Genomic DNA, 68,967 nt, shown 5'->3' on the forward strand with positions numbered 1-68,967 from the left:
AGATATATATATTTAAATTTGCTCGCCTTATGTAACTTAATGTACAAGTCATGAAAATACATAGACTAGTAAAAAAAGGATTGGATAAATCAGGAGGCAAAAAGTCCAAGAACCAGAAAACGTGAGGCAGAGAGGATAGGGGGCAAATTTTGACGTTAAACTAATCAAATAAATAAAGTAGATTGTGGTTGTAAAAGCTGGAGTGCACAAACAACTCATTAACAAACTATTGAGGAATCATTATGCCTACGAGTTGAAACATATGATACTATATATCTTTATATTTTTACTACTAAAAAAAACTATATACCTTATGATGTCGCTTATCTTATTTCTGAAAGTGGAGTATAGAATATAATTTACGGCTTGTTTGCTATTAACAGATAACCATTGCTGGCCATCAGATCCTCAATTTAAGAGCAAATTTGCTTGGATTTTACTCTCTTCCTCGATGACAAGAAGTGAAAATTAAAGAAAATGAGTAAAGACTCCCAAAGCAAATAACAGATTCCAAAATCTTTACAGCATTTACTTCGTCAACATTTAATCTAAAGTTTAACATTTTCGATTCATTACACTACTTTATTCAAATGGAAACCAAACATTCATCCATGACACACTAGAATAGCAGAAATCGTATTTTTGAGCAAATCCAAAAATCTAAAAGGAATTCAATAACTTTATATAGCCATTCAGCAAAACATAATACAAAGGATTTGGGACTGACCTAACAGAGTTAAGCGGACACCAAGAGATAAGCCAAAGAAAAGCAGAATCCAAATCACATGAGGAGCTCAAGAAGCAATTTCAACAGTAGCAACAAAGCAGCAAACTTTTACCCGAATCCAGCTGAAAATTTTAAATTTTGATGCCTTTGCTTTCAGCTCTTTTGAGTGTGAAGAACTTTCAAAGTGAGTTTCTCAAATGTTGGGTGTGAATTCAGGTGTGCATTTTCAGAGAAGCTTCCGTGGTAAAATGAGTGTGTGCGGCCGTTTTTCTTGGGAAGAAAGGGTGAGATCTGTTGTATTTGTCTGTTGCTTGGAGAAAAAATCCAAGAAAAAGAAGAGAGCTCTCTTGTAAAATGCGTCATTTTCTATATATAATTTTTTTAAGGTGAGGTCTTAATGTGTGTGTTATAGGTAGGGAGAATGATGAACAGTGGGTGGAGGAAATATTTTTTGGGGAGAGTGGGGAACATGAGTGGGGAAAATGGGAAAAGTGGGTAGTGAGTGGAGAAAGTGGGAAAAGTGGGTAGTGAGTGGAGAAAGTGGGGAAAGTGGGGAGAGTGGGGAACATGAGTGGGGAAAATGGGGAAAGTGGGTAGTGAGTGGAGAAAGTGGGGAAAGTGAGTAGTGAGTGGAGAAAGTGGGGAAAGTGGGGAGAGTGGGGAACATGAGTGGGGAAAATGAGGAAAGTGGGTAGTGAGTGGAGAAAGTGGGGAAAGTGGGTAGTTAGTAGAGAAAAGTAGGAATAAATTCAAACATGGTCAAAAATAAGCTGCTCACAGCTGCCCCTCTTTGCTCGAAAACATGAAGAGTTTTCGGGCAAAGATAAAGTGAGCAACTACAAGCAATTTTTGCCCGTTTGAAACTCCATTTGGAAGCATTTTGAAAAAGTTTGACTGAACCTTGCTTCGGAGGTTGCCTACATATCCTTGGCTATAAAGGAATCAGGTCGGTGTAGTTCTGAAAGTTTTGGTAGCTGGGATTATCGGGAAACTGTGGTTTCACTGTTGTTGTTGCTGTTTCTGCTTGCTGAGCTCCTTATTACACAAAAAAATGGAAAAATAAAAAGCTAAACTAGCTAAGCCTATCAACTATGAGTTACAAGATTCCCATCTATAAGTCTCTTGAAGCTTGATCTTGAGTCTTAGCTGGTTCTTGCTGTTGGACTCCTATCTGAATCTTAATGCTTGTTAGCTGCAATCGCTGGTTCATTCTTCAGCTTTTGGATCAAGGCAGGACATGCGAAGCTTGTGACTTCAATCCTATCTTGAGCAGTCCTCATCTTTTCTCCGCTTCTGCACTTTAGAGCTCACTTCTTTTTTCTTGTTTTTCTTTTCTTTTATTTGAAAAGAGACTTCTTCTTTTGGTCGCCTCGAAACTTGTCCTTCAAGGTAAAAACCTACTTAGGCACCAAAACAAACAAACAAACAAAATTTTTCTGCCCCAGTTTTCACTAGGAAACTTTTGTGAGTTATTGTAACAAAATCTAAATTATTTCTTTATTGAAAGCAATAAAATCGGGATTGTGTATCCCAGAGAAAAAGAGATTAGGGAATGGAGACCATATATCTAAAATGAAATCAAATGGGGATCGGAATCCCCAAATTGGAAAGATTACCAGGTTATGCTGGAAAAATGATCGGGTTATGCCGGAAAGGTCCTCGGGTTATGCCAGAAAAGAAAAAGGTCCTCGGGTTATGCCGGGGAAGACCACGAGTTATGCCGGGAAAGTCATCGGATTATGCCGGAAATAAAAAATGTCATCGGGTTATGCCGGGGAGGTCCACGGTTTATGCCGGGAAATTCATCGGGTTATGCCGGAAAAAGGAAAGGTCCTCGGGTTATGCCAAAAAATTCATCGGGTTATGTCGAAAAAGAAAAAGGTCCTCGGGTTATGCCGGGGAGGTCCACGAGTTATGCCGGGAGAAAAGAAAAAAAAAGGTCCCTGGGTTATGCTAGGGAGGTCCACGGGTTATGCCAAGGAGGTCCATGGGTTATGCCGGGAGAGTCATCGGGTTATGACGGAAAAGAAAAAGGTCTTCAGGTTATGTCGGGAAGGTCCACGGGTTATGCCGCAAAAGAAAAAAAAAGTCCTCGGGTTATGCCGGGGAGGTCCACGGGTTATACCGGAAAAGTTCATCGAGTTATGCCGGAAAAGAAAAAGGGTCCTCGGGTTATGCCGGGGAGATCCATGGGTTATATCGGGAAAGTCATCGGGTTATGCTGGAGAAAGGAAAAGGTCCTCGGGTTATGCCGGGGATCAACTAGAGAGTGGAACTCAATACTAAAAGAGACTACCAGGTTATGCTAGCAGTGAGTAGGGAATGAGACCCTAGGTAGGAAATGATTACCAGGTTATGCTGGCATCGACTAGGGAATGGGATCCTATGTTGGAAAGGACGTAGCTAGAGATTGGAGACCCTATGCTACCATGATTTTGAATTTCTCTTCTTTTTCTTTTTATTTTTATTTTTTATCAATCTTCATTTTTTTTTGAGTTTAAGAAAATGCAGGAAAGAATTGGGAGGAGACTTCCCTTTTGGGTTAATTATTGCAGCATAGCTATTTCTAACCCTTGCGCATTTCCTTTTGGTTGCACCTGCTTTTTGCATGGTTGCTTTGGATTGCACCTGTTTCAATTTTTCAAACAAAGAACAACTGTTAGTTTGAAACGGTGGTCGGTTTTGTGGCCTTCATTGTTTTTGATCACTTAATCTCGGCCTAGCTCTTTTGGTGAGAACCTCTGCTGCTTGCTGAAGATTGATCTCTCTCCTAAAATCGAGGAACTCAACTTTTCAAACTTTCCAAACGGCGGTTCAACCGTGCGGGGCTTTGGCCCTTTCACTTTAATCCACCTCTAGAGCTTTGACTTCGAATTTCTTTTCATTTTCAATAACTCTGGTTTTAGAGCATCGGCTATTATGGCCAGTCGGGATCGACTTGATGCACCCGTTGAGGCTGGGGTACTTTTCTTTGGACTTGGTTTTTATCAAGCAAAACTCTGTAAAACCAATCTTGCCACCTTTTCTTTGTATTAGTTATGGAACAGAGTTAGACCGAAAGAGGTTCAAGGAAAAGTAAACGAAGGACAAGAAAATGAATTTAAAAGAGAAGCATCCCTTTCAGGGAGGAAGGACGGACTTATCTGAGGTGCATGCAGACTTCAAATAGACATGACATACTTCTTGGACTAGACAACCGATCCGCACAAATATCCTATCTTCTCATAAACCCATTACGACCCGTGTTTCAAAACCGAGAAACCTTGCCAGGACTCTTTCAATACCAATGTTGGTGAGGGGTTTCTTCTTTTCGATCAATGACGCCCTTTGTGGGTTTTCACCAATCGATCTCTCTCATTTCTCTTCTTACCGTCGCCTTATAGTGCTCGTTACGAGTTTTCACTAACAAGACTCTCTCATTTTTTATTTCTCTGCTCGCCATTACCTTATGGTGCCCGTAGGTTTTCACCAATAAGACTCTCTCATTTTATTTCTCTCATCTTGATTGCATCAGATCCAAGCAACTGCGTTCTTTGATTTTGAAAAACCTTTTGCCGATTGATCGAAAGGACTTGAAACAGGTTTGGGTAAAAAGAACTTGTATCGAATTACAAATTTGGAACCGTTCGGGCGGGATCATCGCCGAATTATTATAACGTCTGCCCCAGTTTCACTTTTGGGGAAATTTGGATTTTTGTTTTGGTGTGACTGAACCCCAGGGAGAGGCTGCCTACGTATCCTTTCGGAATCAAGTCGAACGTAGTTCAGGAAACTTTGTTTTTGATTTTTCTTTTGTTTTTCTGTTTTGTTTTGTTTTCTCTTTTTTTTAATGACACTTTCAGGTTCCAAAGAGGGTAATGAAAGAAAGGTAAATGGCTCAAAGGGTTAGCAAAGGATTGGAGTATTTGGGGTAGCGAGAATGAAAGCCTTCGTCATCCCAATCGGATAATGTTATTGCTGCAAAAGGATTAGACATAGTACCTTTTGACCGCATCTGCATTTACAACTGTTTCAGAGTAATTTCCTTCAATGTCTCCCAGATACAATGCCCCTTTTGGCAACAATTTTTTGATGATGTATGGGCCTTTCCAGTTAGGAGAAAATTTTCATTTGGCTTCTTGATGATGGGGGAGAATACGCCTTAAGACGAGTTGCCCCACTTCAAAGTTTCTAGGCTGCACTTTCTTGTTGTAGGCACGAGCCATTCTTTGTTGATACAACTGCCTGTGGCAGACTGCAGCCATTCGTTTTTCATCGATCAGGGTTAACTGTTCCAAACGGGTTTTGACCCACTCACAGTCTTCAATTTCAGCTTCAACAATGATTTGTAGATAAGGTATTTCAACTTCCGCGGGTATTACGGCTTCCGTGCCATAAACCAAAAGGTACGGGGTTGCTCCGACCGATGTGCACACAGTAGTGTGATACCCCAATAATGCAAACGACAACTTTTCATGCCACTTCCTGGAACTTTGAATCATCTATCTCAAAATCTTTTTGATGTTCTTGTTTGCTGCTTCGACGGCACCATTGGCTTTGGGACGATAAGGAGTAGAGTTCCGATGCGTTATCTTGAATTGTTCACATATCTCTCTCATCAAATGACTATTCAAATTTGGAGCATTATCCGTAATGATAGTTGCAGGAATACCAAAATGGCAGATGAGGTTGGAATGCACGAAGTCTACTACAGTTTTATTGGTGACAGATTTGAGGGTAATTGCTTCAACCCACTTTGTGAAGTAGTCGATAGCAACCAATATGAATCTATGCCCATTTGAAGCTTTCGGCTCAATCGGCCCAATGACGTCCATACCCCAGGCAACAAATGGCCAAGGTGCTGACATGGGATGCAGTTCTGTATGCGGTGCATGAATCAAATCACTGTGCACCTGACATTGGTGACATTTTTGGATGAAACTGAAGCAGTCCTTTTCCATAGTCATCCAGTAATAGCCCGCTCGCAGGATTTTCTTTGCCAAAACATACCCGTTCATATGGGGTCTGCACACTCCTGCGTGTACATCATACATGATTCTTCCGGCTTCTTTGACATCAACACATCTTAACAAGTTGAGGTCCGGAGTCCTTTTGTACAAAACATCACCGCCCAGGAAGAAACCACTTGCGTACCGTCTGATGGTTCTCTTTTGGTCCCCACTGGCTTGCTCGGGGTACTCTTTAGTTTTCATAAATCTTTTGATATAATGATACCATGGCTGAATACTTGGTTATGCCTCAGCCGTATTACAGTAACCGTGCCTTTCCCGGATTTGGATTTCCAAGGGATCAATATGGGCATTTCCTGGTATGGAAGCATCGAGGCCAAAGTAGCAAGTGCATCGGCCAGTTCATTGTGACAACGAGGGATGTACCTGAACTCTATTGACTTGAATCGCCTACTAAGATCTTCCACATGTTGCCTGTAGGGAATAAGTTTGACATCTCGAGTCTCTCATTCTCCCTGAGCTTGTCGGATAATCAAATCTGAATCTCCCATGATTAACAATTCTTCGACATCTTGGTCGATTGCCATGTTCATACCCATAATGCAGGCTTCATACTCGGTAGTATTGTTTGTGCAGAAAAACCGAAGTCGGGTTGTGGCTGGATAGTGCTGACTAGTGGGTGAGATCAAGATTGCCCCAATTCCAATGCCTTTTGCGTTCACACCTCCATCGAAGAACATTTTCCAAGCACTGGTGTCTTCTGATGTCATCTCGATTGAATTCACCTCCTCATCTGGAAAGTAAGTACTCAGAGGTTGATATTCATCATCCACAGGGTTTTCAGCTAGGTTATCTGCTAAAGCCTGGGCCTTTATTGTCGTACGGGTGACATACACTATGTCAAACTCAGTGAGCAGGATCTGCCATTTTGCTAACCTCCCTGTGGGCATCGGCTTCTGGAATATGTACTTCAAAGGGTCCAACCTGGTAATGAGCTAAGTGGTATAGGCCAACAAGTAATGCCTAAGCTTCTGAGCGACCCAAGTTAGAGCGCAGCAAGTTCTTTCCAACAAAGTGTATTTGGCTTCATAGCTGCTAAACTTCTTGCTCAGATAGTAGATGGCCTGCTCTCTCTTTCCGGTCACATCATGTTGCCCGAGGACGCAGCCAAAGGAATTTTCCAAGACTGTCAGATACAAGAACAGAGGCCTTCCCGGTTCAGGTGGGACCAAGACTGGCGGATTCGACAAATATTCTTTGATTTTGTCAAAGGCTTCTTGACACTCATCCGTCCATTTAATCGCTGCATCTTTCTTTAACAGCTTGAAGATGGGTTCACATGTTGAAGTCAACTGAGCAATGAATCGGCTAATGTAATTCAACCTTCCCAGCAGGCTCATAACCTCTTTCTTGGTTCTTGGAAAAGGCAAATCCCAAATAGACTTTATCTTTGTTGGGTCTAGCTCGATGCCTCTCCGACTGACTATAAATCCCAAGAGTTTGCCAGACGGAACTCTGAATGCACATTTCGCCGGATTTAGCTTCAAATCATATTTACGTATCCGCTCAAATAATTTTCTTAGGTCCCGAACATGGTCGTCCTGGGTTCTGGATTTGATGATCACATCGTCCACATACACCTCTATCTCTTGATGCATCATGTCATGAAATATGGCAGTCATGGCCCTCATGTAAGTTGCCCCGGCATTTTTCAAACCAAAAGGCATGACCCTGTAACAGTATGTGCATAACAACACCTGGTGATATCCTGCATAACAATCCACAAAAGACTGTATTTCATGTTCGGCGCAGTTATTAACAAGGATGTGGATGTTTGGCAGAGGGAAATTGTCCTTGGGGCTTGCTTTGTTCAGATCTCTGTAGTCAACGCACACCCGAATTTTCCCATCTTTCTTTGGCACGGGAACTATATTAGTCAACCATGTGGTGTATCGGACCACTCGGACCACTCCCGCCTTTAACTGTTTTGTGACTTCTTCTTTAATCTTGTCAATGATATCAATTTTGAACTTCCTCTATTTTTGCTGGACAGGGGAATAATCGGGGTAGGTTGGCAACTTATGGACCACTAAATTGACACTTAATCCTGGCATGCCATCGTATGACCAAGCAAACACATCTTTGAATTCAAACAAAAGTTGGATCAATGCGTCCCTGGTTCTTTCATCTGTGTGAATGCTTATCTTGGTTTCTTTGACTTCTTCAGAGCTACCCAGATTAACCGGCTCGGTTTCATTTAAGTTCGGCTTAGGTTTATTCTCAAATTGTTCCAATTCTCGATTTATTTCCTTAAAAGCCTCTTCTTCATCATATTCCATTTCTTGATTCATTATTTCACAATTAGACAGCATGTTTGGATCTGGGCATGAAGTCCGCAAGCATGTCATGTTATTTAAAGCCGCATTATTAGAACTGAAAGAAGAAATAAGAAAAAGTAACAAAATCAGAAAGAATAAAGAGAGATGAACGATGAAATATTAATTTCATTTCATTGAATTTTGAAGATAACAGGGTTTACATTAGCATTTAAAGACAGGAAACTAAAAGAAAAACATCCGAGTTACACCCTGAAATAACTCGTGATGCAGAAAAGGTGGCAGGACTGGACTACCGGGATTCCCGCCTGATTGGGAACGGAGTAGCCTTCCAGTTTTGCAGCTTGGTATTGGGCCCCATATACAGCACCTCAGCGGTGCTCGAGCCTTCTCTCGGCTGAACCATGTGGGTTTCATACAGCATTTGCCTCATAGCCCCACAGATTTCTTCAATTTCCTCGGCCGTGAAGGCCTAATCTTCTTCTTCTTCATTGTACTTAGGCCTGACAAATGTTTTGTAGAGATGCGGAATTGGCTGAGATAAAACTAAACCATTGCTCTTTCGTTGATTTGCCCACATCACCTCAGCTTCTGTGGCGTGAAAACCCACACCGAAGAACTTCTTGGCGGCAAGTAAGGTGATAGGTTCGGTGATACCTTGCAATGATGCCCCGAGCCTCTTCTCGGGTTTATAACCATGCCTGATCATTTCTTTGGCAACCATAACTGACGCTTTTGAGAGAAAAGGTTGAGGGCAAGGGCTTCCTTCTTCATATTGGTCTGCGACCACAACCTCGAAAACTTGATAGACTATATGTTCACTACCTTCCCTAGCTTCGAGGCATGGGACCGACGGGTCCCGATAGATTGATTGCCCATCCTCTCCGTGGACTATGATCTCCTGATCTTCATATTCCAATTTCACCATCTGGTGGAGAGTGGAAGGTACGGCTCCTGCCGCGTGAATCCAAGGCCTTCCCAAGAGGAAATTATAAGAAGTATCCATGTCTAGGACTTGAAAGGTCACCTCAAAATCCATAGGTCCAATAGTCAAAATCAAATCGATCTCGCCTATGGTGTCTCTTTTGATGCCATCAAAGGCACGAACACAGACATTGTTGGGCCTGATTCTCTCAGTCTCGATCTCCATTCTTTGCAGAGTTGAGAAAGGGCAGATGTCTACTCCGGACCGCCATCCAGCATGACTCTCTTCACATAGTACCCCTCACATTTAACTGTTAGGTGGAGGGCTTTGTTGTGGGTGGCCCCCTCCGGGGGCAGGTCATTCTTGCTAAAGGAGATCTGATTGATTGTGAAGAATCTTTCTGCCATCCTCTCCAGTTGTTCCACAGTAGTTTCAATCGGAACATAAGCTTCATTGAGGGTTTTGATCAACACTTTCTGATGTTCAGTTGAATTCATTAATAGAGACAACAAAGAGACCTGAGCAGGAGACTTTCAGAGTTGGTCAATTATCTCGTAGTTCGCAATTTTCATTTTCCTGAAGAACTTTTCTGCTTCTTCGGCACTAACTGGCTTCTTGAGTGGGAAACGCTTCTTCGTGGCATTATTCACTTCCTCCAGATTGAGGTATTTCTCAGCCGGGTTAGTTTCATTTACTTCTCCCAGGACTTCTTTTCCTTTGTAGGTTACTACCGCCTCGTTATAATTCCATGGGATGGCAGTAGGATCTGTCATGGGCCTCTGCGGTGCGCGGACAATAACCACGGGCTCATTCAGCCTTGGTGAAATTATTGGCCCCCGTACCACATAGGTCCCTTTTGGCACATACATTTTAGATCCTTTGTTCAGCTCAAACCTTCTTGGAGGGCTCAATGTCACTTGTCCTTTCATAGGACCCCGGGGCACATAAAGGATGGCATTTTTCGAGGGTACTACCTCAGTTTTGGTTTCCACTATTTTTTCTGTATTTTGAGGGGTGGGTTTACTCTTCTTCTCCCCTTTTTCTTGCTTTACATCGGCCTTTGGCTTTTTCTCGACGTCAGCAATTGCAATGATGGCTTTCAAGGTAGGATCAAACTCTTTATCTTCGCAGATCATTCCAATAACCGGTCCATTATTGTGAGCCGGTAACGGGTTGTTGGTCACATTAGGAATGTCTTCATCCTTTAACACTATCCGCTTTTGTTCTATGAGATTTTCAACAACCCTTTTCAAAGTCCAACAGCTCTCAGTGTCATGCCCTTCCACCCCAGAATGATAGGCACATCGGGCGCCAGGTTGGTAAGAGGGTGACTCTGGGTTTTGCCTATTTGGGGGTACGGGTTTTAACAAACCCATTTGGACCAATTTAGGGAAAGGGCTAGAATATGACTCACCAATAGGTGTGAAGTTCGTCTTCCTGGGCGGCTCTCGAGCACGGGCATTGTAGGGGAAATTATTTTGTGGAGGTCGGGGATTATACTGAGCTTGGTAAGGCAGTTGATTTCTGGGAAATTGAGCTCGGTTTTGGTGAAATTGTTGTTGTGGCCTAGCGTATGGTTGTGCATTTATCGCTGCGTATGGCTGAAGATTCATAGCATAGGTCGCATCTTGATGGGGGTAGTAGTGTTGTGGGGTTCTTTCAGAGAAATGAAGTCTGGCCGAACGGGGTTTTCTTACACTCGAAGTTGCCATTGCTACTTCTTCCTTCTTCTTTCGGTTTGCTACTCCTCCAGACCCGCCTTGGATTGCTTGGGAGGTATCCCTTATAGCAGACTAACTCAAGATTCGCCCTGTTTTCAACCCATTCTCAACCATTTCACCGATTTTGATGGTTTCGGCAAATGGCTTTCCCATTGCAGACATCATGTTTTGATAATAATCAGCCTCTTGGGCTTGAAGGAAGACACTGACCATTTCTGTTTCGTACATTGGAGGGTTGGCTCTGGCCGCTTGTTCGCGCCATTTGACAACATACTCTCGAAAGCTCTCCGAGGACTTCTTCTTTAGATTTGATAATGAATTCCTGTCAGGGGCAATGTCGATGTTATATTGAAACTGCCTGACAAAATCTCGAGCCAAGTCATCCCAGATATGCCAACGAGATATATCCTAATCCATATATCATTCAGAAGCAATGCCGACCAAAGTCTCTCCAAAGTAGGCCATAAAAAGCTCTTCTTTTCCGCCTCCCCGCAACTGGTTGCAGTACCTTTTGAGGTGGGAAATGGGATCCCCATGCCCGTCATATTTTTCAAACTTTGGGGTTTTGAAACCCAAGGGTATATGTACGTGCGGGAACATGCACAGGTCAGCGTAAGATACGCTCTTTTGCCCACTCAGACCCTGTATATTTTTGAGACTTTGCTCCATGCTTCTCATCTTTCTGGTAATTTCCTCTTATTCAGGTGTTTTTTCGGCTTTTTCCTGCCCTGCGGTGAACTCGTACCAGGGCGGCTGAGGGTAAGCATTGGTAGTAAACTGGGGTAGGTTCCAGTGGGAAAAATGGTGCTTGAAATGTGAAGGAAGATGAATCGAAGTTAGGCCTGGGTAAAGCGGGTTGTGTCATAGCTGAACAAGCTGGAGCGGTGAATATTTTTGAAGCTGCACCTGAAGCTAACACCTGGGGGCGAGACTCAGAAGGTGTTCCAGCAAAGTGGGCCGAAATGGTAGGATATCCCAGTGGGGTATTTGGATAATTCATGGGGATGTTGGAGGTCCCACTTGTCCTGGGAAAAAGCTCAGGGAATCCAGGGATTGCACTTGGTGGTTCTTTTCCATTGGCCCAGGCGTCCCACATTTCCATCATGCGGAGACGCAGAATTCTATTTTCCTCAGCAGTTGCTGACTTAGAAGTTGGGATGGTCGAGATCGGACTATCCTCTGGAATAGGAACTATTGGCAGAGGAATTTCCGAAGACATTTCAATGCTTCCTTTTGACCTTGTGAAGTATGAATGTGAAGCCAGACTACCACAAAACCAACCACCTTACTATAGAACCTCAACTAACAGTAAACAACAAACCGGTCAGTTTGAAGCAATTAACACATAGGTAATTGCATGTTGGGGTGTGATGCACCTATACAGTTAAATGTGTTTCTACATGTTTCGCAACGGTTTCATGTTTCATCCCGGCTCTGCTTATTTTCCCCAATTTTCTTTTTCTTTCCACTTTTAGCTTTTGTACTTCTCCTCTTATTCCTATTTTCCACTCTTTTCTTTCCTCTCTTTCCTTGCTTTTTTTTCGTTTTTCTTTTGGTTTTTCTTTGGCTCTCTTTTTCACATCCCTCTCTTATTTGAGATATTTACAAAAATGTGACCAGATCCGATAAGGATTGCCTACGTATCACGATGTCGCGTGAATCAGATCATTACGTAGTTCAAGAAAAACAAATGCGAAAAATAAAGAAACAATTTTTGGGAATTTTCATATTTTCATTAAAACTCCTAAACTTTCTATTACAAAAGACTTCCAACTACTCATTTTCTTGGAATTTTAAAAATTACCAACAGACTCAAAAATAATTTCCAAAATACAGACTCAATAAATGAAAATCATGAATACATCAATGCTTCGACTCCTGAGGCACGTGGGACATCATTCGGTCTCACGGGCCTACGTGCGAGATACCCTTGAAGCTGCTCCAAATCACTCATTATCTGGCAGACAAATGTCATTATAGCAGCGAAGAAAGTGGTCTGAGTCATATCCTCACATGCGTGGCATTTCATGATGATATAGTAGGCAATGGCTCTAACCCTCTCTCGGACAATACCCTTTTCCTGAAGTAAACGCCCGATTTGCTGATTCCGAGCTTCCAACACTTGAGTGTCATGATGATTTTGATTCCGCAATTGTTGCATATCTTCGTCCATTTGGGCCATCAGAGCATAACATGTTCCCTATCAGTTTTAAAATTCCTGGCCTATTTGTCCGCCTCATTTTCAAGGGTGGTTAGCTTTCTCTTTAAATTGGCGATTGTCCCCTCATATTTTCTTTTCATTTGTTGCACAAACTCTGCCCGCCCTTCTGCATTCTCTGCCAATTGTGCTCGGACTTTTGCTAGACTAGCCTCAGATTTTTTTAGGTCATCTTGACACTCAAGTACTTTCTTTCTCATACCGCTTATAAGCATTTCATCTGCCCGGTTTCTTTCCAGGTTTCTAGCAACTATTCTCATTTTATGGATTTGAGATTTGAGAGCTTCGTTTTCCTGAGTTAGCTTTTTCTTTTCCCCTTCATCTGCGGCAGCTTGGATACTGTGGCCAAATTTGAGGTCCCTGATTTGTCCCTCTAATTTACTTATCTTGGCCCTATAGCTTTCTTCTTTTGCCAACCAGCCCCACTGTTCCTGAGAGTCGTTAGTGAATTGTTGGACATGGGGTCTCTTAGCATGTCTCTCGGGCTCTCGAGGAATTTGAAACCTTTTGCCAAACCAAACCATATAATTGGGGTCCACCTCACCTCTAGCTAGATCCCGCACCATAGTCTTGGGTTCGAGAAATCTGCATTCATTCCAAACTTGGCGAATCTTCCTTCTGGAAATACAGCCTTTGGGCCCAATTCGACGACATGTACACTCAAATCTTCGTCATGGGGGACGGTTTGAAATCTTCCCAGTTGGCGTAAAACCCTGTGAGGGGTATATGGCTGAATGCTCTGGATGCCCATTAGGAGAAAGTAGCACACTTTAGCTGACATGTATACGACTTCGGTGGCAGGGAGCCATCCGAACGTCCACTCAATTTTATCCGAAGTTAAAGAACTCAAGTGTGCAAACCAAGCTTCGGTACCCTCTGGAAATTCAACCCCCACCACTCGGCTTTCAAATTCTTCGATGCAATCCAAACCGGTCATGTCGTAGTTCATATACCCAACACGGTGGCAGAGATGTTCCAGTATCCATAATTGTAGTAGTAAGTTGCAGCCTTGGAAGAATTTTCCCCCTTCTCGACAGATGGTCAAAGCTCGGTAAATCTCAAATAAGATCAGGGGAACCAAAGTGCCATTAGCTTTCTTGATTGCGACATCAACCATTCCCACGAGGCCCAATTCTATGTTGCCGTCTTTTCGCGGACATATTATAACACCCAAGAATGCTACTATAAAAACCAAACCCCGCCTTGCCTCACATTTATCTTTATTTCCGGCATGGGTCAGACCAGTATTCGGTGCTTCGAAACCTTGGGGATTGCCATAGCGTTGGTACAGGAACTGGAAAGTGCAAAACCCTTCAGATAAATTCCCATCCTGAATATCCCGGCTAATACTCAACATATCCAGAAACTTGTGAGGAGATACTGGTCTCGGTGACACCGGGTACCGACTTCTAAAGTTTCTGCTATGGCCGGCGTAACCCGCAATTTCCTCTAGCGTGGGTCTGAGCTCAAAATCAGAAAAGCGAAACACATTGCGAGTCGGATCCCAAAAAGGTATCAAGGCTTCAATCACGTCCAATCTTGGCTTGATGTTCAAAAGTCCGACAAGACCACCCAAAACTTTTATCACAGTTCCTCGGCTACCTTTTCCTAGGTCATTCCACCACATGTGGAGCTGTAAGGGGATCTCTTCAAGAGCTGCGAAGGGTTCGTTTTCATCTGTGCTCATCCTGCACATTTATTAGGGTGATTTAATTTAAAAGGTTATGACTCATTTTGACTCAAGAAAAGGTTATCACTATTTTTTTTTTTTTTTTAAATTTTCATAAAAAATCCGGCTTTGTAAATACGGCCTTTCAGCACTTCGAGGAAGAAGATTTTAACGTTGTGTTTTCTAAACGGCCAAAACCTTAAAAAAAACTACTAAAGGTGGTTGTTCTTGCAAAAACGGTCTTCTGACGCCCTTTTGGGGACATTCAACTATTTTAGACAAGAATGACATCACCTTACTTATTTACAATCAAAACAAAAAAATTTTGTTCTTTTTGGGCTATTTTTACAAAAATGAAGTTGGACCCGATGGGGGTTGCCTACGTATCCCACAAGTTAGACTTTTATTGTTTTTTTTTTGAATTTCGATAGAAAAAACTTCTAAAGAAGAAAGAAAAATATTTTTGGAATTTTATTTTGAATCTATGAAAGAAATGCTTCTAAAAACAATGAAATATTTTTGAATTTTCTTTTCAATTTTGAAAGAAGAATGAAAATATTTTTGGATTTTTGGAAGAAACTAAAAGAAAATATTTTTGTATATATATATTTTTAAAAAAAAAATTAGGGTCTAAAGAAGCAGTAAAAGAAAATATTTTTGTATATATTGTTTTTAAATAAACAATTAGTTTCTAAAGAAGCAAGTAATGGAAAATATTTTATTTTTTTTTTTGGATTTTTTTTTTGAAAATTGGAGTCTAAAAAAAGACTTTTCTAGAGATGAAGTAAAGGAAAATATTTTTGAATTTTTTTTTTTAAATTATGGACCGGAACCGATGAGGTTTGCCTACGTATCTCACATCCGGTGAGAATCAGACCCGCGTAGTTCGCCAGTTTTGACAGAACAGGGGAAACATGGTAGTTGAAAACTTTGGCTCATTTGGAGATGACTTCTTTTTTTCGGAATTTCGGCAGAGTTTCAGAATTTTCTAAATACCTACCTCTCACTCCTATATTATTATTATTATTTTTTTTTTGATTTTGTTTTTTGATTTTTTTTTTTGATTTTCTTCCTCTGTTCTAGAAGCCGGTCAACATGCAAGCCGAAACAAACAGATGCGCAAGTAGCACGTAAGATGCATCAGGATGGTCTTTTTCAATTTGGGTACACCTGTCCTAGACAGACCCAACCTCTGTGTTGAGTCTCCAAGGTCAAATGCACGTGATGCAAATAAACGTTCCTACTAGGGATCCGGCATGAGGCTTGTTATACTAGATTTAAAAACCTAGGTTTATTGTTCTAGACCTGGCTTACCCGAGCGGACAGCTCGAGCCGAGGGGCAGCGTACCGGGAATACAGAAGCTTCACCGGCTTTGTAACTTATCCGAACCTCATTCTAAAATTGGGATAAGACTCTAACAGAAAAGAAGTCACACGAAGTGCACACTTCCCAGATGATGTAGAAGACTCAGAGAGAGGAGGGTTTCGTAGCAATTTATATACAGTCCAAACAATATCAAAGCGGTAAAAGCAGCATTTAGCACATTAGGCTCAACATGTAAAAATCAAATAAAACAAGCCAACTATAACAGTTATTCTAAGCTCGAATTCTTGAACCCTGAACCAGAGATTCTGGGTTCGTTCCCCAGCGGAGTCGCCAGAGCAGTCACAACTCCTTTTTACACACCCGAAGGTAGTACAAGGGAGTTTTTCCAATTAAAGTGACATTATTCGAAATGAGATTAATTTATTCAATTTTGTTCAGAGTCGCCACTTGGGATAGTTTATTTGGTGTCCCAAGTCACCGATTTATTTTAAATCCCAAATCGAGGAAAATTTCGACTTTCCTTTTTGAAGTCTGCGAACCAGAAATTCTGAATAAGGAACTCTGTTAACCCGGGGAAGGTGTTAGGCATCCCCGGATTCCGTGGTTCTAGCACGGTCGCTTAAACTATTATAACTGGCATATTATCTGATTTTAATACATGTTTTAAACTATTGTGCATTTTTACCTTATAACCGCTTTTATTTAATTATTGTTACATATTGCGAATTATGTCACGAGAACCGTACTCACGATCTACAACACGTTTAATTTTTTTTAAAAGATTAAATTGTGGCCGGGTCACATAACTGTACCCCCGGATTTTAGTAACTAGGTGTCACAAACTACGTTACGGGAACCGTACCCGTAGCTATGACAATTATTCAATTAACGCACCTAAAGTAAACTACGAAAGTTCAAGCCAATTTCTATTTTTTTAGCTTGCGTTTTCTATCTCTTTTATACATACACGAACATATACATACTTCAAAAGTTTTTGTAAAAAAGGAAGATATATATATTTAAATTTGCTTGACTTATGTAACTTAATTTACAAGTCATGAAAATACATAGACTAGTAAAAAAAGGATTGGATAAATCAGGAGGCAAAAAGTCCAAGAACCAGAAAACGTGAGGCAGAGAGGATAGGGGGGGCAAATTTTGACGTTAAACTAATCAAATAAATAAAGTAGATTGTGGTTGTAAAAGTTGGAGTGCACAAACAACTCATTAACAAACTATTGAGGAATCATTATGCCTACGAGTTGAAACATGTGATACTATAGATCTTTATATTTTTGCTACTAAAAAAAAACTATATACCTCATGATGTCGCTTATCTTATTTCTGAAAATGGAGTATAGAATATAATTTACGGCTTGTTTGCTATTAAAAGATAACCATTGATGGCCATCAGATCCTCGATTTAAGAGCAAATTTGCTTGGATTTTACTCTCTTCCTCGATGACAAGAAGTGAAAATTAAAGAAAATGAGTAAAGACTCCCAAAGCAAATAACAGATTCCAAAATCTTTACAGCATTTACTTCGTCAACATTTAATCTAAAGTTTAACATTTTTCGATTCATTACACTACTTTATTCAAATGGAAACCAAACATTCATCCATGACACACTAGAATAGCAGAAATCGTATTTTTGAGCAAATCCAAAAATCTAAAAGGAATTCAATAACTTTATATAGCCATTCAGCAAAACATAATACAAAGGATTTGGGACTGACCTAACAGAGTTAAGCGGACACCAAGAGATAAGCCAAAGAAAAGCAGAATCCAAATCACATAAGGAGCTCAAGAAGCAATTTCAACAGTAGCAACAGAGCAGCAAACTTTTACCCGAATCCAGCTGAAAATTTTAAATTTTGAAGCCTTTGTTTTCAGCTCTTTTGAGTGTGAAGAACTTTCAAAGTGAGTCTCTCAAATGTTGGGTGTGAATTCAGGTGTGCATTTTCAGAGAAGCTTCCGTGGTAAAATGAGTGTGTGCGGTCGTTTTTCTTGGGAAGAAAGGGTGAGATCTGTTGTATTTGTCTGTGAGATCTGTTGTATTTGTCTGTTGCTTGGAGAAAAAATCCAAGAAGAAGAAGAGAGCTCTCTTGTAAAATGTGCCCTTTTCTATATATAATTTTTTTTAAGGTGAGGTTTTGATGTGTGTGTTATAGGTAGAGAGAATGATGAAGAGTGGGTGGAGGAAATATTTTTTCGGGAGAGTGGGGAACATGAGTGGGAAAAATGGGAAAAGTGGGTAGTGAGTGGAGAAAGTGAGGAAAGTGGGTAGTGAGTGGAGAAAGTGGGGAAAGTGGGGAGAGTGGGGAACATGAATGGGGAAAATGGAGAAAGTGGGTAGTGAGTGGAGAAAGTGAAAAAAGTGGGTAGTGAGTGGAGAAAGTGGGGAAAGTGGGGAGAGTGGGGAACATGAGTGGGGAAAATGGGGAAAGTGGGTAGTGAGTGGAGAAAGTGGAGAAAGTGGGGAAAGTGGGTAGTGAGTAGAGAAAAGTAGGAATAAATTCAAACAAGGTCAAAAATAAGCTGCTCACACCGGATCTATCTTTTGTAGTTTTTTCTTTTTGATTCAGTGCTCGCCGAAGCCGATTCCGACTTTGACATTAGAGAATCGTTTTATTCCCGTTCGAAGAAAAAGAAAATATTGAGTGGTTATTTCTTTTGATTCTTGTCTCGTATTTTAAGTTATGAAATCTCCTTTTTTTTTTGGTAGTGCTTCCTTCTTATTTTTTTTCTTCTTCTCACTTTTAATGACTTCTGAAGGGTGGAAGAATGATGTATATGTTGTATATAACTATATATACTTTGTATAACCATGTATATTTGTATGTATTCTCATAGTTATACAGAATTATACATGATTATACACAAATATACATGATTATACATATTATACAACATAGATATATTTATGTATAATAAACGTATGACTATGTATAACAATGTATATAAGGTGTTTAATAATGTAAATTTTATTTTTTTTCCAGTGAAATAAGAATTTCCCTTACAAAATTTTGAATTTTGAAACAAAAAAAAAATTAAAATTATAGGCTTTAAGGATGAATATATTTTTTACTTCAACTTCTTGATATTGTGAATTTTAGGAAATACTATAAAGAGTGAAGTAAAAAGTAAATAAGATGAAAATGGAAAAAAGGAAAATATAAAAATGAAAGAAAAAAGCGGAATCTGATTTAGGCGTGATTATGGGTGTAGTTGACGAAGTTTGACGAAATTTACGAGTTTGACTTGTTTTCATAAAATTAATTAATGTTTGTGGGCTATTGGATGAAAACCGTATTTGTGGGTTAGGCGGGTGAAAAGTACCTTCTCCAAGTGTATTTTCATGTAAATTTTCCTGAATTAATTGTCTTATCAAGGGGAGTTAATACGCGGTGTACTTTTTTTTCCTTAAAAGGTTTTGTCCCACTAAATTTTTCTTACAAGGTTTTTAACAAGGCAATCAAAAGGTATATTGGTAGATATGTGTACTCTTTTTTTCCATAAAATTATATTTAAGGTGAATGTGTATCTTTAGAGAGTTTTTAGAGTTTATTACTTTAAGACTAAATTACTTTTTCTATCACATTATAATTTATCCCAAATCAATAAGAATTGACTTTGTTACTCTGGGCAATACTCTTGTTCTTTTATTGCTTTATAACACAAACTATATTTATGGTTTTATTTTTTAAATTTCGGACAGATGAGTTTTTCTTTCTTTCTTTTGACATTCTGATCTTTCGGCTGTTACGACAATCGGTCGGTGCTGGTCTGCTGGACACCCCCCCCCCCCTCGGGGCCATCCCCACACAACTCCCTCTCCATCCAAAGTTGTTCCCTTTTCCCGTTATGCACATAACTAAAATCAGCAAACGTTCACATTGACCTATAAAAAAACATACCCATTTTTTTGTTCTGAATTTAAAGCTTCTGAATTGGGTAGCAGCTAAAAATAGGGGTGGAAAAGAGGTATGAATGCCATAAAAGATACAGTTTCTGAGAAGCTTTCACGTCTTTTTTCTGATTCTCCTTCTAAATCTTCTGATCAACAACCTCCTGATCAGGTTCTTTTTCTCTCTTTCTCTATTTTAATTTTTTTGTATAAAAGCCCCTATATTTTGTACGTGTATGTTGTTATGAGACTGAGATCTTTGCCTTTAATCTGTTTTTGAGGTTGATATTTTGATTATTAAGCAATGTCATTGTAGTTTGAATATTATTGTTTGATTAAGGTGGTGTCCAGGCCAGCTTGCACCCACCTCGACTATTTCACCTGGTACGTGTAATCTCCAGCCTACACAGGTACCGGGTAACTCGGCGCACCAAGATGTAGACATATGAGGAAGAACAATGTAGTTAGAAGTTAGAACATTAGAGTTTGAATCTTGATGATCCCTTAATGAGCTGACTAATCTGATAATGTATTAAATTGGTTGTCCTTAAAAAATAAATATTTAGAGAACTCTGTATTATGTGATGGGAATTATTTTTTCTTTCCTTATTAGAAGGATTGACTGGTTTTCATTATTGTTTACTTTGCCATGGGGCTTTGGTCTAGTGATAAAAGCGCAACACGATGATGTGGATTAGGCACTTATCATGAGTCCGAATCTTGTGCAGAGTCGCAAACAAAGCCTAGTATTTAAGTGGACAAAGAAAGAGGGACATATGCCCGTTATCTACGGAGTTTCGAACTGTGCGGTAGCGGAAGCTCGGGGATTTCTCGGTTATGGAATTTCGAACTGTGCGCTAGCGGAAGCTCGGGATTTCTCGGTTATTAGTAAAAGAACTATTCCTTAGTTTTTGATAACAAAAGACAAGTTGGGTTAAGCACTAGTCATGCTGGTGTCCTTACATTAGGCGTTTGCGAGCTGTCTTTGAAGTCTTTCAGAGATTTGTATGTCAGTAGAAAGCGCAGAGAACCTCTAATGTTAAAGACCTCCAAGTTATTGAGTATTGGAATGAAACAGGTCCGATATAAGTGAAACGGATATTGAAAATTATATAGCCACACCAGCAAGCTTTATCATGTTCCAAGAACAAATTTTTTATCGCAAAGAACACTTGACATTCTAACTGAAGTCCGTTGAATGCAATTTTCTGCTAAGTTGAGCAACATGCTACATTTTTCCTATTTGGTCCTTTTGAAGTAGGATTTTGGTTTATTCAAGCAGAAATTTTATAGACTTATTTTCCCCTTTGTGTTTCCATATCAGCAGACTTACTGTTTTCTTAAGTATTTTAGTATGCAACCTTTGATTGACCTATTATTGTGACACTGTTTTTCTCTGTGTTTAGGCCAGGCCATACACCAAAGAGGGTAGATCTTTATCATCTATACTTTCTTTCTTTCTACCGTCAACAAATTTTGTTAAGCTCAGAGATCAAAATGATGTCAAGTCACTTCAATCTCATTCTTTTACGTGGAGAAGTAAAAGTTTCTCATGGCGCGATAGACCTTTGGAAAGATACACAGATTGTGATGATCATGATGATTACAAAGAGATGCCGAACGAACCATTCTATACACCTAGATGTAATGGAGAGCCTAATTCTGCAAGGAGTGTCGCCAGCGGTTTCGAAGCTTTTGAAGATGCTCCTGATGGAGACAATTTAGAGCAATCCGTGCCTAATCTCATTGATGATTCTGTTTTCATTTCTCCGGGCTTGTATGATTTTTTCCAGTCTTCCCTCCCTAATATAGTGAAAGGTTGTCAATGGGTCTTGTTATATAGGTAACTTCGACTTAAAACTAGTTTTTACTGCAAAATCTGTTGCAACTCTCGGGCTTGAATATTCATATTTATTCTGTTTATTTGAATGAAGGGCAGCACTGCGAAACATGGTATATCTCTTCGTACTCTAATTCGCAAGAGCGCTGATACTTCTGGTCCTTGCTTACTGGTATTTTCGCCTCCACATTACTGCCATAACTTTTTGCGCATGCACTCCCGATATGTTAGCATTTTTTTTAAAAAAAATTCGTTATCAGTCAATGTGAATTTTTCTTAATCATGCTTGTTACAGATTACTGGTGATAAGCAAGGTGCTGTATTTGGTGGGTTGCTTGAGGCACCACTCAAGCCTACCGCGAAGAGGAAGTACCAAGTAAATTTTCTTCTCTCCTTTTATATGACACAAGTGATAATAGCCAGTATTGACTATCTTTAATCAATCCAAACTAAAGGTAAACTAATATTCGGACTCCAAACCACCATCTTTTGTTGTCTAGTTTTAAACACCCTTCCGCAAGAAGAAACAGTGTATATTCTTAGCAATCACGTAAAACAGTTTGAAAGGTGCTGTATTTGGTGTGTTGCTTGAGGCACCACTTAAGCCAACTGTGAAGTGAAAGTACCAAGTAATATTTCTTTTCTCCTTGACATGTGACAATACCGCATATTCATTTTCTTTAATCAATTTGAACTAATGGAGTAATGGTAAACTATTATTCAAAGAACAGATTACCAGCTTTGTTCTTTAGTGTTACCCTTGGTAATGTTGCTAAGTCAAACACCATTCCGCAAGAAGAAATATTCTATATTATTAGTAGTCACGTAAACATTTGAAACAAGTAGTTATTTTTTGCCTTTTTCATCCTAACCGACCTCTCTCTTCTTTTTTTTTTCTTATATGTTTATTTCCAATGCTAAGGTACCTTTGTTCTATGATTATGACAGGGAACAATTCAAACATTTGTATTCACAACTGTATATGGTGAACCAAGACTATTTAGACCTACGGGTAAGTATATCACCTGGCTACTATATAAGTCCTTAAAAAGCAGTGGCTGAAAAATTTCCTCTAAGGAAGTTGAGGAATTCTAACATAATATCTGTTTAATGTACATTTTCCATTATATACTAAAGTAAAAGAGATTATATTGGTTTAGTATGTAAGTATATAAGATTTTCTCCAACATTCATATATACTGATCATGTAGCTGTAGGCTTGTTGTTTGATACTGCTCGAGCTTGACACCTGTTAATACACCCTCCCCCCCCCCCCTTATATTTTTGAACACAAAGCTTCCTATCCTTAACATAGGCCCATTGTAATGGAGCTGTCTAGTGTCACTTTGTGTTTTGCACTCTCTACATCTTCTTGATGCCAGTAATGAAATTACTTCATCAAAAAAAAGATTGCAAGAGCAAATTATCATTGACATAATCCATGAGAGGGTGCAGACGTAAGCTAATCTTCTTATCTTTTTTTGGAATTAGGTGCCAACAGATATTTTTACTTGTGCATGAATGATTTCCTTGCACTTGGAGGCGGTGGACATTTCGCATTATGCTTGGACGGAGATCTGTAAGTTTCTGTGCCTGGCGTTCAACACTGTAGCTTGCAGATTTCTTCTTTTCTTTCTTACAATTTTCTGAAGTTCCATTTTTGTGATAAAATAAATTTTGATGAAGGTTATCTGGCAATAGTGGACCTTGTGATACATTTGGCAACTCGTGCTTGGCACATAATGAAGAGTTTGAGTTGAAGAATGTTGAGGTAATGTCTTCTTTAATTAATAATCTTCTTGTCACCTGTCCCACAAAAGAATACAAATAAAAAAAGTTGCATAACTCGTGCAAAAATAAGAGGTAGGAAAGGGAAACTTAGGTGTAAGCTCATTTATAATTCCGACTTTGGACTGTACTCAGAAAAAGGGGAAATTTTTTGAATGGTCTTCCATAAATCTAACTCTCTCCTTACGATCCTAATCTGCATGGATTGTCTACATATTGATGCATAACAACTGTATAACAAAGGCACTTCTATTTTAGAAAGTTTGATCACAGTTGATCCATAGATGAGGATAACTGGGAATCATACTGCTTGAATATTTCAAAGACTACATTTTTGGAAGGTCGACAAAATTCAAATGATGTAATAAAGCACTCATAAAGAGGTCTTTTAGAGAAGGATAAAAATAGAAAATATATTGAAGAACAATTCTCAAGTGATGTGTTGTTCTCGTTTAGAAGGGGAGCCTTGGAGCAACGGTCAAGTTGTCTTAGGTCACGGGTTCAAGCCGTGGAATCGGCCATTGACCCTTGCATCAGGGTAGGCTGCTATATCACACCCCTTGGGGTGCAGCCCTTCTCCGGACCCTACGTGTACGTGGGATGCTTTGTGCACAGAGCTGCCCTTTGTGTTGTTCTCGTTTACATTTTAAGGTTATAGATTAGGGCAGGAAAAGATATCATAAGGTTGTTCTAGTGTTAGGGAAGCTTATAAAAGTCAAGCCGCTCTGCTCTCATACCAAACCAACCTATTATTGATAATTAAGGATTATGGCTTAAATAAGTCAAATAGGATCATTCACCAATGCCTGAAAGCTTAAGATGTCACAAACTCACTAGTAAGGTGTTCTAAAACGCGGACACTTTACACGTCATAGCAGACTCGAGAAAATTATTTAGACAAGTTCCTCAAAATTGTGCTGCCAATCTTGTCCAGAAAGTATACTGTTTGGATACTTTGCTGAACATTCTATTACCAATGTTTGACAGTTTCTTTTTCTTGATGCAGCTGTGGGGTTTTACACATGCATCTCGGTACCTTACCTCGTAGCAAGCCTGAAATGTTTTTTTAATATATAAATATGATTATTTATTCTTTCATGCCCAAAGAAGCAGCCGTCTCCATTTTAATGGTGGAGTGTTCCTGCTGTACATGGGCAAGTTGTATCAAGAAATGAGATTCTAGTTAGTGTAGATTAAATCAGCTGATCATTATGGTTGCAAGTACACTCATTCTTCTTGTTTATGACATTATGAATGCTTCTTGCCTGCAAAGGCTTTTCTAATCATACAAAATACAGGTCTCTCATGGAGTGTTATTATATAAACTCTTTATTAAAAAAATGAGTGTTATTATACAAACCACAGCAGTTATATATTCTGCACACAATTTGTAGTTAAGCTATTTGCTTATGAGTGTCCTGGCAATGATTTTCCTTTGCGAAGGCCAATATACAACAACAACAAACCCAGTATAATCTCACAAGTGAGGTCTGGGTTGCGAAGGCTAATACATGCTTCTTAAATCGACACACTAATGCTGGTAATCGTAATTACATGAGCATTATTATCGATCACTAGAAAATAGATCATACTCTATCCAGTCTATAATTAGGATCGGATTATCTATGAATCCGTTCATTAATTTTCCAACAACGCAAACAGACACAGATGCATGTGTGACAACGTTCATTCTTTTTTATGGTATTTTAAAAAATTGTAACCAATCTTATTATTTTCCAAAAAATTGAGAAATCGCCACCAAGTTCTAGCGAACCAGATATGGTGCTAATAGCTTCTTTTTTTTAATAGAGAACTCCCGTATACCAAAAAGTAGAGAATTTACATCAGAACATGATTCTCTACAAAAGACGTCCAATCTTCTAAACAGGTAGGGGCTATATGAGTGCACCAAAAAGCGATCAAAAATAAAAGACTATTCTTAAGATGTGAAAAAGGAGACTCAATCCCCTCAAAAGTTCTCCTATTTCTCTCCCCCAAACTATCCACATGAGAGCTAATGGGGCGAACTTCCACGTCTTTTGCTTTTTTCTTCTACAGAAACCGGCCCAGTTGTATAACATTTCCTTTACCGTGCTTGGCATCGCCAATTGAACACCAAAAAGATTCAGGATTACCCTCCACAAAGCCGAGGACACAGGGCAATGCAACAAAAGATGATCAACTTCTTCCCCTGAGCTTTTACACATGTAGCAGCAAATAACAAGTTTAATCCCTCTCTTTCGCAGATTTTCAGCAGTCAAAATCACTTCCCTCGCCACTAGCTATGCAAAAAAGCACACCTTTGTGGGAGCCTTAGGAATCCAGATCGAGGAGTATGGAAAAGTGGTCTCCTCTCTCACCAACTTACTCTGGTAAAAGGACTTTACGGTGAACAAACCATCGCCACACAAACCTCATCTCCAAGAATCATAAGATGGTTGGGGCTTGTCTTGCCCATATAACAGTGTCAACAAATCTTGGAGCTCCACAATCTCCCAATCTTGCATGTTCCTTTTAAACAAGAGGTCCCATACTACCCCCCACCCCCCCCCCACCCCCACCCCCATGCTCCTTACGAATCTGTTGGTCCATCAATTCCTTCTGGTTTGAAACTCTAAATACATGGGAGAAGGAGACCCTCAGAGTATCCTCTCCACACCACCTATGATTCCAAAAGCTCATTCTCCTTCCATCTCCCACCTTGTAAGTGATGTTGCCACTGAAAGCTTCCCAATTCTTCATGATGCTCCTCCACATGCCACACTCAAAAGGTATTGTGATTGTCTTGGTCCTCCAACCCCCTCCCGTGGAATCGTACTTTTCTACTATGACCATCCATAGAGCATGCTCTTCTACCCCGAATCTCCACAGCCACTTTCCCAACAAAGATATGTTGAATACCCTAAGATCTTTTACTCCAAGTTCACCTCACTTCTTTGGGGAAGTGATTGTCTGCCAATTCACTAGATGAAACTTTCTAGTTCCATCCGCCGCATCCCAAAGAAAATTCCTTTGAAACCTCTCCAGTTTTTCTGTGGTGCTCACAAGAGCTTGCAACAGGGACAAGTAATAGCTGGGCATACTCGATAAAGTACTTTTAATAAGCACTTCCTCATCGCCTTTTGACAAGTACCGTTTCTGGCAGCGTGTTAATCTTTTTTCAACCCTTTCGATCACTGGATTCCAAACCGTAGTATCCTTATGCGAAGCGCCCAATGGGAGACCCAGGTAAGTAGTAAGAAAGGATCCCACCTTACATCTGAGAACATAAGACGAAGCATCAACGTTAGCAACCTCAGCCACCGGAAAACTCTCACACTTGTCGAGGTTGATTTTGAGTTATGATACTATCTGAAACCACTGCAAGACCTGCTTCAGGTAGGTCAACTGATCCATATCGGCATCACAGAAAATCAGGGTGTCATCTGCAAAGAGCATATGAGAAACTCTTCGGGCACTAAGCACCCCGATCGGAGCTGAGAATCCTCTTAAGAAGCCACCGCCCGCCGCACGATCCATCATTTTACTCAGAGCATCCATCACTAGAATAAATAGCATGGGAGATAGGGAGTCACCTTGCCTGAGACCCCTGGAGCTGCCAAAGAAACCACACGGGCTACCATTAACTAGGACAGAGAATCTGACTGAGGAAATGCAAAACTTGATCTATCACCTCCATCTTTCCCCAAACCACATCCTCATCATAATGAGATCCAGGAACTCCCAATTGACATTGTCGAAAGTTTTCTCAAGGTCCAACTTGCATAGTAAGTCGGGTTCTCTATTTTTCCTTCTGGAGTCTACAAGTTCATTTGCCACCAAAGCAGCATCCATTATCTGCCTACCTTCCGCAAACGCTTTTTGGGAGGACGAAATAGACACGTCAAGAACCTTCTTGAGTCTGTTGGAAAGCACTTTAGAAATAATCTTGTAAATGCTCCCCACGAGACTAATAGGCATGTAGTCTCTGATACAAGATGCACCTTCTTTCTTAGGCACAATAGTAATAAAAGAAGCATTGATACTTCTCTCGAAAATACCATTCACATGGAAGTATTAAATGGCTTCTATCAACTCCCCTTGATGGTGTCCCAACAAAGCTGGAAGAAGGCCAAAGAGAAACCATCAGGCCCGGGGGCCTTATCACCAGCACAACTCGACACAGCCTTGTGCACCTCCTCCTCCTCGAAAGCCCTTTCTAACCACTCATTGTCTCCCTCCCCTATGTGGTTAAACTCTATTCCCCCCAAAGTCGGCCTCCAACTAACTTTCTCTTTGTATAAGTTCTCATAAAACCCCCCACTATTGCTCCTTTTACCTCCTCCTCTCCCTCAATCCTCACCCCATCCATAACTAAGGACTCTATAAAGTTTCTCCTTCGATTTGCAACCCCCACCCGGTGAAAAAACTTGGTATTCGAATCCCTCTCCTTTAACTAGAGCGCCCTCAATTTTTGCCGCCAACTAGTCTCCTGCGTTATTGCTAACTCGACTATTTCCCTCTTAACCTCCCCCAATCTCACTTTCTCATATTCATCTAACTCTCTCGCCCCTTCCCCTCTCTCTAATTCCCCCAATTCATGCATAAGTTCCCTCATTTTAACCTCTACCCTCCCAAAAACCTCCTTATTCCACCTAATAATATCTCCCTTGAGCAATTTAAGTTTCTTCGAAATATGCAATGAAGGTGTCTCTGATACCCCGTAGCTTGTCCACCATTCTTTCACCTTGTCACCAAATCCTACCACTTTCAACCACATGTTCTCGAATCATAAGGGAGCACGCACCCTCCTCCCTCTGCATCCATCTAGCAAGATAGGCAAATGATCCGAAGTCATCATAGGTAAAGGAATCTGCAGCACATTCAGCATTAGCTCATCCCAGGAGGGCGATATCAGAAATCTATCAAGTCTAGACCTAGAGTTGGAATCCTCAGCCCTGGCCCAAGTAAACCTTTCCCCTGATAGAGGAAAATCAATGAGAAAGTGATCATTGATGAAGTCAGAAAACTCCTCCATGGCCCCCGAAATCATACTACACCCTAATCTCTCCTTCGGGAATCTAATAGTGTTAAAGTCTCCCCTTAGAACCCATGGAATATCCCATTCCCCCATCAGATTGGCCAGTTCCTCCCAGAAAAACACCTTGGACTCTTCTCCTACCGGTCCGTACACTCCCCCAAATCCTCACTCCACCCTGCTCACTCTATCTTTGACAAGTGCTGCTATCATCCCACATAAGAAAAATGCCCCCGACACTTTCCACTGCTGGAACCCAGTCATATTTTACCCAACTACCTCCCCAAATACTCCTCACAATCACATCCGACAAAACTTCCATTTTTGTCTCCTGAAAACAAAATCACCCCACTCTCTAACTCTCACTTTGATGATGACCCTTTTGTTTGGGTCATTTATCCCCCTCACATTCCATGAAAGAATATTAACCTCCATAAGTAACAATATCCCCCTTTTCCCCATCCCCCCCCCAACCGAGCTCCCTTCCTCCCTGTCATACACATGTCCCCTTCTCTGGTACACCACTACATCTCCTAAATTATTTTGCTTAACACCTTGACCCAACTCCCTCCCTGCACCATCATAAAAAGATTGTTGCTCAGTCTCTCTCAACAGTTCTAACACCCTATCTTCCTTCCCTTCAAAAGAAACACCTAGAAACTTCCCAAAGTTTAATAGTTTATCCTCCATCCGGAAAGACATATCCCCTCCTCCAATCCCTGACGAAATTGGATAGGCGTCTTCTACATGTACCCTTTCCTTGCTCCTGTCGGAGGAATACAAGACCATAGCATTGCTAGCAATAGGAACCTTAGGTGCCGAAAGGATCTCACTATTTCCTTGAGGGGCAGTAACATCTGAAATTAACACCCCGCTGCTATAGGAATGTCCAGAAACACCAGTAGGGTAGCAGGAAGGAAGAGAGCATGGAACCTTTGGCGGCATACTAACTGGAAATACTAGTCCGGCACTATCATCAATTGGGGAATGCTCAACAATCTCCCCAGAAGAAGAAGAAGCTTGAAGTGTAACCTCAGCACAACTAAGCCCAGGAGCAGATGAGGGGGCGATGGAGTTGGGTCCATTAGAGGCGGGAGGCCGTGGAATAACAGCACCACCTTTAGCCGGTGCTGCCCCTGAAGCAACAGCCATCGAAGAGGGGCGCAGGTCACTAGAGCTCGGTGAAGAAATGTCGTTGTGTGAAGCACCATTGGCAAAAGAAGGAGGAACGATTGTTCCTATATGCATAGAAGCCTTATCAGACGCAACTTGAAATAATCTGGGCCTCTTTGGATCAATTCTAATAGAATTGGGAAAAGTTATTGCGCCCATGTGAGGAGGCCCGGGCCTATACTTGCTGAAACCTTGCCCGACCCTATGATAATTAGAAGAGGACCGGCCCATTCTGCCTTTCCAGACCGCATCACTAACCCATTCACGTCGTCTCCTCCTATTAAAATTTTGTCTTCTTCTCCCAAATTCAAACCTCCCATCTCTTCTCGATCTAACATTTGATTCTGGCTTAGACCACTGATCCGGTGAGCCCTCCCCTCCCTTCTATTTGACCTTCCCTTTTCTTCTGCCACTATCACAGGCATAAAGATAGGGTGAAATTCAGGGCTCAACCAAACCCTATAAATCAAGTAGCCATCTTCCACCACAGTGGAGACAGGGATTCTGCCCCCTTTCCTCACCACAATCCTTACTCGCGAGAGATCGTGTAAGCTGCAAGTGACATCAATAAAAAACCCCACAGATTTCCCCAATCTTCTTGAATAGTTCAAGACACCAAAGATGCACCGGGAGACCCACCATGTTGACCACTAATGATTCGCCGGTGAAATGAGGGTCGAGACACCCATCGTGCTCCACCCATCTATCTAGCTTTAAAAAGTTCCCATCGAACCACCTGTTTCCTTTGACAAGAATTTCTTAAGCTTGAGACTTGCCGATAAAACGAAAGAGATATTGAGTGTCCCCAATTGCGATATTTTCAACCCGTCCTTGACGTTCCATGCCTCTGCTACCCAGTTCCTAACAGCCTCTGGAGAACCAACCCATTTGGAGAAAGACTCAATCAGACAAGATTCCAAGAAACCCTTGCGCTTGAGAGTGTGCTCCTCAGACAGCGAGAAGTGCGGCTCCTGCCCTACGTCAAGCTTTCGATGGCATCTTTCCCCAAGTTCTAGGGCTGGCCAAGAGGCAGCTTTGATGAACGACATATTTTCCAGTTTTCTAGATTCTAGAGAGAAGTAGGAGCTTCTCTCTATAGAATCCATCATATTCTAAATGCAGATCTGGCTGAAAAAAGCCTCAAAGGTTAGAATATCAGTATTCACAGTGGGTGAAAACAGTATTATAGGGAGGGAAGAAAGTTTTCTAGTACTGACAAAGGAAACAATCGCCGGAATCTAGGGTTTAATGGCCGAAAAAAGAAAATGTCGTCGAATTTTGGTGAAACTGAAATGGGAAGGCTCGGAAAAGCCTCGAGAAGAGGCTGTCTGAAGAAAAAAGTTTAAAAAGTCACCGGAAAAAGCCACACGCGCCGGCTCGTGGCTGAGATCTCGCCGGAAAAGCAGGCGAGTTGGCCGCGCGTGAGGGCTCGGTTGCCGGAGAACTTCACTGGGGTTTGGATGCGGGAAGCTTGGCTCTTGATGGGGGTGGTGAAGTCTTAGAAAGAAGAAGAGAGAGAAGATGCCTGGGAGCATTTCTGATTTCTAGGGTTCTCTTTTTTTTCTTTTTTTGCAAAAGACAGCAAAAAAATCCTCCCTAAACAATGCTTTTTCGGCATCGGTTGCCGGAGAACTTCACTGGGGTTTGGACGCGGGAAGCTTGGCTCTTGATCGGGGTGGTGGACTCTTAGGAAGAAGAAGAGAGAGAAGATGAAGGAGAGAGAAGATGCCTTGGAGCATTTTTGACTTCTAGGGTTCTCTTTTTCCCCCTTTTTTCGCAAAAGACAGCAAAAAAATCCTCCCTTAACAGCATTAAGATGGATGGATAGTTGTATCAACGATGCTTCACTGATTCAGGTCCGTTTTGCTACTCTCACCAATAAGGTCCCAATGTTAAATTATGTTAAATTCTGAAGAACCAACAGTTATGTCGGAGAAGACAGTTTTGCTGTCGTTAAATTGTGTGTCAACGTGAGCTAACATCAGCAGAAAGGAGGATAAGACAGAAGGTTGTATTCAAAATCTGAGTCCGAATTGCGTGTACTTAAGCAAGTTCTAATTTTCCTGAGCACGTCTTGGTTTTTAATGGAAAATGGATAGCGGATGCATATGAATGAATGATATATCACTATTCAAGAATTGTTTTACATCACTTCTATATTATACCATGTTAGTGGTAAATATGTTTCCCTGCTTCCCCTACTAGAATGGAACTATATTGAATAAAAAACCACTGAAGTTACACTTGAAAGAACAATAAATCTCTGTCAACCTCTTTCTTCACCCTGGAAGATAAATGTGCCGACCCCGCAGCAGGAGTTGTAGGACTAGTTATCTCCTTTTAACTCCTCTAACTGAGCCTAACTCTCTGATTGATCCTCCCCAGGCAGCCCGAATATTCTTAAATTCCGATCCATGGATCCAACAGCTATGTATTTCGCATCTGGTCCGAATTTCAGACATGTTGCTTTACCTGCATGAGACAATAACAGACTCCACTTTAATAAACAGGGATGAAACAGAGGACATCAAAAGCACAAATAGGCAAAAAGAGCGAGCAGAGAAAGCTTACCTGTGCCTGACAAGTCAGGGAAAGTTTTGATGAGATTCCATTCGGACTTGACACTTGCAGCTTGATGAACTCTGATTCAGCGCAAAATTATGTTGATATTAATTCCAATGTATCAACAGAAAGCTCCAAATAGCAATCAGCATTTAAATGCATAATTGGAATGGAGGACAGTCATAATCAAAGTAACAACAATGGCAATGACAACTACACCTTAATCCCATTCTAGTTGGGGTAATAACTAAAGCCTCATTGATCACCCAGTAAGGTGTAGGGTGATGACAAAGGACAAAATATAAGTTCAAGCAAAATTAGGACACTTGAACAACAGATGTTCTAAGGGGGTAATGCACCTTCCTTATCCAGTAACCAGCACGGGAAGTTTGTAAAGAAGTCTTACCTTATATCTGAGCCTCCTAATGCAAGATAACTTCCACTGTGGTCAAATTCCACTGCAAGTACAGAAGAAGCAGCTAGTCAGTTTTTAAATGCATAGAAATTCCCATAGAAGATACAATCATCTTAGTAAATGATTACAAACTGCAGTAATGAAAGACATTTCAGATATCATTTGTAGAAAAATTATCTTTAAAAGCAAGTTTGACAGGTAACCATAACATTATGAAGCATCAGAAAAGAAAAGGGTTGAAGTGCCCCAAAAGGGAAATGATCCATATGTACATGCAACTCCTAAAGATAGTATAATCATAGATATATTATAGTTCATATATAAAACAAGAAACTTGGCTTTTAAACTGCTTAGTGCGCACTAAAAGTCGAATTTTGCTAAACCACTTAGCGAAGTTCTTTTGATTAACACAGCTCTTCTAAGATATTTTTCGTGTCAAACTCCAGTAGAATGCAGTTAGTATTTATGCCTGATTGAGTTGCTGTATCTTCATCATAAGGAGTAAAGCTTCTGAAGTTTCTCAATTTGCGTAAATCCCAAAGTTTGACGCCATCTTGGGCTGCGGTCTGAAAAAAAAATGAAAAAAGGAAACCCACCAGTTAAAATTTTAATCATAAAACTTAGTTAATGCTGGTAAAAGAATGGTCAGCAAAGGTTCATTCAGTAACAGAACACTCACTGCTAAGAAATAACCATTTTCTGAGAAGGAGATTGCAGTTACTGCTCCAACATGGCCATCAAATTTTGCAACATTTGCCTATATAGCAAGCACCAAAAGGGAATCCAAAGAAAAAAGAAAAGGATGAGGAACAGTAAAAACAATAAGATAGAAGAGGAATTACATCAGTAGCTTATGCAGCTCTTCAAGAATACACACCTGGCTTTTTACATCCCATATCTTGACCAGAGCCCCCGAAGTTCCTGCTCCAAGGATCAGACCATCAGGATGAAAAGCTGCAGATGTGTAGCCCTCAGATTCTGAAGCATCTGCTACCTGCATTAGAACTTTAGAGTTGATGACCCCAGAAATCTGAAAATTGTTTCTGGAAAAGAGAACAAAGGAGCAAGATACCTGAGCAAGGCATAAACCAGAAGCAAGTTCATAAAAACACCATGTGCCATCAAGAGAAGCCGTCACAAAGTACTTATTGGTTGCATGGACTGTGACAGCTTGCACCTGAATTTATTGGTAGATAAATCAACGTTAAAGATTCACTATAGTTAACAGAGAGCCAAAATTTCAGTTGTGGGTCCATATTGTTAAGTCGAAGTAATATTTGTGCTCTGAAGAACTTGTATAATAAAACAAGGCAGGGAACAAGGTATTACCAATTTCCACGGAAAATCTTAGGGTTTTGCCACAAGCATGTGGAATGGTGTTAAGAGCGTTCCTTCCTTTGACCCACTCAAGTATGTATTTAGAGGTGGAAAATAACAATGTGGCTAGCTCTGGTAAAGAAATAATGACATCTATAGCCAGCTATCTTCTCTCTTTTCGCTCCTGCCTCTCTCTAGCTAAAAATTGTTCCTTGTCTCAAATTTTGTTCATATTGCTTCCTCGCAAATATTCATGGTGAAACATAGACAACCATAATCATACAACTAAGCATCAGCCCCTATGGAATGACTTCCATCCCAATTTTTCATCACTTAGGCACGGATCTCTTTCATTCCAGCCCAGGAAAGAAACATCCAAATGGCAAACCTAAAGCGGAGGTCGAATATCAATGCAACCAACCACAAAGTGCATTCTAAGTTTGAGAGACAAAGCAAAATAAGGTTTTCCATAATCCATCTTAATTCGTCAAATCAGGATAACTAGTAGCACCTTGTTAAAATATTCAAAAAGCCAAAGAACATCATAACTTTCAGTATTAATAAATGAGATAACAAGATGAAGTACCTCAGCACTGTGATCCTTCAAAGTATGCTTACAGTCATAATTTCCATTTTCAGAGCTTTGCCACACACGTACTGTCTGCAAAGGTCAACTGCAGAAGTTCAATAGAACATGGAAGGCAAAAAAAATACATGCACCAGTTATGCAATTGAACTTCAAGCAATAACAGCATTTAACTTACCCATCTAAATTGATAAGTAACATCTGAAACTAAAGCTGTTCTTATGTTTCATATGTACCACTTTTCAATCCTACCTCAACCAGATCTTAACCTAGAAATGAAGGACAAAGGAATCACTAACGAACACACAAGTTTGACCAACATGCCCTTTATCTTTATTTAGCATTCTGTTCTTTAAAGCATATCAAATAGTATAATTTTGTGGCAAAGCAAATTGTCACCAAATATTTCGGATTTAAAGAGATTCTGTACTTTCACAGTTAAATCTTGGATACCATGTATTTCTATATCCTTCATAAGTAAACCCACGTTTCATTAATTCCAAACAACTATTACCGACCCATACCACCATATGGTAGGAAACACTGGGAGAAGTAAATGTTCTAAATGACAAAGAAGAAGATGAAGTGGACTATCAATGAGAATACGATCATGACAACTGAATCCAAAAAACAACACACAGGAAAGGAACAAGTCAATTGCAACTTCCGATCAAACAGAGTCAAACAGGTTTACCTTATCTGCAGAGCCAGTAACTACTAGTTCACCCTCAGCAGCAAATCTGATACTGGTAACCTAAAAAAGAAGAATATGAGCCACAAATTCGTTGCGGGTAAGGTTAATGAATAAATAAGTATTAATCAGGATATCAGAAAAGGAGGATATCATGAATCAGACATTCTTGCTTGGAATAAAATAATGATGTATTGGAAAAAGATAACAGACCCTCTTTGAGTGACCACTTAGTGTCGATACAATCTGCCCTGAAGGCCGATCAAAGATCACAGCATTTGAATCAACTCCACCAGTAGCAATGATGTCCTAATAGATAGGCAAAAAAAAAAAAAAAAAAAAATTGAGCTACCAATATTAAGTTTGGTGATACATCTTCTACATGAAAGAAGACATAACCATTAACCGAGATAACAAGATGCAAATGCAGTGTCTGATAAGTGACAGCACTTTGACACCAATACAGTGTGACTATATTTTTTGGTAAAGCACAATGCATATATTTAAATCTGACAATAAATTTATCATGAGCAATTAAATGTGTGAAGATTCTACAACAGGGAACATCCTCGAAAAGTATGCAGAAGTCCTAGCACCAGACTAAACCTACCCATTAAAAATAAATATAGTACAGTTTACCAGTAAAGTATTTTTGCTCATTGACCACAATGCTTTTAGCTTGATAGAATCCAAGAGGTAATCCTTAGATCTACATTTTGTTCCTAATAAAAGGTTAGTGACCTGTGATTAAGCAGGAATACAGCAATAACATTGGCTATCAAGATATCATTAGCTTTTCTACTTCAGATTTACTACTTACATCCCTCTTAGACGGACATATGGAGTCTATCAGATAGCGCACCTCTAGAAAAGAGGAGCCATGTTTGAGAATGTACAGAAGGGTAATAGATTTGCGAGTTGCACAAAAATCATAAGCATTTCCGGTTTCGTACATTTAAAATGAAATTGTGAACTCAGGCAACTAAACATGAAATGCAATCAAGCGTAGTAATACTTTTTCTTCTCAAGAAATGAGTTCTCCAGAACAATACTTGTGAGAAGGCACGGGAGAAAATATGATATATATTGATAGTGTGTAATGCAATACAAGAGGTGCTATTTATAGCTACTCTATACAAAGGGGATACTACTCCTATTCCAATGTGGGACAATTACATAGCTATCTCTAACACTCCCCCTCAAGCCGGAGCATACAAATCATATGTACCGAGCTTGTTACATATATAATCAATGCGAGGACCAGTGAGGGACTTGGTGAAAATATCTGCAAGTTGATCGTTCGATCTCACAAACTTGGTAGTAATATCTCCTGAAAGTATCTTTTCTCTGACGAAGTGAGAATCAATCTCAATGTGTTTAGTTCTCTTATGAAACACCGGATTTGATGCAATATGAAGTGCAGCTTGATTATCGCACACAAGTTCGCACGCAAGTTCCATCCGACTGATTTCACCAAATTTCAACTCCTTGAGCAATTGGTCCAGACTAGTTCACATGTTGCCATAGCCATTGCTCGATATTCTGCTTCTGCACTAGACCGAGCAACTACATTCTGTTTCTTACTTTTCCAGGACACCAAATTTCCTCCTACTAAAACACAATATCCAGACGTAGAACGTCTATCAGAAGGTGATCCTGCCCAATCAGCATCCGAGTACCCAACGATCTGCTCATGACCTCGATCCTCAAACAGTAATCCTTTGCCTGGAGCCGATTTTATATATCGGATAATGCGGACAACTGCATCCCAATGACTATCATATGGAGAATTCATAAACTGACTTACGACACTCACAGGATAAGAAATGTCGGGTCTAGTCACTGTGAGATAATTTAATTTACCAACCAGACGCCTATAGCTTGCAGGATCGCTAAGCGGCTCCCCCTGTCCAGGCAGAAGTTTAGAATTCGGATCCATCGGCGTGTCAACAGGTTTGTAACCTGTCATCCATGTTTCCTCAAGAATGTCTAAAACATATTTCCTTTGAGAAATAACAATACCTGAGCTAGATTGAGCAACCTCAATACCTAGAAAGTACTTCAATCTGCCTAGATCCTTAGTTTGAAAGTGCTGGAAGAGATGCTACTTCAGATTAGTAATATCATCCTGATCATTGCCCGTAATAACAATATCATCAACATAGACTACCAGATATATACATAGACTTGAAGCAGAGTGCCGATAAAACACAAAGTGATCAGCTTCACTACGAGTCATGCCAAACTCCTGGATAACCGTGCAGAACTTACCAAACCAGGCTCGAGGAGACTGCTTTAGACCATCAAGTGACCGACGCAAGCGACATACAAGGCCACGAGACTCCCCCTAAGCAACAAAACCGCGTGGTTGTTCCATATAAACCTCATCCTCAAGATCACCATGAAGAAAGGCATTCTTAATGTCCAACTGATAGAGGGGCCAATGACGAACCGCAGCCATGGATAGAAAAAGGCAAACTGATGCCACTTTAGCCACTGGAGAGAAGGTATCACTGTAATCTAGCCCAAATATTTGAGTGTATCCTTTGGCAACAAGACGTGCCTTAAGTCGATCAATCTGGTCATCGGGACCAACTTTGACTGCATAAACCCAACGACAACCAACGGTAGATTTGCCTGAAGGAAGAGGAACAAGCTCCCATGTACCACTTGTATGTAAAGCAGACATCTCGTCACTCATAGCATGTCGCCATCCTGGATGAGACAACGCTTCACCTGTAGACTTAGGGATGGAAACTGAAAACAATGAAGATATAAAAGCATAATGGGAAGATGACAGACGATGATAACTTAAACCAACATAATGAGGATTAGGGTTTAGTGTGGTCTGTATACCTTTTCGAAGTGCAATCGGTGTACTAGGAGCAGGATCCGCAGTAGGAGCCGTGTCAGGTGCAGGATGAGAACTAGATGGGCCTGATGTAGGGCGCGAACGACGATGATAAGTCAAGAGTGGTGTTCCTGTGGCTGGAGAACTAGGAGGGTAACACTGGACTCCTCAAAAGTTGGTATGGGCGAAACCTCTGTGGTCGAAGGTGGAGGAGGATTGATACTAAACTCCTCAAAAGTCGGTATAGGTAAGACCTCAGATATGTCATGGTGGTCAGCAGAAGTGACGTCAGTTGTGAAGAAAGGTTTAGACTCAAAAAATGTGACGTCAGCTGACATAAGGTACCTACGAAGATCAGGTGAATAACAACGATGTCCCTTCTGAACACGAGAATAACCAAGGAAGACACACTTGAGAGCACGAGGAGCTAACTTATCTTTCCCCGGGGCTAAGTTATGAACAAAAAATGTGCTCCCAAAAACCCGAGGTGGAAGAGGGTATAAGGCTAACTGGGGAAACAATATTGAATGTGAAATCTGATCCTTGATGGGAGATGAAGGCATCCTATTAATCAACTAACAAGTTGTGAGAACTACATCGCCCCAAAAATGCAGCGGAACACGAGACTCAATTAGAAGTGTGCGAGCAGTCTCAATAAGGTGCCTATTCTTTCTTTCTGCAACCCCATTTTGCTGAGGGATATAAGGACAAGATGCCTGATGAATAATTCCATGAGAAGACATAAACTGCTGAAACTGAGAAGATACATATTCTAAGGCATTATCACTGCGAAAAATGCGGATAGAGACACCAAATTGGTTTTTGATTTCAGCACAAAAACTCTGGAATATAGAGAATAACTCAGAACGATCTTTCATTAAGAAAAGCCAAGTACATCTTGAGTAATCATCAATAAAGCTAACAAAATAACAAAATCTCAAGGTTGAATTGACTCTACTAGGACACCATATATCAGAATGAACCAAGGAGAAAACAGACTCTGCATGACTCAACACTATGCGTAAAGGAAGCTCGGGTATGTTTCCCAAGCTGACACGACTCACAATCTAATGTAGACAAACTGGATAAACTAGGCACCATCTTCTGAAGTTTGGATAAACTCAGATGTCCTAAACGTACGTGGATTAGATCTAAAGGATCTATAACTAGACATGTTGTGGAAGGACTGAGCGAGTTAAGGTAGTAAAGACCTTGTGATTCACAACCTGTACCAATTGTCCGTCCCGTACTGGGGTCCTGCATAATAAAAGAATCATCAATAAATATACCACAATTGAGGGCACGAGTCAAACGACTAACAGATGCAAGACTAAAAGGACAACCAGGAACATAAAGAACAGAATCTAGGGTGATAGAAGACAATGGGTTGGCTTGTCCAACTCCTTATGCCTTAGTTTGACATTCATTGGCTAAAGTAACAATAGGAAGAGACTGTGAATATACAATATTCAACAAAAGTGATTTATTACCAGAGATGTGATCAGAAGCGCCTGAGTCCATGACCCATGGTCCAAGAGTACTAGACTGGGAAACACAAGCAAAAGAATTACCAGCAACAGAAGTATTAGTCTGGGCAACTGAAGCTACTTGTGGAGATGTCTACTTACTTGCTCGATACTGAAGGAGCTCATTATATTCTTCTTTAGATACAGAAAAGCCCTGGTTACCTGTAGTCTCGCTCTGAGCAACGTAGGCATTTTTGGGTGGACGGCCATGTAGGGAATAACACATTTCACGAGTGTGTCCAAGTTTGTGACAATAAGAACACTTGGGTCTAGATCTCCCAAAACGACCTCCTCCTCGTCTATTCTCCATAGCTTGAGATGCCCGAACATCCACTGTCTGGGATGCAAGAACAGAGGAATCAAGTATTTGTGATGAAATCACTGGGTGACTTGGTGCTGCAATAAGGCGAAGTAATCGAGAGAATAATTCATCAACTGTGGGGACAGTCGGACTCGCCAAAATCTGGTCTCGTACTGAATCAAGATCATGAGGAAGTCCAGCGAGTGTAAGAACTAGAAACATTTTATGTCGTTGCTCTTGTTGTTTTGACACAACAGCAGAAACTGGCATCAATGTCTCAAATTCCTCCATGACTGCCTGTACCTGACCCAAGTAAGTAGACATATCTAATTCTTGCTTCTTTAAGTTTGTCATCTGTGATATCACATCATAGAAGCGAGATATGTCATTAGTGTATAAGGTACGAGCCTTTGACCAAACCAAATAACATGTCTGGAATGGCCGAAACAAAGGCATCAACTTAGAATCAATAGAACGCCACAAGATGCTACATAATTGAGCATCAATTTTTGCCCAAAGCGCTATCGCCTTTTCATCTCCTTCGCTAGACTGTTTAATCAGATGATCTTGCACACCTTGACCTTTACACCACAACTCGACAGATGAAGCCCAAGCTAAGTAGTTTGAACCTCCCATTAAAGGTTCCGAGGTAATCATAACATTAGAGTTTCCAGAACTCATGCTTTTAGACCCAAAAACATCAATTCCCAAAGACATCTTGTAAATTATTACCAAATAAGAGAAATAATCAACTGTAATCCACTGAAAATAGAGTAAGGAACACTGAACCAGAATAGGAAACTACTGTAGCAGTTGGAAAGTTACTGTTGCAGCCGGAAAATATTCAAAGTGGTCGGAAATATTCAAAGTGGTCGGAATGAAATAAAAACAGTAGGGGTAAGATCGAAATTATCAAAAAACCCAACTGTTCTGAAGGAACTTTTTCGAAAAATGGCCGGAAGTCCACTTTTGAAATCACTATTCACGCCGGAAAAATATAAAAGTGGTCGGAATTTGGTGTAACCTGGATGGGTAGGCTCGGAATTGCAAGGGAAACAATCTGTCTTGAAGAGTCGTCGCCAAAAAATGGCCGGAAGGTGGCCCACGTGACGTCGGAACTTCGTCGGAAAATTTTCTTCGGACAGCTACAGTACCGCCAGGATTTTCACTGGGGTTTGGCCGCCAGACAGTGACTACTCTTGTGGTAGTGTTGGATTTTTTTTGCACAACACTGACCGAGACAAAGCAGACGCAAAACAACTTTGAAAGTCACCGGAAAAAGGGTTCCGGTGACTGATTTCACTTCACGGAATCGCTGAATTTATGCACAGCAATAAATCTCTCACGATAGCTCTGATACCATGTGAGAAAGCACCGGAGAAAATATGATATATATTGATATTGTGTGTAATGCAATACAAGAGGTGTTATTTATAGCCACTCTATACAAAGGGGATACTACTCCTATTCTAATGTGGGACAATTACATAGCTATCTCTAACAATACTGAACAGATATTAAGTGAACATCATATGCATACTTTTGAGAAGGTTAAGAATATAAATTACCAGCTCACTTTTAAGACCTTAGTCAAAGCACCTGATACTGTAAAACTTATTGCCTTGGACGAAGTCCAGTGAAAACTGCTGATATTCTTAAGATAAGCACTCACAATTCATGTAGAAACAAAGAAGCAACAAACCCTAGGCAACTGTACATAGCCAGAAGTTTTGTTAACAAAATGACTCATATATCCACTTCTGTAGTTCAGAGATACAATCATAATCAAAATGATCAGTTGCTCGGCGTCGTGTATGAACAAGAAAGGGATGCGAATAGATGAACAAGAATTGAAAAAGAATCAATAAAAATAGTCCAGATAAAGATGGACCCATACCTTAGGATAATGGATATCCAGAGACAAAATGCCTGGTTTGTTTGTTTTATGAAGAGGATAACTATTCAGCTGGGTATATCTTTCAACAGCATCAACCGGAGCCAATGTTGCAGGAATCTAGGTGGCAAACAAAAGTTGTATAATCATTTTGCATTCAAACTGGGGGAAAGCTAAATAACTCATATACTAGTGACTTTAAAATGTTCATACAATTAATTTAAAAGAGGAAAGCATATAAGCTAGAAGATGAGCGGGGAAAGAATAACACCATAACAACATCTTTCCGATTTATAGAGTTTTTTCCATAGCAGATATTACCTGTCGCCTTTTCCTTTGTTGTGAAAGAGCAGCATTACAATCTTGAAGCTCTTTAATAACATCGCCTGATATTCCTGGGCGAATTTTCTTACCACCAGGACCCATCTCCTCCTCCGCAGCAGCAGCTATTGATACAAGTTGATTACACAAATCAGCAAGTATGGAAAGAAAAATGGCATATTATAGACCTAACAGTAAAATTAAAAAAATCAAGGACCTCTTTTCCCATTGCTTAAAGCATCACCATTAGTTGCAGTTGTAGTTGCTGCCACGGGTACTTGTCTTTCAGCCTGTGCAAGCAATGCTCTTGCCTCGTCCCTTTCCTTTTTCAACCTAGCAATTACCCGGCATGCAGCATCATGCTGCCAAGAAAGGGCAGATACTTTCAGCAAAGAATACTTCTTTTCTATAAAGAGCAAAGAATGCAACAGATAGACATGCATGTCCATACAAGAGGCAAACAAGTAGGCAACAGAGGAATATGAAAGAAAGGGCTATATTTCAATCATAGAATATGAGAGAGAAAACATTTGAGATACAAAAGAGTACGATAAAAAATGAGAAATATGATTGAGCATTTTGATGTCGTAAAATCATTTGATTCATTCACAAAGACAGTGCTAAAAAGATATGGTAGGAAGGCTATCCATGAACCCCTATCAAGCCCAACAACCTATATAAACAAACAGGAATTCTTTATTTGCACCAAGACAATAAATGAGGAAAGGAGCTCTATAAATTCCTTAAGCTTGTCTCAATGCTTTGAAAGATGCTCTATATTATTATTACCTGATATAGAGCATGACTCAGCTCTTGCCTTGCAGTATGTAATTGTTGTTCCAATGCAAAATTGGATAGCATCAGACCATCCCACTCCTATAAGACAAAATAAAAACTATGATTTTAGACCCATCAATGTAAAATATAAAGATTTTTATATAGATATATAGCACTAAAAAGGAATCTAATATTACAGATCCGCGTTTGACTCCAACTACCAACCTCAACACAGAATTCTGTATAGTATACATGAAATTAAAATGTGCAAGATTTAAATTTCTATCAGATATTGCATACATGCTAACGGGAGTAACAATAAGAAAAGAAGAAAAAAAAAGACACAAGAAATAAAAAACTAAATAAAGTGATCTCGATTGTGCAACAAATGCTGCCTTTGAAAGGAGAAGGAAGAGGACATTAATCATTTGTTTCTTCACTGCAAGTACACAACACAGTTTTGGCATTTCGTTTTCAATTTTATATCATGGGTCTAAAGTGGTGCATGCCTGTTTCTACATTTTAGTTTCTTCAAAGTTGGCATAGGAAGGATCTACACAATGCCTCATCTCCTTATAGAGGCACAATTCCAGCTGCTACTTGGTGAGCCATTTGGAAGGAAAGTAACATTAGATTTAGACTTTCTAGCTCATTATACAACTTGTAATGGCCTCAATATTTTGGTTCTCCTCCCAGCATTACCTTTTTGTTGGTAATTCAATATAAGTTACACTTCACCTATCAAAAAAGACTGATTTCATACTACGCCTCACCTCAGAGTTTTTTTAATCTATTTATGTTGCAAGTAATGCATAGAAAACGGAAGCAGAAAATCTAGGATCAGAAATACATACTATCTGAAACATTCCCAACATCCCAGGAATACTGGCGGCCTGCACAGGTCGGGGCTTCACTATCTGCAAAAGGTCCCAAGTAAAGGAAGCTGCACTATAAAAGCCCATTTGACATCATATGGTACAGAAACTTCAAAATTGCTGTCAAACACTACAAGCAAATCATGCTAATAAACTTCAAATGGATTTGTACCTTGCCAGTTTTAACTGGAATAATGTCATCCATTGTCAGTGGCTCTCCAGTGACCGGACATTTACCATAATCCTATACGAACAAAAAGAAACGGAAAAATAGAAGGAACACACCAAGCAAACATGAGAAAATGCAAAATATTTGTCCCATAAATCAAATGTATTTATTAATGTTACTCCAAGTTCGCATCGTATTACATAACTACATCATACAAGAACGTATTAAAATTCCCGAAATCTAAACAATCATCTATACAAATCAGAATTTCATGTACACACCAAATATACAAGGTAGACAAAAGAGAATCCTTAATGCAACAATGAACTCTTGATTCTTGGCCCCTTCAAAAGTTTTCAATCTCTCTATATAATCCAAAAAAGAAAATACAAAAGGGTGCCATATTACAACAAATAAAATGAGAAAATGGAGCATATACCTAGAAATCATTAGACACCACATTAAACATATTTTGAAACAAAAATTATAATATTGTTTACTAAAAAACTAGGAAAACTTTCCAATGATCAAATTGAAAATTAAGGTGTAAATAATTTAATCGCTCTGTTCAGTTTTTTTCCTCCGAAAAGAAGCTGACTTGGCCCAAGTCAAAGATAGGGAACATCACATCAACCTACTCCTAGCTATCAAGATAACCTAGGTCAATTCTCTTAGTTCAGTAGGAGGGGCAGAGATGGAAGTTCGAAGAGATAGAGACCAATAAATTCCAAATTTGTGCTAATGGGTAGAAATGTAGAATCATCCAACCTAACAACATTCTTAGTCGCAATTACGTAATCATAACTTTGGGTTCTAATTTTATTTACATACAACCAAACAATCATTTTTTTAGGACGGTGGTATTCAGGCCAGTTTGTGCACACCTCAACTATTCCACCGGGTACCTGTATCTTATACCAGCAAAGATACCAGGTAACTACAATCAATCAATCATATTAAACTTTATAGACCAATATTACACTCAGTATGGGAGCTATATGAATTTTCTACTATTCACTCCGATCTTATCATGTCCATTTGGTTTTTATATTAAGCAACTCTATTTACTTTTGTGTTTATGATAGTGGTTTCCCGGCCAGCTTGCTTACACCTCAACTAATTCCATTTGTACCTGCTACTTCCTACCAGTACAAGTACCGAGTAACTATGTCCACCAAAAACTTAGACAGATAGGAATAACTACCTAGTATTTTTTACTCCATTGGGATTAGAACCTAAGACCTCATTTTAAGCCGTTCTCTTTACTAAGCACAAATAAAACCCTCCATTCATACACATTCTCAAATTCTAAACCTTTTTTACTTCAAATTTTACTTTAATGACTAAGATAAGCAACACAAAACAACTTCCACATAAATAAGAAAAAGAAGACCACATGAAAATATGTTCACGCACTAAACACATAGAGAGTAATAAAAAAAACTAACCGAGATGTGTCTTTCAATTAAACGCTTCTCAAAAATAAGTCCAGATTTCATTGACACTACTGGCACTTCCGGTACCTCACCGGAAACTGCACGTACAATTGAGAAAACATAGAAAACGATAAATCAGATATAAAAACATAAAAGCATATATTAAAGGTATGAAGAAAATGCATAAAGAGTACGTATAGAAGGGATTGGGAGTTACTTGAACAGTTCATTGTTGAAAATTGAGAGCTAGGGTTTTGGATTGAGAGCTGAGTTTCTAGTTCGCCGTGAGCAGAAGCAAGAGCAGCTGATGAGCAGTGACAGCTAAAGAGGGAAAAAAATCAAAATTTGAGGGTATGAATTGTTGTAAATATAGAATTGATACCCGACCCAAATTGAAACGGATGGATCATGACCCGGCTTCCTCTTTTTGTATTTTTTATTTTTTCAAAATTACTTTTGAATTAGGAAACTTAACTAGGTAAGTACTACTCGCTCTTGTCCCTTTAAACTTTAAAAAATAATTAATTAAAAAATAATTAAACTGAATTGTACTTATTTATTCCTTGATCTCATTTAATCACTATTATTGTTTTCACTATATTAATTTATTTTCATATTTATTGGAGTAAGGGTTGTAATGGTCAAAATCTAACTGTCACGACTGACCTAACCAACGCCCCGCCTAGGTGATTGCGCAGTGAAAGATAGCATAGCACACTCTGCATCTCTTTCCCGACATCCGTCGAGTCGAAAGAAGTAGCGCCTAAAGGGACGACCGAGACATATTGGAGGCAAGAGGGCGTCTGCCCAAGTAAAGGACAAGGGTGACTTGACTAAATATAATAAGGGAAAACCTTCAATTAGGGGGGTTGCTCCCTCCTTTCTCTCTCTGAAGCTCTCTCTTTGTATTCTTGATAGGAAAGAAGTAATCTATTGAAGAAGATGTAAAGTTATCTCCACATCGATCAAGGGGAGACACAATATTAAATCTCAATAAGATCTGTGTTGGAGTCTGTCTTAAAATGACGGGGCATGTCTTCATCGCGTTCACGATGGGCCTGTCGCGTTCGCGATGGGTCAGGCCCAGATGGCCTTCGTGTTCGCGGTCGAGTGGCCGCGTTCGCATAGAACAAAATCCCTTCCCCCGGTCCCCGGTCAAAAAGGCCTTCGCGTTCACGACAGCAGGTCCGCGTTCGTGAAGGGTAACCCCCTCCAAGCTTCGCGTTCGCATCCTAAGCTTTGCGTTCGCGATGAACAAATCTGACACCTGAGGAACTCGCCTTACATTTTCGCGAGAGAAGCCACGCGAATGTGAATAACAAAATCACTGAGCACCTCAGACAGCAAAACTTGCAACTTTTCTAAGTGTAAAAACATCTTGAAACCTATTCGAAACTCACCCGAGCCCTCGGGGCTCCAAACCAGACATGCATACTAACTCAAAAACAACATATGGACTTACTCGTGCGATCAAATCGCCAAATTAACACCTTTAACAACGAATTTAGCATTAAAATCAAAGAAGAATCTCAAGAACTCTTAAGTTCAAAATTTTAACAATCGAGGGTCCGATTCACGTCATTTCAAGTCCGTTTCTTACCAAATTTTACAGGCTCAACCTAAATACCATATAAGACCTATACCGGGCTTCAGAACAAAGATACGAGCCAGATACAATTAATTTCAAATACATTCAAATTTCCAAAAACTCTTAAAATTTCAGTGAAACAATTTTCTTCAAAAATTCATTTCTCGGGCTTGGGGCTCAGAATTCAATTCCGGGCATACGCCCAAGTCCCATATTTTTTTGCGGACCCTCTGGGACAGTCAAATCATGGGTCCAGATCCTTTTACCCAAAATATTGACCTAAGTCAACTTAAATTTAATTTTAAGGCCAAATTAGCAATTTTATCAAATTTTAACGCGTTCTGAATATACGCCCGGACTGCGACGCAAATCGAGGTGAGATAAAAGGAGGCTTTTAAGAAGGAACGCAGAATTTACTTGTAAATCAAGTAATGACCTTTTGGGTCATCACATCCTCCACCTTTAAAACAATTGTTCGTCCTCGAACGGACATAGAAAATAAGTACCTGAGTCGGGGAAAAGATGGGGATAACGGCTCCGCATATTGGACTCGGACTCCCAGGTAGCTACCTCGGCAAGATGACCGCTCCACTGAACATGAACAGAAGGGAACTTCTTTGATCTCAACTGACGAACCTGCCGGTCTAGAATAGCTACCGGCTCTTTCTCATAGGTCAAGTCCTTGTCCAACTGGACAGTGCTGAAGTCTAACACGTGAGATGGATCACCGTGATACTTCTGAAGCATGGACATATGAAACACTGGGTGCACAGCTGATAAACTCGGCGGCAATGCAAGTCTGTAAGCTGCCTCTCCCACTCGGTCAAGAATATCAAAAGGACTTATGAACCTAGGGCTTAGCTTGCCCTTCTTCCCAAATCTCATCACGCCCTTCATGGGCGACACCCGGAGCAACACCCGCTCTCCGACCATAAATGCCACGTCACGTACCTTGCGGTTGGCATAACTCTTCTACATGGACTAAGTTGTACGAAACCTGTCCTGAATAATCTTCACCTTATCCAAGGCATCTTGGACTAAATCTGTACCTAACAACCGAGCCTCTCTTGGCTCAAACCATCCAAATGGCGACCGACACCGCCTACCATATAGTGCCTTATAGGGAGCCATCTGAATGCTCGACTGGTAGTTGTTATTATAGGCAAACTCTGCTAAAGGCAGGAACTGATCCCACGAACCTCCAAAGTCCATAACACAAGCTTGGAGTATATCCTCCAAAATTTGAATAGTACGCTCGGATTGTCCGTCCATCTGGGGATGAAATGTTGTGCTCAACTCGACCCGTGTTCCAAACTCACGTTGAACCACCCTCTAGAAATGCGAGGTAAACTGCGTACCTCGATCGGAAATGATAGACACGGGCACACCATGAAGACGAACAATCTCCCGGATATAGATCTCAGCTAACCTTTCGGAAGAATAGGAGACTGCCATAGGAATGAAACGCGCTGACTTAGTCAGTTTATCAACAATAACCCACACTATATCGAACTTCCTTTGAATCCGTGGGAGTCCAATAACAAAGTCCATAGTGATACGCTCCCACTTCCACTCAGGAAGCTCAATCCTCTGAAACAAACCACCAGGCCTCTGATGCTCGTACTTTACTTGCTGACAGTTCAAACACCGAGCCATATACGCAACAATGTCCTTCTTCATCCTCCTCCACCAATAGTGCTGCCGCAAATCCTGATACATCTTATCGGTGCCCGGATGAATAGAATACCAGGAACTATTGGACTCCTCTAGAATCAACTCACGGAGTTCATCCACATTAGGCACACAAATACGACCCTGTATCCTCAGAACTCCATCTTCTCCAACTGTAACCTGCTTGGAACCTTCGTGCCGCACTATGTCTCTAAGGACAAGCAAATGAGGATCATCATACTGCCGATCTTGGATACACTCAAATAATGAAGAACGAGCGACTATGCAAGCTAGAACACGACTAGGCTCAGAAATATCCAACCTCACGAACTGATTGGCCAAAGCTAGAACATCCAAAGCAAGCGCCCTCTCACCGACTGGAATATACGCAAGGTTACCCATACTGGCTGACTTCCTACTCAATGCATCTGTCACTATATTGGCCTTTCCCGTATGATACATGATGGTGATATCATAGTCTTTCAATAGCTCCAACCACCTCATCTACCTCAAATTCAGCTCCTTCTTCTTGAACAAGTATTGTAAACTTTTGTGATCTGTGAACACCTCACATGGCACGGCATACAAATAATGCCTCCAAATCTTTAGCGCGTAAACAATGGCTGTTAACTCCAAATCATGAACTGGGTAATTCTTCTCATGGATCTTTAACTGTCGCGAAGCATATGCAATAACCTTGCCATTCTGCATCAACACTACACCAAGTCCAATACGTGATGCATCACAATACACTGTATATAGCCTTGAACCTGTGGGCAAAACCAACATTGGTGTCGTAGTCAAAGTTGTCTTGAGCTTCTGAAAGCTCGCCTAACACTCATCCAACCACCTAAACTGGGCACCCTTCTAGGTCAACCTAGTTATCGGGGCTGCAATAGATGAAAACCCCTCCACAAACCGATGATAATAACCCGCCAAACCCAAGAAGCTCCGAATCTCTGTAGCTGATGTGGGTCTAGGCTAGTCCTTGACTGTCGCAATCTTCTTAGGATCCACCTAAATACCCTCTGCTAATACAACATGACCCAAGAACGCAACCGAACTCAACCAAAACTCACTTTGAAAACTTGGCATACAACTAACTATCCCTAAGAGTCTGAAGAACGACTCGAAGATGATGCTCGTGCTCCTCCCGGCTACAAGAATAGATCAAAATATCATTAATGAAGACAATCATGAAGGAATCCAAATAAGGCTTGAAAACTCGGTTCATCAAGTCCATGAAGGCTGCTGGGGCATTTGTCAACTCAAATGACATAATTAAGAACTCATAATGCCCATACCGAGTGCGAAAAAGTTGTCTTAGGGACATCAGATGCCCTAATCCTCAACTGATGGTAGCCAGATCTCAAGTCAATCTTTGAAAACACCTTGGCACCTTGAAGCTGATCAAACAAATCATCTATCCTCGGCAATGGATACTTATTCTTGATTGTGACCTTGTTCAACTACTGATAATATATACACATCCTCATCGATCTGTCCTTCTTCTTAACAAACAACACTGGCGCACCCCAAGGCAAGACACTAGGTCTAATGAAGCCCTTATCAAGTAAGTCTTGCAACTGTTCTTTCAATTCTTTCAACTCTGGCAGGGCCATACGATATGGCGGAATGGAAATGGGCTGAGTGCCCGAAGCCAAATCAATGCAAAAGTCAATATCCCTGTCGGACGACATACCCGACAGGTCTGCAGGAAATACCTCTGGAAATTCACGCACAACAGGCACAGAATCCATGGGAGGAACCTCGGCATTAGAATCACGAACATATGCCAAATAGGCCAAACATCCCTTCTCAACCATATGCCGAGATTTCATATATGAGACAACCCTATGGGTGGAATATCTAGGAGACCCTCTCCACTCTAAACGAGGAAAACCCGGCAAGGCTAAGGTCACAGTCTTAGCATGACAGTCCAAGATAGCGTGGTAAGGTGATAACCAGTCCATTCCCAATATGACATTAAAATCAACCATATCCAAAAGTAACAGATCTACTCGAGTCTCAAAACCCTCAATCACAACTCTATATGTATGATGTACATGATTTACCACGATAGAATCACCCATCGATGTAGACACATATATATGAGCACTCAAAGAATCACTAGGCATGACCAGATACGGGGCAAAATAAGATGACACATATGAGTATGTAGACCCTGGATCAAATAGAACTGAAGCATCTCTACTACGGACCAGAGCGGTACCTGTGATAACTACATCAAAGGCCTCAGCCTCGGGCCTGGCTGGAAGAGCATAACATCGGGGCTGGGCCCTACCACTCTAAGCTACATCCCTAGGACGGCCTCCTGCTGGCTAGCCCCCACCTCTAGCGGCCTGGCCTCCACCTCTAGTACCTCCACCTTTAGCACCTCTACCACCACCCCTAGCTGGCAGAGCGGGCGGTGGAACACCTAGTACCTGAACCATAGCACGGGAACCCTGTTGCTGCAACTGAACACCCACTAATCTCAGACAAGCCCTCCGGATATGACTATACTCACCGCACTCAAAGCATCCACCTGAGTGCTGCAGTTGAGGGAACTGAGACCGACCTTGGTAGGTCGGCTAACCATGAGAATAGCTCTAACTATGAGGTGCTCTAATAGGAGCTGATGGTGCATAGTAAGACTGCTGATCAGAATACTACATATGAGAACCACGACCACCTGAAGCACCATGAGAAGTCTAAAGTGCTGAATAAAACGTCTTAGGAGGATGTTCCCTACCAAAACAATCCCTGCCTCCAGATGAGGCACCACTGAACCTGCCTGAATGAAGGGGCCTCTTGTCAGACCCCTGACCACTACCCTATGATAAAACCATCTCAACTATCCTGGCCACATTGGCCGCATTCTGAAAAGAAATCTTGTGCCTAGTCTCCTTAGCCATCTGCAATCGAATGGGCTGAGCGAGTCCTTCAATGAACCTCCTCATCCTCTTTCTCTCTCTCTCTCTCTCTCTATGGGAAGTATAATAAGAGCATGACGGGCCAAAGCAATGAATCTGGTCTCGTACTGAGTGACGGTCATAGAACCCTACTGGAGACGCTTAAACTGCCTCTGATAGTCCTCCTTCTGAGTGATAGGAAGAAACTTCTCCAGAAATAGCTGAGAGAACTGATCCCAAGTCAAGGCAGGCGACCCAGCTGGCCTAGCCAAACAATAATCCATCCATCAAGTCTTGGCGGAACCTGACAGACAAAAAGCAGTAAAGTCGACCCCATTGGTCTCCACTATCCCCATATTCCGAAGAACCTCATGACAACTATCTAAGTAATCCTGAGGATCCTCTAAAGATATACTACCATAAGTGGCACACCTCCTTTTTCACCCACACCCCGTAAGGACATAAATGAGTTTTTCCAATTAAAGGACAATCGGAACGGGGTTTAATTATTAATTAATCAGAGTCACCACTTGGGATGTCAATGGTCTCCCAAGTCACTGGTTGAACCCCGAACCGAGGAGATTTATGACTCTGTTAACAGTCCGCAAACCAGCAATCCGAGTAAGGAATTTTGTTAACTCGGGAGAAGGTGTTAGGCATTCCCGGTTTCCGTGGTTCTAGCACGGTCGCTTAACTGTTGTATTTAATTTTATCTGATTTTAATGCATACTAGCTTATGTGCCTTTTATTCGTAAACCATTTTTGCCATTATTTTAAACGAATTACAACGTCGTGGAAATGCGTCTTGAACCACGTCGCAATCAATGCACCCGCGGTTGTTAATACATTTTGACTCCGTTGAGATTTGGATTTGGGTCGCATCAATGCGCACCCGAGCTTTAAGGAAATAATTTAAGTTCACGCGCCTAGAACATCTACGCGTTGTTAAGTTCACGAGGGCCATGGATATTTGCTAAATGGCATGCCTCGAATTCTAAAGGTTTTTAAAAGAAATAATTAAGCGAGGGCCACGCATTTGGGATTCTATTTGGCGCGGCGCACCTCAATTCCAATTTTAAAGGGGAATTCAAACGGAATTTCGAGGGGCCATAAATTATAACTCGCCTAATATGGTGCGCCTCGAATCTAATTGTTCAAGAAAATCAGTGAGTTGCTATCAATGAACAAAGATCTTTAACTAAGAATATAAAAGAAAGTAAACTTTCACAGAATCAGGAGAAAGAAAAATCGGCCTGCAATCTAAAATCAATATAATAAGAAAACATTCGCGGAGTTTACTTTAACTCACACGAATTGACTGAGTTTACTAAACAAGAACTGGCTGAGGCACAATAAGACAAGAATGATGATGCAGGTTCTGGTTCAGATGCTTCATGCTGAGACATTGGAATCCAGTAAAACTAAAAGAAGAAAGCTAAGAAAACGTTCAAAATCTACCAGAAAGGAAGAGGGTGCAACAACTACGGCTGCCACTCTTAGTGAAGGCTTCTCCCCTGCTGGCACCACTAAAAAAAACGAAACAGAGAATACAAAGAAAGCTAGCCGCCAACCATACTGATTAACATGAAACCCAAACTCTTTAAATCCCAACTTATCAAACTATCATCTCACTTTAAGGAAAATCAAATTGAACAGACTCACAAGCTTGACGCCGAGACTGAATCTAAGGGAAGAATATCACCAGTAACAGTAGATTTAAATTCAAACAGACTGACTTGAAATCATGCTTAACCAAACTGATTCGAAAATGATTTAAGTGTAAACAAACTAGTTCAACAAGCACACTAACATGAAACTAGCGTATGAAAAACTATAACAAGGCTGACCAAAGTTTTATCTAGCACTACTCAAGAAATCACCTTTTGAACTCCAAAAATTTAACCAATGTAAAGTGTTATAAGGACACTATTTAGAAAGAACTGAAGTGTTATCCTAACCTAAGCCCATCACAAGATAGTTTTTCTCAAAAAAGTGGAGACATAGCAATTACATTGGCAAACCTCGACGGTAGGCCTCATTAGTTTACATGGACCAAAAGAGAGAATACCTCCAAATCACTTAAACCATGCACAAATCCATCAGACAAAGATAAAGAGTCAGGCAGCAAGCTATTCAATTTTCCATTGACACATTTTAGTCATAAAGAGAGTTTTTAAGGTACCTAAAGAATAAATCACAGAACTGATACTAAGTAAAGGCCTGCAACCCACAGGAATAAACTCAGCTACTAGTAGTAAAGCAACAAATAAAGAGAACCTAGCAATAATCCTAGCTTTCAGGTTGGACTTCAAGCACAGCTAGACATAGCAGCAGCCTACCAGAGAAAACTCACTCAAATCCTAGAATTTCCAACATTGTTCAGAAGAAAGCAGTCTCAGAAAATGAAAAGAGGATACAATTTCAGAAATTCTTTCCCAAATCTATCTTTTCTTGATTGTATTTAGAAGAATATGAAGCTCAATCCAAGATCAAACCACCTACATAACCGGATTAGGATAGAAACGATGCTTGAAAACTGAAATGATCCTGATCTTATCCAAGGGTGAAAACAGATCACTGGAAATGTCGACAAATAGATAGAAAATTCAAGTTGATTGGAATACAAACGTCAAGATAGTCACATCTTCTTAGCATTAAGACCTAAATGAAACTACGCGTGACTTGTCTGATTTGCAAATAGTACACGAGTAAGCATGGAATTTCAGAAAAATACACGAGTTATTCAACTTATTCAATTAGTAACAACAAACCAACTCCAGCATCCTACGATAAAAGAAAGCCAAACAAAGTTAACCTTCAAATCATTTAGAAACCAGCTTTCAAACATTTTCTCCAAAAAAAACATAGAGGAGGCAGACGCACACACACAGCTACATGTTAAATGAATTCTAACAGTAACCTAACATGCTTCACCAACTCACATAATCACACAATCAAATTGAGCCTCGATTAACCATGTTGGAGTTGAACAGATTTCATATAGACGTCCAAATACCAAAAGCAAAACATGGTATAGGGTAGCAGATGTTTTTCAGAGAAGGAAAACAAACGATATGCAATTTGTGTTCCTAGAAAACACACGATCGATTTCCATACTCACACTATAATGCTCAAAATCAAGCAAACTTATGAGCCAACCTTCCAGTTCCAGCAGCCGAGAGTAGTTTCACAATGACAGACCAACCAAACTATAATAGCTATTTGAAACGACGAAATTGGGATTCAAATGAAGGCTCGACATCACAATAACCATTAAACCATAGAAAACGACCACTCAAAATCAGCTTCTACTAATTGGAGATACTCAAATACATCACACCACTGAGAATGAATTCATTCAATATGAAATTCGATCATAGAATCATTCGAGGCAGAAACGCATAGTTCAAAGCATTGAAACGAAATAGAATCGCAAGAGTAGAGAGATAAAGATTGAACCTGAAAATTCGAACTTCTTTTGCTAACAGAATAAAAGGCGATTACACAGTTTCGACTCCAAACTTTCAGCAATAAAATAACAGCAGGTCAAGGCTCGAAGCACAGCCCAACCAGTAGCAAAGACGAGCAGAAATCAGAAGTTTAGACAGCGACGAACTCAGCAATTCTCAAATGAGCTCCATTTGTGAACCAACTCCATCACAAGCACGATTAAGCCAGAGATGATATGCAAAGAAATCGAAACTTTTTTTTAATTATTTTTTTCGTTTTCTGATTCTAACAAAGGAAAATAGAATTCATCGCAAAAGAAACTCAAGCCATTTTTGGTATATTTCGGTATTTTCTGGATTGAAACTAAAAGAAAATCCAAAACAACGAGGGTTCTGTATCAATCAAACCAACGCCAAGAATCAGAAAACCAAAATAGAAATTAGAAATCCAACTTCCGAACTTTTCTCTTCCCAAAATTCTTATCCGAAAACAAAAAAAAAATCCCCCTCTGAAATCCCAAAATCCCTCTAGTTATTAGGCAAACACCTGATGAATGAAGGGCTGGGATTAATCGGAATCCATCCCACGCTCTCCATTCATCCAGCATATGCCTTCTAGATGTTTCCAATCACGTGAGAAGGGAATGGGGATGAGAGAATCTGTCAGAGGTCGTTACAAAGATGGTAATGAGGAGGGAGGGGGAACGCGTGAGGTGGGATGGGAGCTCACTCGCGTGGATTTTGGGCTTGAAAAAGGTTGGGTTTGGGCGTGTTGGAGAAGAAGAACAGTAAGCATCTGATTTAGGGATTTTGGTTTTGGCTCTTTGTATCGTGTGTGTATTAGAGACGGATTGGTTTGGAGGGTATCTGGGCCGGATGGGGGCGAGTTCTGGGTGAAATTCGTTTGGGCTGGGGAGAGTAAATTGAAATGGCCCAAAATGGGTCTCTTATTAAGAGGACCAAAATTCTTTTTAATTTGTTCTCTTTTCTTTTCAAATTAAAATAAAAACCTAAATTAACTCTTAAAAACTAAATTGACCTATCAAATTATATTAAGCTCTAATTAATAATCGACACAATCAATTAAATACCAAATTAGAAGAAAACTAGCGAAACTCAAAGCTAAGAATTAAGCAATGCACAAATAAATTATTTTTTGTGATTTTTCTAATTTGTAAAAACCCTAATTATTAATTAATCTAAAAATATGTGAAACTAAGTCCTAAATGCGGATGCAATGTATATTTTGGTATTTTCATTAGTTTAAAAAAAATAAAAATGCAAAGACAAAAATGCAAACAATTAATGGAAAACGTCACAAAAATTCGCAAAATTGCAAATACTGAAAGAAGTTATTTTGTTTTGAATTTCTGGGAGTAATTCATATAGGGCAAAAATCACGTGCTCACAATAAGTAGTAGTGAACACCTTAGTGAACCTGTCCAATCTCCACAAAGCATCGGCACACATAGTTGCTCCATCATCGGTCTAAGCTACTACACCCGGCTGAACTGCTCCAACTGGCTGAGCTGCTGGAGTCTGAAACTGGGGAGCCATCTGCTCCGGAGTGTGGGTAGGGGGAGTCTGTGCTCCTCCCCCAACCTAAGAGATAGCTGGTGCTACAGGAAGTAAGCCTGCCCGGGTGACACTCTCCATAAGGCCCACTAGACGGACGAGAGCATCCTAGAGTACTGGGGTAGCAATGAACCCCTCTGGGACCTGAGCTGGGCCCACCAGAATTGTCTGGGCCGGAACCTCATCATCAAACTCTACATGAGGCTCCGCCACTAGTGTTGTTGCTCTAGGCTGAGCTCTGCCCCGCCTTGACCTCGCCCTCTACCCCTTGTGGGAGCTGCTGCTGGGGGCTTGGGCTGATGGTCAGTGGATGAAGAAGTGTGTGTTCTCGCCATCTGCAAAAGAATAGAGTAGAAATTCAATTAGCATTGAGAAACCAAACCGCATGACAAAGATGAATATAAGTGAGATTGTTCCTAACTCTGCAGCATCTAGGGGATAAGCACAAACGTCTCCGTACTAATCCTTCAAACTCTACCAAACTTGTTCGTGAATTGTAAGACCTAAGCAACCTAGAGCTTGGATACCAACTTGTCACGATCCGGAGTTCCCACCCTCGGGAGTCGTGATGACGCCTACTAGTTAAAGCTAGGCAAGCCAATAATTTCAATTATTTTACCCTTTTTATTTTTTAATCCCTTAACAGTTGTAAATTAATATTTTATAAACAACGGATATTAAATAAGCGGAAGAATGAAATTTAACAATTAATCCAATACCAAAACGAATCTATAACATAAACCACCCAGAACTGGTGTCACAATCTCACAGACTATCTAATACAACTACAAATAAAGTCTGAACAAGAAAATACATGTCTGTCTTTGGAATATAAAAAAATAGAAATAAGTTAGATAGGGAGGGGACGCCAAGGCCTGCAGACGCCTGCAAGTCTACCTCGGGTCTCCTAATGGACTAAAGGCAGCAACCCTTAGCTAAGGTCTGTATGCTCTAGTACCGAGATCTGCACACAGTGCAGAGTATAGTATCAGCACAACCGACCCTATGTGTTGGTAAGTGTCGAGCCTAACCTTGGCGAAGTAGTAATGAGGTTAGGACGAGACTACCAAATAAACCTATGTAGTTAAAGCATATACGACAAGCAATAAGAACGGAAACAAGCAGTTAAAGATGGGAAGGGGAAAATACTGTGGGGGGATATCAAGTAACAACAGTAACTCAGGAGAAAAACATAAAAGAACATTTTAAGGCTTGCATCAGTAAGAATAGGGAAACAATAACAAATCAATATCCACTTTTATTACTTATTGTTGCATCGCGCAACCTGATCCAAATCATATAACACTGTTGCGACAGGCAACCCGATCCAATCATATATCATGGTTGCGGCGTGCAACCCGATCCAATCATATATCATTGTTGCGACGTGCAACTCGACCCCTCCTGTCCTCCCTTATTACTCCATGTTGCGGTGTGCAACCCGATCCCATATCATGTTGTTGCGGTGTACAACCCGATCCCAATATATAATTCGACACCAATCACAAAAGAATCCCAGCAAGGGAACAATAAGGAAATAGCATTATCCCGACAAGGGAATCAACAATGAGAATAAATACATCCCGGTAAGGGAACCAACAGTAAGAAGTAAATACGTCTTGGCAAGGGAATCAACTATAACCAAACTTGTTCCAACATTTAACTTCACAAAAGAAACCTCAACTATAAACAATACTCAACCATAAACAAATACCACGAGAATAATCATAATTCTTACCCAACACCGAGAATCAACTACTTAGGCATTTGTAGTACTTATTAAGAACACAACAATTTCAATTTAAGACTCACGGGCATACTTGACAACGACGTATAGATACTCGTCACCACACCTATATGTCGTACACTACACTAGCACATAGCAAATAAAGCATGATACCTATTCCCTCAAGCTAAGGTTAGACTAAACACTTACCTCGAATTTCCACGGCCTACTCAAGCCTCAAACACCGATTTTCCTTTAGAATTCGCGTCCAAATTACTTGTATCTAGTCCAAATTAATTTAACAACATCAATAAATGCTAAGGAATTCATACCCAATGCTAAATTATAGATTTTCTACCATTTTCCCCAAAAAGTCAAAAATCAACCCCGGGCCCGCTTGGTCAAAACTCGAGGTTTGGACCAAAACCCGATCACTATTCACCCACGAGCCCAAATATACAATTAGTTTCGAAATCCGACCCCGAAACAATTTATAAATCCCAATTATTCAAAAAGTTCTAACTCTACCCAAATTCCTAATTTCTACCATGAAAACTCTTGATTTTTAATTAACAAGTGATGAAAAATAGTGGGTAATTGAAAGAGTAAAGTTTAGAATTGATTACCAATACTTTGGGGATGAATTTGTGTGAAAAATTGCCTCTAGGCCTTGGGAGTTCGAAAATATGAAGAAAAATGAGTTCTGTCTGTGTTGGAATCTGTTTTAAATGACTAGGCAGGCCTTCATCGCGTTCGCGATGGGCCTGTCGCATTCGCGATGGGTCAGGCCCAGATGGACTTCTCATTCACGGTCAAGTGGCCGCATTCGCGTAGAACAAAATCCCTTCCCCCAGTCCCCGACCAAAAAGGCCTCCACGTTCGCGACAACAGGTCCGCGTTCGCGAAGGGTAACCCCCCCAAGCTTCGCATTTGCGATGAACAAATCCAACACATGAGGAGTTTGCCTTACACATTTACGAGAGAAGCCACGCGAACGTGAAGAACAAAATCACTGAGCACTTGAGATAGCAAAACCTGCAACTTTTCTAAGTGTAAAAACATCCCAAAACCTATCTGAAACTCACCCGAGCCCTCAGGGCTCCAAACCAAACAAGCATACTAACTCAAAAACATCATATGAACTTGCTCGTGTGATCAAATCGCCAAATTAACACCTTTAAAAATGAATTTAACATTAAAATCAAAGAAGAATCTTAAGAACTCCTAAGTTCAAATTTTAACAGCTGAGGGTCCGATTCACGTCATTTCAAGTCCGTTTTTTACCAAATTTTACAGGCTCAACTTATATACCATATAATACCTGTACCAGGCTCCAGAACCTAGATACAGTCCTGATACCATCAATTTTAAATATATTCAAATTTGCAAAAACTCTTAAAATTTCAGTTAAACAATTTTCTTCAAAATTCATTTTTTGGGCTTGGGACCTCGGAATTCAATTCTGGACATACGCCCAAGTCTCGTATTTTTCTACGGACCCTCCGAGACCGTCAAATCACGAGTCTGGGTACGTTTACCCAAAATATTGACCTAAGTCAACTTAAATTCAATTTTAAGGCCAAATTAGCATTTTCATCAAATTTTCACATAAAAGCGTTCCGGACATACGCCCGAACTGCGCACGAAAATCAATGTGAGATAAATGGAGGCTTTTAAGACCTCGGAATGTAGAATTTACTTGTAAATCAAGTGATGACCCACAAAAACAATGAATGATGCTCAGGTAAATTACACGATGACGGAAAAAGAGTTGTTAGCAATTGTGTTTGCAATGGATAAGTTTAGGCCTTATCTCATGGGTTCCAAGGTGATAGTTTGTACTGACCATGCAGCACTCCGCTACTTGATGACAAAGAAGGATTCTAAGGCTCGATTGATGAGATGGGTTCTATTGCTTCAAGAGTTTGATCTTGAGATTGTTGATCGAAAAGGGTATGAAAACTAAGTGGCGGACCACTTGTCCCGCTTGAAGGAGGAGGGGAGGCCCCGTGATGACCTCGAAATTAATGATTCATTCCCTGATTAGCAACTCCTCTCCGTATCTGTGAATAGCATGCCTTGGTTCGCGGATGTTGCCAACTTTCTTGTAACCAGTATTGTTCCATGTGATCTCTCTTCTAACCAAAGGAAGAAGCTTAAATGGGATAGCTTGGACTACTACTGGGATGAGCCTTATTTGTTCAAAATTTTCCATGATGGTGTGCTCCGGAGATGTGTTCCAGAAGAGGAGCAAATGAGTATTCTTGATGCTTGTCATTCCTCTCCCCTACTGCTACACCCCACGTTTTTATACGTGAGAGTACGTAGTAAGTCATTGATGTAAGATCAGAAATGAGATTATATTTGGAAGCAAATAAAGTAAGTTAATCATGTTACCTTGGAGGTTACAAATATTTAAGATCATGAATAACGAGTACCAAGAGGGTTGGAAAGCTTAGAAGCTAAACCAATTGAAGAAAATAAGTTTCGTCGAAAGTCGACAAGTTTGGAACGTTATAACATGTACTTTGGGGTGAGACTAGGGTCATTAACATGATAAGAAGGTTATTCTATGAGTTATTTTAGTCGTATGATAGTCATTTGCTAGGTTTTGAAGGCAGGCAAGTTGTGGAACAAAAGTTGGCAAAGGTCATCACAAGTTACATTCATAAATTTTCTGAAAATTAGGTCAAATGTAGCTGAACTTTTCAAAAATATACTTGGATGGGGTGATATAACTACCAAATTTAAGATCTACGAGTCTAGTTTCTAACGCATTAAATGTTCGTCAATGCGACATCGGAGTAGAGAGATATTCACATTTTTGCGAGACCGTGCAAGCATCTCCCAGTGGGACCCACTTAGGCGGTGGTCGACCTACTTCACTTTATAAATGATTTGGACGCCTTTTTTTAACTCATTTTCAACTAAACTTCGTCTCCAAACTTCTCCTAACCCTTCTAAACAGATACCACAAGGTTTTGAAGTGATTACACCATATTTCAATATCAAAGCTTAGTTCTAGTGAAGAACAACAACTCTTTGAGGTTGTGTTGTCATTGAGGATTGTTGTGGGTTGTGTTTGGATAAAATTCCAAGGTGTTGCTACTGGTTAAGGTGAGTATAACAGCCTACTAATTGTTCTTAAGCTTGCTTGTATGTTGGTTAAGTTGTTAGGATGATAAACTATAATATAATACTTGGAATAGCTTAAGTCACTTCTATGCTGTTGTATTGCCATTGAGGGTTGTTGTAAGATGAATATAACTTGGATTTTGACTTGAAGTTACTATAGGAGGTATGTGTATTGTGTTCTTGCATGTGTTTAAGGTTAACTTTATGTTGATTAAGTTAAATGGATGGAGTAGATATAAACTAGTGAATAAAGTTACTAATTGAAGATAGTTAGAGTTGAGGATTGTTTCCTTTGTTATAAATATATGGTATAAGGATGTAATCATTGATGAATGACTCTATTATCATGTTAATTATACTATTAAGTTAATGTAATAAGTCTATAAAAGGTGATATGGGTTATACGGATTCTAATCGGAGCTTGCCGCTCGTCGTAAAGTAGTTGTAACTTGTTGTTATATGGTGTCTTGTTATTGATATTTATATGTTGATGGATTTCTCTGGTTGTAGTTGTTGGTATATAGTATTGGATGAGACCCTTGTTACAGGGGAGATACTGTTAAGTTAATGTAAGAAGTCTATAAGGGGTGATATGGGTTATACGGATTCCAATCGGAGCTTGTCGCTCGTCGTGAAGTAGTTGTAACTTGTTGTTGTTATATGGTGTCTTGTTATTAATATTTATATGTTGATGGATTTCTCTGGTTGTAGTTGTTGGTATATGGTATTGGAGGAGGCCCTTGTTACAGGGGAGATGCTGCCCGAGTTTACGTAAATGAGCTACTAACTTAAGTTACAAATTTAGCCTTTGCTCAGCAGTGATTTTGAATCTCCATATACTATGATAGATTGAGTTGACTTATTTGAAGAGTTGCTTGGAAGGTATTAAGGACTTAACGGGTTTAAGGTGTGTTAAGGCACTTCATTCTTTCTTTTGGCATGATCTAAAGTGAAATGAATATGCTATTTCATAACGGATCTACTCCTAGCAACTAAGGTTGTTCATGTTGTCCTTTCCTTATAAAGTTATTCTAAGCAAGTGTGTATGATCCTTGAATCCTACTGAGGTTCATATTGAGGGTATGTATGTCCATAATATTAATCGAAGGTACAACGACCTTAAGTCACATCGAAAGGTTTAGAACGTGATTCCATGAGTCTAGCATGCATTATATATAATATCTATTTTACTCTACCGAGCCGCGCTATAGTCGGCCGGGTACGACACCTATTGTCCAACCACTGATCAGCTTGGTTTACCAAGCTCCACGTGGCCGGTTATGATTCTACCGAGCCTTATGATGGACGGGTACATTTTTACCGAGTCCTCTTTGAGGCCGGGTACGATATGATTATGATGACCACAAAGGAGTATGTTTTTTAGAAGTTTATGTATATGTATGTATTATGCATTTCATGTCATCAGCCCCAGAGGCACTCAGATGCTACAGGTTGTATCTCCTCTATCTCTCATTTACATTATTGTTCTTGTTTATTCTATCCTGCCTTACATACTCGATACTTTATTCGTACTAACATCCCTTTTTCCTGGGGACGTTACATTTCATGCTCGCAGGTCCTGATAGACAGGTTGACATTCCTCCTAGTAGGCTATCAGCTCATCGGAAGGTATTGGTGCACTCCACTTGCTCTGGAGTTGCCCATTTGGTTAATATGATTTGGACATGTATTGATTGGTATGACGGGGCCTTGTCCCGACCTTTATGATGTTTATGTACTCTTAGAGGCTTGTAGACAAATGTCATATACATGAATACTTGTACGGCCTTGTCGGCCTATGTTTTAAGTATACAAATAATCATGTCGACCTTATAGGCATGTATATCACATGTATAGGTTTCTATATCATGTTGGGGTCGCCCTATGTCTAGCATTCCCTTATGTTTTATTCTGATTATCTCATGATGACCCTTCTGGACCATTTACCCATGATGGTGTGATAAGAAAGATACGTTACATTGGTACTCGGTTGAGTAGTGTACCAGGTGCCTGTCACGGCCCTCCAATTTGGGTCGTGACACCTACGGTGGTCATCATGGTGGGGCGAGAATGGCTTTAAAGGTGCTTAGCTGTGGTTTTTATTGGCCTACTTTGTACAAGGATGCAGGTGAGCTTGTGAAGAGATGTGATGAGTGTTAGAGAGCTGGTGGAATTTCAAAGAAGGATGAAATGCCTCTCACCACTATTCTTGAGGTTGACATATTTGATGTGTAGGGCATTGACTTCATGGGACCTTTTGTGAGTTCATGTGGCAATACGTACATTCTGGTGGCCGTTGATTATGTTTCCAAGTGGGTTGAGGCCATGTCTTTACTCAACAACGAGGCCCGGAGTGTGGTGGCTTTTCTCAAGAAGAATATCTTTACTCGGTTTGGCACTCATGGAGCAATCATCAGTGATGGGGGTTCTCATTTTTGCAATAAGGCATTTGACATTTTGCTTGTAAAGTATGGTGTCAATTAAAAGGTTTCAAACCCTTACCATCCTCAGGCTAGTGGGTATGTTGAGGTCTCCAAATGGGAGACAAAGAGCATATTGTCAAAGACTATCAATGCAAATAGGACTGACTGGTCAAAGAAACTAGGTGATGCTTTGTGGGCTTACAAGACTGCTTACAAGACTCCGATTGGTATGTCTCTGTACCGGTTGGTATTTGGGAAATCTTGCCATCTTCCGGTTGAGTTAGAGCACAAGGCTACGTAGGCTTTGAAAAAGTTAAATCTTGAATGGGACGTTGCAGCAAATCTCCAGGTAGAACAACTCAATGAGCTTGATGAGTTCCGGTTTCATGCCTATTCCAGCTCTCCTTGTATAAGGGCAAGATGAAGTACTTACATGATTGTAAGCACGTGATTTTTGCCCTATATGAGAATTACTCTCAAAAAATTCAAAAATAAAATAATTTTCCTTGGTGTGCAATTTTGTGATATTTTGAATAATTATTTGTATTTGTCTGTGCATGTTTATTTGCTAAATTAATAAAAAATACAAAAATATGTCGCATTTTGCATGTAGGATTTAATTCTACAATTTGTTAGTAATTAAGTTTGTTTACAAAAAAATAAAAATTTACAAAAATAGGCATCGTTTGCATTTTTAGCATTTAATGTCCAAATATACAATTTTATGCTTAATTACTACTTAATTGTGCATTAATTATTATTTGGAGTTAATTTGCGCTTTTATAACTTAATTTAGTTCTTAATAATAATTTAAGTATTTTTATAATTTAGTTTTAGAGAAATAAAAGAAGAAAAGAGAGCGAAAATATAAAGAAAGTCGGAATTGAGCCTCTTCTTCGATTTCAAGCCACAGGCCCAAAAATTGGCCCAATCTTCCCAAAACGACCCAGTCCATTTCGAACTGGGTTGACCCAGCCCATAACCCAACACCCCTATTATCTTACAAACAACACAAAACAAAAAAAAAAAAAAAAAAACCCTAAAAAATACTAACCCATCCGCCACCCCCTCTCTCTTTCTCTCTTCTCCTTCACCATCTTCAAGCTCCATCCATGGCTGCCCTACCCCCAACGACCACCCCCTCCAGCCCTTCCCCCTCACCCTGTCACACTCACACACACACGCACAACTCCTTCATCTTCTTTCTTCAATAAGAAAAAAAACGCAGCCAACCCTCCGTCGAACCCCGTCGCGCTGCTGCATCGTCTGCTTCTTCGTAGTTGCTGCTGCATCGTCTGCTTCTTCTACTGTTGCTGCTCGCTGCTGCATCTTCTCCTTCTTCTACTATTGCTGCCCTTCGAGCAGCTGATTCGAAACCACCTCGTCGTCGCTGGACAGAAAACCAACGAGCAACATGAGGTGAAGAAGAAGAAGCAACAGTCTTGGAGATGTTGCTGTCCGCCACTGCTGCGTTTTGCTGCTGCCCACTGCTGCATTTTGCTGCTGCCCGCTGCTGCTCCGTCATGTTGCTGCTTGCTTTTGCTACGACCAGCTATGGACGAGCTTCATCGAGCTCGAACTCGAGCTCCCATAGCTGCCGCTGCGTCTTCGTCTCCATTCGCGCTGCTGCTACTATGTCGCGTTGCTACCTGCTCCGACGTGTTGCTGCTGCTGTTCCATCGTGTTGAGCTGCTGCTCCTGGAACTGCTACTGTAGCTACTGCGTCGTCTTCAAACGACGCCAAACGACCATCTTCTTCGATCATCGTTTCGATCCGGTTAGTGGGTTTAAGATTTGGGTTTAACATTCTTGTCTTGTTCATCGTTGAATTAATTTTTTTTAGTTTGTTCATGTGTTTTGTTGGTTTAATTTTCAGATTCAAATGAAAATTTAATTAATTGTTTTTCATTTTGTTTCATGTTAATTTTATTTATTTTTGTAAAAAGGAATTGTTAGTTTAGTTTTAATATAGAAAGGTATTAGTTTAAATCGTTCAAATCCGTTGTTTGTTGTTAATATAGATTTAGTTAGTGTTCATCTTGTTTGAAGTTCGTTTTTAATTTAGTAATATAATGAGAAGTTATGTTTTGGTTTTAATTTTTGGATCATGCATCTTTGTTATAAGTTTTGTTGGATTTAATTTAAGAAAGATTAGTTGATTATTTGAATATTAGTGATTTGAATATGTTTATTTGTTTTGTTTAAGTTTAATTCGAAGTTTGAACAAAGTTTGTTTGTTATTGTTATTGAATATTTTCATTCATGTTCATACTTTGTTTGGTTGATCTTGAATCCGAAATTTGTATAGTTTGATTTTTTGTTTATCATTTATGATTATTTATTGAATTTGTCTCATAATCTTGTTTAAGTTTAGTATAGGAATTGTTGGTTGTAATGTTGTTAGGGTTGATTTTAAGTTCAATATTATTGAATTTAGAAATCTGAATATACTTGTTTGTTGTTGTTGTTGTTGAATCGGAAAATAGGTTTGTTTGTTGCTAAAATATTGTTCAATCAAATTTTAGTTGTTCTTTGTTGTTCAATTTGTGTTCATGTGATTTGTTGTTGAAATATTGAAGAAATCATGTTCATGTGATTTGTTGTTTGAACATTGTTAGAAATTGATCATATTGTCTATATTTTGGTTAAGTTTGATTAATTGATTGTTATAGCTGATGGGGTAGTTTGGTAATTTGTAGTACGTTCAGGGGTAAAATGGTAATTGCAATAAGGTCGGAGGGTTACTTTAGGAATTGTACATTTTGTAATTTTTTATGTGAAGCATGGGGGGCAAAATGTATTGGGGTGGGTTGTGATATAGTTGTTTAATATAAAGGGGGGACAAGACAAAATTTAGTGGGGAGGAATCTTGTATTTGTTTAGTGAAAGCATGGGGGACAAAATATAATGGGGTGGGGTGATATATTTATTTAATGTAATGGGGATGAGTGGGAAGATAATGGGTTTGGTAGAGAAAATGGGTTGATTTTAATTGATTAAAAGATTTATGGGATGAGATATAAGTAGAAGTCTTGAAATCAGATTTGGAGGACGGACAGAACAGACAGATAGAGAGGAAAAAAATCTGACAGAAAGAGAATAAGAGAGAGAGAAAAGGGCTGAACATTTAAGAGAGAGAAAATTCCGAAAAAATATTTAAACTTTCAAATAAAAAAAAACCCCAAAAAAAATCTTCTGCTTTCTTTCATTGTTTGAAATTAGCATTAATTGTTGTTGTGTCATCAAAGCTTGAAGCTTTGTTTTGGGATTAATACTCCACCGGTTTGCAAACTCTGTTCCTGGGTTGTTACTGTTGCTGGATTGTTGCTGCTGTGTTGTACTGTTATTACTGCTGCTGATTCTCATCTTCATTTTCTTTTGCTTCCAATATCAGGTACACAACTGAAAAGCTGGTTATTGTAATCCGAATATGAAGCATGAATACGAAAAATGAAGAGTTGAAATTCTGAATTAGCTTTAATTATATTCTGATTTTTATTTGTATGTACAAATTATTTAGTTTGCAAAAAATCAGAATCATGTAGCTATTTAATACACATAGTGGAACATTCGACGATAGCTTAACAGTTGAACTATCTGCATATATTGCCTAAATAAATAAATGGTGTAGTAACTTCGTCGAGTCAAAAATCAAACGAATAGGCCATCTAGTAGGAACTTGGTAGAAATATTGTTTAGAGTAAATATTATTGGTTAATTTCAGCATGTAAATAAATTAATTTTTTATTTATTTATTTTGTAGAGACAGATTTAATAAAAAATAATGTAGGCATTTTAGGATTGTCTTTTAAAAATAAATGAGATGAGCCTCGCTTAATAAAATGTATAGATTGCGGGGCCCTCAATAAATGTACATTTAATTGCTTAGAATTCGGGAGGAGTCGTTTAGCAAATTTCTCGGCCCTACCCAAAATAATGATACGCTAGTCGCTTTAGGCGCGTATTTAATAATATTATCTTCTTAAACTCGGGTGCGTATTTCATACGACCCAAATCCAAATCCCAAAACATTGAATAAAAATGTGTTCCGGATTGCGGGTGCATTTCATGTGACGTAATCCAAAGACATGTTTTAAACAATGTTCACATTCTTGTAAAAATAAAAATAAATAATGATAAAAGCGGTAAAAAGATAAAACTTGCACATAAGTTCATATTTGTATAAAAATCAGATAATCAAGCCGAATATAACAGTTGAGCGACCGTGCTAGAACCACGGAACTCGGGAATGCCTAACACCTTCTCCCGGGTTAACAGAATTCCTTATCCGGATTTCTGGTGCGCAGACTGTTAAACAGAGTCATTCTTTTCCTCGATTCGGGATTAAAATTGGTGACTTGGGACACCCTAAATCTCCCAAGTGGCGACTCTGAAATAAATAAATAAATCCCGTTTCGATTGTCCTTTAATTGAAAAAACTCCCTTGCACCCCCGCGGGGGCGGAAAGAGGAGGTGTGACAGCTCTGGCGACTCTGCTGGGGATAAATGTATGGTAACCCAGAACCACTGGTTCGGGGTTAGAGATTCGAGCTTAGATAAATTATTATATTTGGCTTTATCTGATTTTTACATGTTTGAGCCTAATGTGCTAAATGCTGCTTTTACCGCTTTGATATTATTTGACTGTATATATAAACTGTGTCGAACCCTTCTCTCTTCACCTCCGGGGATGTGCTTACTGGTTGAGACTCCCTATTCTGTTAGTGTTATACCCTGAAATAAGAAAGAGGTCGGACAAGTTACGAAGCCGGATGGCCTTTTGGTTCCCGGTAAGTTGCCCCCTCCTCGACTCGAGTTGTCCGCTCGGGTACACAGTCTAGTACACTGACCCAGGTTTTGAATATAGAATAACGTGACTTCATGCCGGATCCCTAGTAGGAACGCTTATTTGCATCACGTTGCATTTGACTTAGGGGACTCAACACAGGGGTTGGGTCCGTCTAGGACTAGCAACCTGAAATGAAAAGACCATTCTGATGCATCCTACTTGCTCTGTACATATATTTGTTTCGAACTTGCATGTTGACCGGTTTCTGTCTCGGGAATGTAGGAAAATTGAAGAAAAAAAAAAGGGAAAAAGAATATATCAGTTAGGGAGTTAATTGATTATTTTAGGAAAAAAATCAATGACCAATTACTGGCGA

General features: G+C 40.0%; 2 protein-coding genes across 2 annotated transcripts; one reads left to right on the top strand and one right to left on the bottom strand.

The window, feature by feature from the left end:
- The first annotated feature begins 19,622 nt into the window (after positions 1-19,622).
- LOC104212160 (uncharacterized) lies at positions 19,623-24,734 on the top strand. The gene is made up of 8 exons (XM_009761363.2): positions 19,623-19,953; positions 21,188-21,624; positions 21,721-21,793; positions 21,917-21,997; positions 22,570-22,633; positions 23,113-23,200; positions 23,308-23,392; positions 24,416-24,734. The coding sequence occupies exons 1-8, from the start codon at positions 19,861-19,863 to the stop codon at positions 24,455-24,457; spliced, it is 963 nt and encodes a 320-aa protein (XP_009759665.1). The 5' UTR covers positions 19,623-19,860; the 3' UTR covers positions 24,458-24,734.
- A 6,968-nt stretch (positions 24,735-31,702) lies between these two features.
- LOC104212161 (pre-mRNA-processing factor 19-like) lies at positions 31,703-45,652 on the bottom strand. Its single transcript, XM_009761364.2, has 18 exons — positions 45,538-45,652; positions 45,333-45,418; positions 43,888-43,959; positions 43,695-43,757; positions 42,853-42,939; positions 42,281-42,425; positions 42,064-42,188; positions 41,746-41,862; positions 35,384-35,479; positions 35,174-35,233; positions 34,480-34,554; positions 33,649-33,753; positions 33,454-33,570; positions 33,256-33,333; positions 33,046-33,142; positions 32,568-32,619; positions 32,171-32,241; positions 31,703-32,071 (listed from the first exon to the last, which is right to left on the bottom strand). Exons 1-18 carry the CDS (start codon positions 45,548-45,550, stop codon positions 31,959-31,961), a joined length of 1,572 nt encoding a protein of 523 aa, XP_009759666.1. The 5' UTR covers positions 45,551-45,652; the 3' UTR covers positions 31,703-31,958.
- Between the last annotated feature and the right edge of the window lie 23,315 nt (positions 45,653-68,967).

Source organism: Nicotiana sylvestris, chromosome 10 (genome assembly GCF_000393655.2).
Source record: "Nicotiana sylvestris chromosome 10, ASM39365v2, whole genome shotgun sequence".
NCBI lineage: Eukaryota > Viridiplantae > Streptophyta > Magnoliopsida > Solanales > Solanaceae > Nicotiana > Nicotiana sylvestris.

Bases quoted from the DNA above. Each gene is read 5' to 3' on its own strand.
- LOC104212160 (XM_009761363.2), top strand. From the start codon at position 19,861: ATGAATGCCATAAAAGATACAGTTTCTGAGAAGCTTTCACGTCTTTTT. The intron at 22,634-23,112 runs GTAAGTATATCA...TTTTGGAATTAG, and splicing joins AAGACTATTTAGACCTACGG to GTGCCAACAGATATTTTTAC. The intron at 23,393-24,415 runs GTAATGTCTTCT...TTCTTGATGCAG, and splicing joins TTGAGTTGAAGAATGTTGAG to CTGTGGGGTTTTACACATGC.
- LOC104212161 (XM_009761364.2), bottom strand. The intron at 33,754-34,479 runs GTACTTCATCTT...CAATAAATTCAG, and splicing joins TGAAGGATCACAGTGCTGAG to GTGCAAGCTGTCACAGTCCA. The intron at 32,620-33,045 runs GCATAAATACTA...CTGTACTTGCAG, and splicing joins AGATACAGCAACTCAATCAG to TGGAATTTGACCACAGTGGA.